At 41.1% G+C, this 72,089-nt stretch overlaps 1 protein-coding gene across 2 annotated transcripts; it reads left to right on the top strand.

Moving 5' to 3' along the window:
• Nucleotides 1-34,250: 34,250 nt before the first annotated feature.
• LOC139389591 (multivesicular body subunit 12B-like) lies at nt 34,251-70,210 on the top strand. 2 transcript variants are annotated; one of them, XM_071136424.1, is made up of 10 exons: nt 34,251-34,364; nt 36,888-37,009; nt 43,601-43,696; nt 47,109-47,205; nt 48,102-48,231; nt 48,701-48,793; nt 54,680-54,768; nt 65,373-65,428; nt 65,858-65,917; nt 69,232-70,210. In XM_071136424.1, exons 2-10 carry the CDS (start codon nt 36,896-36,898, stop codon nt 69,304-69,306), a joined length of 810 nt encoding a protein of 269 aa, XP_070992525.1. In that variant the 5' UTR covers nt 34,251-34,364; nt 36,888-36,895; the 3' UTR covers nt 69,307-70,210. The 2 variants fall into 2 exon arrangements, with proteins under 2 accessions (XP_070992525.1, XP_070992526.1); XM_071136425.1 differs by lacking the exon at nt 34,251-34,364 and adding an exon at nt 34,371-34,466 and having other exon boundaries at nt 69,232-70,200.
• Nucleotides 70,211-72,089: the final 1,879 nt, after the last annotated feature.

The raw sequence follows: 72,089 nt of genomic DNA, 5'->3' as shown, positions 1-72,089 counted from the left end.
CCTCTACTCCTCTGTGTTAGGACATCACCAGCTTAATCAGCATGTCTGCAAGGCCAATGTGCTGCAGACCTTGCACATATGCAAAAGTGCACTTGGGCTTGTGGAACACACAGTGCACTGGCTGACTTCAGGACATAGAGACTTGTGGGCAGAGCGAAGGCAGGGACCATCAGTTGGCAATGTTGTTGACATTCATCTGACATCTGGAACGGGCACAGAGTAAATCTGTATTCACTTACTATGCACTATGCTCCGGAACGTTTAAACCTCCCGTTTTGGGCTGGATGTGTCATTGTGTAGTTAGTACATGCATAATCTATGAGCAGAATTACTGTCTTACCTCATTTTCAGGGACCACTTTTGGCTCGTGAGCTCTACTTTCAGAACTACTAGCTAAAAAGTATACAAAAGTACAGGAGAATCTCTTTAACTGGGTGTATATTTCAAGCTTACAGATCAGTTCAGGTGTTACAGAAACTGGTCAAAATCAAACCATGCACTGTTCATGATATGTTTTTAGAGGTGAAATTGGTCACCCCTGGCGAGTCCCCTTTTATTATCGCAATGGAGATGATTTAAGAGCACCAGTAGTTGGATTGCTGTATAACATAAGGCACAAACATACGGGCAGGATATTCCAAAAGGGGTCATATATGTATGAGAGTTATATTTGTGGGGTGAGTATGTGAGATATTACAATAAACTTAGTGCCCTGTACAGAGAGTTAGGGGGTAAGTGGCTTTGTCAGTCCCTCTTTGAAAGAGAGAGAAAGAGAGAGAGAGAGCGAGAGAGAGGGCATTAACCACATATGATATTATTTCCTTCCAGCAGCTCTTTGGGTCAGACAGGACCCATTTCACTGTCCTTTATTTCATAATAAATCCATACTCTGGAAAATGAGAAACACGAGTGATCACTTTCTTACTCATTCTCTGAACTGTACTTGTCATCGCTCTCGCCTCTTTAACTGCCCTACCCCCCACTAAAATACAACCCTCCCCTGACACTCAAGCACCCAAACCCCCTCCACCACCACCAACCCTACCACCCATCTCTGTCAATGCCAGGGGGACTCGGGTGCAATGGGTTGTCCCTGTTCACCCGAGCACCGGTAGACCTCCAATGGGGAAATGCTTGGCTGCGGAGAAACAGCACGAAATGTAATTCTCCACTTGGCTGACTAGGGCGACTCGTCCTGCTCCACCAGCCTGTTCCTTCATTATTCCTGGGCCGATAACTGACTGAGTGGGATGTCTTGTCTGTTTAATGCCAGCTCAGCTGCTTCATGGGAGGAACGGGCTTGTCACTCTGCACTATAACACACTGTATTACCATCTCCACTTCATTTATTTTGTTCAGATTTCACACGCCCGTCAAGGCATTCGTCCCCCCAAAGACACTCGCCTGTTTTCCCCCATTGTTTCCCATGTTGCATCCTTTAGGGGACATGCATCTCTCACTATAGAAAATGTGGTTATTAATATCAGTGAGACTCACTTGATGAAAACAAAAACAAAAAAGCTACATGTCAAACTTGGACACAATATTATACTAGCTTTGAAATTAAAATAGGTTTAAAACTGTAAATGTATAACTTTTCCTGATGTCATGTCCTCTTCCTGTGCATTAGTAACCAGCACATATGTTCAAAGCTACACTACAGTATACACACAACCTCACTAACATACCAACACAATGGAAATGCACATTGATTACATCAAAAACTATCATTGAAGTTATTCTGCTGGTGCTGGTGTAAACAGTAAGCCTTGGTTCCCTGCATTTATAGACATTGAGTTAAAGGTTTCTGCATGAGGGGACTGCATGATTGAGCGTTGTGAAATGGAAATGCAGCCAGGCAACCATTGTCAAAGACATAGCTTGCACTTGACCCCACAAGCACTCAGCCCCCATGCACCACCCACCCCCACACCGTCACAGGAGCCTCAAAATGCCTCTCTTTCCCCAGCTCGTGTCATCACTCCCCTTCAGAAACACTTGAAAAATGTAAATGAATAAATCCATTCCTTTTGCAGGATACATATTATACTCCATCACCTTGGCTTTAGTTTTGCTTGTTGGTAAGGCGCTGGTCTAGGTACAGGTCTATGTCTCACAAGCAGACAATTCTGACCTACTGTCTCATCAGTCCTATTTCAAAAAGTGTAAATGGTATAAAAAAAGCTGTATACAAGCACACTATAGAGGGAGACCATATGTTGGAAGACCACAGTATCAATTATTCCGACAACCACAGATGATTGGCTACCCCAAGCTGCATGATAGCAGTGCCTAAAATGACTTAATTTATCACCATTATACATTTTTGTGCAGTATTTGGCTGCTCTAACAAGGCAGGAAAGACAACAGGCAAAATATAGGTACAGGTCTCATCAGTCCTTTTCCCTTCAAAATACTTGTTACGTTGCTATATACTATTCTGTGGCAATCCAGAAGATACATCCAGGCAAATTCCTGGTGTGGCAACATTATAACCAGTGACAAAACATACCACCTCCAAGAGGTAGGCTTTATTTAATTCTGTGGCAAGTACTATGTGGAGTAAAAATACTGGGTCTCAGCAAACCATCATGCATCAGCAATGCTCTGCTTTGTGTGGGAGCAGACCAAAGCCAAAGCAAGGCTGTGGTGAATAGTAATGGGTGTTAAAAAAATAAAAGAGAAATGTGTATTTGGAAGTCATTAAACACCTAACACCCACTCCTTCTGTGTAACCACAAAGCCTATAGTAGTGTGGGACAAAATGCTTTCCAATGTGACAATTGATTGTTTTTTGAGGCAGTTGTTGGTTGATTTCATAATTGCTATGATTTTTCACAAGTACATGAGTGTCATGCGATGATGGGCTTTAGAATCCTGGGCCTAATGCAATGCCCCTTAGTTCAACCTAAAGATCAATAATGTATTAAAACCAAGCACTTATTGAAATAATGGAATGTTTTTACTGGGGACAAAGGGTGTCAGAACCATGTCTTCTGTATGGGGTGCAGTGTTTAAATGCCAACACGCTTACATTAAAACAATTTAAATATCTGGGAAACTAGAAAAGGACAATTACCGAAGTAAATATAGTGTGCTTGCTAGTCTTGAAGTATTTATGGTTGTAAAATAGTAGTAGTAATAGTGGTGGCAGTAGTAATAGTAGTAGTAGTAATCGTAGTAATAGGGTTTTAATAGGCTTTGTGTTAGTAACCTATTTTGGGGTGGTTTGTATGTGTGGAGTTATTATAGTGGGTATAGTTGGCTAGTAGAATAGGCTAGAGTGAGTACTATATCATAAGCCCCATAATGTGTATTTATGCTGTCAAAATGTTTTAGTTTGAACATTCTGAAGGTTTTGTAACAGTGATTTCAGTTTAGAATGTTGAAGCCTCCATATCGCCATTGAAATGAATAGCGATATAACAAGCTTCCTTAGTTCAACCTAAAGATCAATAATGTATTAAAACCAAGCACTTATTGAAATAATGGAATGTTTTTTCTGGGGACAAAGGGTGTCAGAACCATGTCTTCTGTATGGGGTGCAGTGTTTAAATGCCAACACGCTTACATTAAAACAATTCAAATATCTGGGAAACTAGAAAAGGACAATTACCAAAGTAAATATAGTGTGCTTGCTAGTCTTGAAGTATTTATGGTTGTAAAATAGTAGTAGTAATGGTGGTGGCAGTAGTAATAGTAGTAGTAGTAATCGATCATAAGCCACATAATGTGTATTTATGCTGTCAAAATGTTTTAGTTTGAACATTCTGAAGGTTTTGTGACAGTGATTTCAGTTTAGAATGTTGAAGCCTCCATTTCGCCATTGAAATGAATAGCGATATAACAAGCTTTATAGTTTATGAAGTAGGAATGGTAGCAAAAAGCTGTGTCGAAGCCATCTAAGTTGCGTTAGTCTGCACATTTCAACGTTGGGGTGGTGTTTGTAGCCGAAACAGATCAAGAGCAGTGGTGAATACAATTTTTACATTTGAAGTCTATGGAGTGTTAATACTACAAATAGCATCAACAATCTTTTGACAAGCAATCTGAGTTGAGTCAGTCTGTACATGACATTAGATTGGTGTTTGTAGCTCTAATGGTATAAGGGCTGTGGTGAATTCAAATACTTCCCATTCAAGCTTTTGGACTTTTATGCACACTCAAAAAAATTATAGTTCAAAAAGTATCAAAACTATCAAAAAGCTGTATACAAGCACACTCTTCCAGACCGGTCTGCATGTTTGAATGGTGTTTCAATCTTAAACGGTTGAAGACTAGTGGCCAGAATCCTTCCCATTTTAATCTATGGCACCTGAAATGCATTGGGATTTATGCAAACATGGTTGTAATGTGAAGTCTATCTAAAAGTTTTTTTCTAGTAACAGTACCAGCCTGCATGTTTTAAAGTTGTTTTGGTGTTGGTAGCTTTAAGGTTTCAGGAGCAGTGGTGAATCAAAATACTGCCCATTCAAGCCTATGGAGCTTTAATGCACATTTAAAATGGTTATATTTCAAAAATGTAAATGGTATTAAAAAAAAGCTGTATACAAGCACAGAGGGAGACCACAGTATCAATTCTTCCGACAACCACAGATGATTGGCTACCCCTAGCTGCATGATAACTGTGCCCAAAACAACTTAATTTATCACCACTGTACATTTTTGTGCAGTATTTGGCTGCTCTAACAAGGCAGGAAAGACAACAGGCAAAAAATATTTTTACTGATTACCCACAATCATGAAACACCAAGGAAATAATTAAGACTCAAGAACCTTTTTACCCGTCAAGACCAGAACCCAGACAGCTGTCAGTACGTCTACTCCAACAATTCAATTACTCGTAAATCTGATCGATTTCAGGTTTAGCTGTTATGCTAACCAGGTGTTAACAATAAGACTAAGTTGGCCAACATTAGCTAGCGAGATAACTTGTAGTCTATCTTTTAGCTTGCGTCTCTCTCATGAAGTAGGCGGTGCATAATTTTTTCACTGTAGAAATGCACCGTTATAATAAAAGCATTGCAAGAATCTAACATCACATTTTGTAAGCCAACTATTCCTAATGTGATGAGTAGATTGGATAGTGATATCATTTATTAGGCTATTAATAATCTAATCACTGTGTCTGAGCGAGTAGAGGCATAGGCCTATAGGCTCTATCAGAGACATTTCTTTTCTCTCCTTTGCACAGGAAAAATGTGGTCTTTGATAAACACATTTCATGCAATTCCACTACTCTTTACATGACCAAAGACATTAGCAGAATATTTTTTTTATATGACAGATCAAGGGATAGCCTAGGCCTACTCTGCTAACACTGACAAACAGATCAATAAAAAAACGACATTGTCTTGAATGCAACCATCTATTCTAGGCCTACAAAAAAGGGATATGTCCATCGAGCATAGAGGAGGACATTATTGTCCCAAAAATGTCCAATGGTACTGTATTTTTGTTTACAACATTTGCTAACATAGGTATACATATAACCAATGGTATACACGGATGTACTCTTATTCTCGTGACATTCATTGGGACCTCTTCATCTGCAGACAGGAATTCGCAGCTCTCTGTATCTGAGAACAGAAAGCATCACAAAGAAACATGCTTCATTACACTTAAATTAGACAGCACTGAATATTATGTTGCTATATCTCTCGGTCCTCAGTTTTTCTTCCTAGGGACCGGAATTGGAGAATCGTTTCATAATGTCCTCCCACAAAGTACCTGCGCTATTCAGAGTAGCCTACTATCCTTTCTCTGACAGCTGGCGCTGCTAACATTAATCCTTTCACCCTCTTCCATGGCTGTTAGCTAGCTAACTACCTAGCTTCAAATGCATTTCGAGTTTGTGTTTTTACATTTACAATGATAAATACATCAAGATAGCTAACTAGCTAAAATTAAGTTAGCTATCTAGTGATATTTAATTCACTTAGGTAGCTTATACAGTATGTGAAGTTATCTAGCTAGCTAACATTACACTAGCAGGTCATTTGAGTTAGCCTGCACAGTAAGTTCCTGTAGAATGCTAGCTAGCTAATATTACATTGTAAAAAATAAAACAATAATAAACATATATTTACTTACTTGAATAGGTTCTCCCACTGCCTCCATTTTCTGGGTCCTTGGAAAAACAAAATAATGGGCAATCGTCTCGATGTTTCTGTCATGACTTCTGCCGAAGTCAATGCCTCTCCTTGTTCGGGTGGTGCTCGGCGGTCGACGTCACATTAATCCATGTTTCATTTTCCATTGGTTTTGTCTTGTCTTCCTACACACCTGGTTCCCATCCCATTCATTAATTGTTGTGTATTTAACCCTCTGTTTTCCCTCATGTCCTTGTCAGATATTGTTTATTGTTATGCTCGTGATTTATGGATTGGTGGGCGATGGGTTCTTGTACCCACGTTTAGTTTATTATATACTTTGGTTTTGGAGTTTGTTTTACATTATTAAACTACTCCATTATACCAAGTTTGATTCTCCTGTGCCTGACTTCCCTGCCACCTACACACACGACATGACAGTTTCTGGTGGTAGAAAAACACAGGCTGACTCATTAGGGTATAAGGATTGACTCTTGTCTTCCAACATGGTGTGGTTGCTAGGTGATTTGTGACGCATCTGCAACCCCTTCATACTATTCCAGACCGGTCTACACGTTTTAAAGTTTGAGTGGCATTTCTATCTTAAAAGTTTTGAAGTTGTTTTGATGTTGGTAGCTTTTACAATTTTTGCTCTACAGGTGGCAATGGAAAGCAAATAATAAGTATGAACAGTTTCTAAAGTTGTTATTTGCTTTCAGCAAGCACACCTAATAAAGACATATACTGAAAGTCTGATTGTGTGGAAGTCATTCTTAGCAGTAAACAGAAGTTATGATTCAGTGTCTACAGTATGTGATTAATATTGTGACTGGGGAGTGGTTAATTCTGTTGAGGTTGACTCTACTTGATCAGTTCTTGACATTTGCCCAATCTTGTGTCATACTGCTGCATGTTGGACGAAAAACTGTAGATTTCTGTTTCTGAAATTGTTTTTAGAGAGGAACAGTCTGTGTGATGTCAGGTGAAGACTATATGTAAAAGATTTGGAAAGAGAATCAAGAGAAGTCAAACAGACAACTAAATGCCTGAGAAACGTCCCAGTGCTCAGATGTACAGCGACAAGCACAGTTGACGTGGACATGACAAGCTAGCAGCAGTAAAGCTCAGGACACGCTGTCCCACTGGACAACATTCTCAGCAACTGCTCTATGTGTTTTACGTGTTTAATAAAACAGTTATAGTGATAATTAACAGGCAAGAAGAAGACCCCCTCTTCAACCAACCCTTCCTGCACAATCTCATGTCTTTGATCTTTCCCTGTTTTTCTCAGACAGTCAGCTTTGGTTTTGATCTAGGTTTGAATTGCCTTGACATATCTGATACATATTATTAAAGCAATACAATCCCCACTGAGAGGTGGTAGGAATCTCCATGCTCCACTGCTGGAAAGGGATGTACAGTAGAGAACGACAATGCCACTGCACTTCGTTGACCCCCCCCCCCCCCCCCCCCCGACAAAAACAGAACAGAAATCATTGCCAAGAGTTTCACAAGGGAAATTAATTTGTAAAGTTTCTTCACACTAGTCCCTGACAGATGATTCCTTTTTAAATTGATTATAGTCCTACAAAGCCTTGAGATTTTGACAGACAAAAGACAATGCAGCTCTTTATTTGGAATTATTTTATGTCTACAAAGCATCAAACATATGTTGTTTCGCAATAAAAGCACAAGCCAAACAAAATACCTTTCATCAACCACATTTGGAGAGAAATCTAACAATCATATCTGAACTTTGCACCTATTTTTATTTGATTTAACCTTTTTTAACAAGGCAAGTGAGTTAAGAACAAATTCTTATTTACAATGACAGCCTGCACCGGCCAAACCCGGACAACGCTGGGCCAATTGTGCATCGCCATATGGGACTCCCAATCACGGCCAGTTGTGATACAGCCTGGATTCGACTCTGAGTGTCTGTAGTGACGCCTCAAGCACTGAGATGCACTCAATAGCAATGTGGTATTTGGTCAGTACTATGCAGAATAACCCTTACAAAAAAACGACATGAACAAAAAAGATGTGAAAACATTTGAAAAAACAGGCATGTGAACAAATCAGTTTAAAAAATATATATATATATTCACAGAAGTGGTTTAACGGACTCATGTGTGGCATTTCACAATACTTTTTACATGTGAACAACTTACATGTGAAAAATGTCAAGTGGGAAAAACAGACAGTTGGTTTTCGGACAAGTGAAGTTTCACATGGGTGTTTCACATGACGTTTCCCTACATTTCATATGTGAAATGAAACATTCTACAATTGTTTTGTAACTGGCGGTATTAGAATCCGGGTCTCCCATGGGAGAAACCAATGTCTTGACCAATGTCTTGACCATAACATTAAATAACATTAATTCTGAAGTCGCAGGCGGGGTTACCTCATCACGTGACCATGAGCAACCATTAGCAACTCCATGACCGCTAAACTTTCACATGTGTATTTTCACACTTCAAATGTCAACTAGGGCTGTCAAATGATTTTTTCCCCCCATTAAGTTTATTGCAGGATTTGCTGTGATTAATCATGACTAATCTGCAAATAATTTGCTCCAATTGATGTTTTCAGTGTACGCTTTCAGACAATGTGATAAAAAAGTGCCCTAAAATACCAAAAGCTTACTTGAGTTAACTGATTCACTCTGAAAACGCTAATTTGAACATGTCAAACAGGATAAATAAGGAGACTCAGAGCGCTAGCTTCTCTGTTATTTTCATTGGGCTTCTTTCAACGGTCACTCACAGACACATGCGATCATTTTTTATATGTGAAAATACAATTCCATATGTGAAAGAGATTTCACATGTGCAACTGCAATTCACAAGTGGTGAAAACATTTTTTTCTTCTCACATGTGAGAAGTGGTATGAACACATGAACTCCACATTTTATGATGGTGAAAATCTGGTTTTACATGTGAAATATTAGCTCAATTATGTGAAAACAGCTATTTCATGTGAAATATTGATTTTTCTGCACATTTCTGCAAATTTTTCTGCAAATTTCAATGGTTGTAAAGATGGGGAGAGGTCTGTCCGTAATAAAGAGATGTTCTGCTTTTTTGACACCACACTCCAAAAAGCAAGTCCTGCAGCCTCTAGTTTTGTCGTATCTTGATTATTGTCCAGTCATGTGGTCGAGTGCTGCAAGGAAAGACCTAGTTAAGCTGCAGCTGACCCAGAACAGAGTGGCATGTCTTGCTCTTCATTGTAATCAGAGAGCTAATATAAATACTATGCATGCCAGTCTCTCTTGGCTAAGAGTTGAGGAAAGACTGACTGGATCACTTATTATTTTTAGAAGAAATATGAATGTGTTGAAAATTCCAAAATATTTGCATAGTCAACTTACGCACAGCTCTGATACACACACCTACCCCACCAGATATGCCAGCAGGGGTCTTTTCACAGTCCTCAAAGCCATTATTGCATGGAACTCCCTCCAATCTCATATTGCTCAAATGAACAGCAAAAATGGTTTAAAAAATCTGAAAAAATCTACACCTCACGATACAGTGCCTCTCCCCTATTTGACCTAGATATTTTGTGTGTATGTATTGATAAGCAGGCTATGTGTTCCATTTTTAAATGTATGTAGTTCTGTCCTTGTCTATTAATGTTCTGTATTATGTAATTTTTCATGTTCTGTGTGGACTCCAGGAAGAGTGTCTGTGGGGATCCTAACAAAATACAAAATGCCAAATAATCCGAAGTTTGGGTTTTAGATGCCCCAGAGGAGTTAAAATACTTATTGCTATACAGGTATGCTTTGTGTACCTGTATAGCAATAATGACTCCTACAAAATATACATTACAAATAACACAGATAAATATCAGTGTTTGAAATATCTGTAGAGTGATGCTCAGGTGATCCCATTTGAGGGAAAGCATTTTAATTACTAACCACAACTCTGGCATCTGCCCTCCTGGACTACCAGATCATGAATATATATTAATTATAAAGATTTGATGGGGCCTCCCGAGTGGTGCACCAGTCTAAGGCACCACTACAGACCTGGGTTTCGATCCTGGGCTTTATCACAACCGGGTCCCATAGGGCAGCGCAGAATTGGCCCAGCATCGTCCGGGTTAGGGGAGAGTTTGGCCGGGTGTCTTGTGTCTTCCGCATTTAACCCAACCACTCTAAATCAGAGAAGTGCGGGGGGCTGCCTTTACCGACATCCACATATTCGGCGTGGGATTAAAATGAATTGTGTCTCTAAGAGCGTTGCATACCTGGATTGTACAATATTTGCCCACTATTCTTTTTTAAATTCTTCAAGCTCTGTCAAGTTGGTTGTTGAACATCGCAACAACTCCAGTGCATATTTGGCCTTGTGTTTGAGGTTATTTTCCTGCTGAAAGGTGAATTTGTCTCCCAGTGTTGGAAAGCAGACTGAACCAGGTTTTCCTCTAGGATTTTGTCTGTGCTTAGCTCTATGGCGTTTATTTTTATCCTAAATTACTCGCAAATCCTTGCCGATGACAAACATATCCATAACATGATGCAGCCATCACCATGCTTGAAAATATGAAGAGTGGTACTCAATGACTGTTCTGTTGGATTTTCCCCAAACATAACCCTTTGTATTCAGGACAAAAAGTTTATTTCTTTACCACATTTTGTTCAATACAACTTCATGTGAATACTTTCTGAAGGCACTGTATAGACCAATCCCTTTTAACCCCCCCCCCCCCCCCCTCCCTTTGTGACTGAGGTCGGTTTAGAATGATATCAGAATGCTGAATTACTGTCCATAAATGTACAAACATGCTTTGCTCTAGCTGCCCTTCACATTATCTCTCTCACTCTGCCTTCTTTTCTCTCGCTATCGCTACCTCACCAAACCACTTTCTGTTGGTTTACCTTGGGCCACGTGGTTCCCGTGGAGCATTGGCGCAGTGGGATAACAGTGGCTTGACCAGTTGGGCACTGTCTCCCAGCTCATTACGACATGCAAATAAAACGGGTATACATGTTTAATATTTAGTGGCAGCAGAAAACTCAGGCTGGCACAAGATCGAATTAAACAGCACTGTCAGTACATGTGAGCTCAGGGCTTTCTCAGCTATTTCAGTTCATATTGAGTTACTGTCACAATTTATATCAAAGCAGTGGGAAGACTAGTGTGAAAATGTTCTGTGATGCCATTAAGGAAGGACAGAAAATCAAGGAACCAGTGGGGAAGGTATTGTTTTGACGAAGCTATGTGTTTAAACCAATAATGCATTGGTTTAACTAATCTTGGTGATCCTATACGGGATTGGTTGTTCAGCAACAAAACCGAAACATACGCAACTATGGGGCAAAACAGACCGGGTTGGCTTAGATTGTTGACAACATGTAAACTATATTTAGTCCCCAATACTTATTGAATATAAATGAAGTTGCATAATGAGAACTTGTTGTCTCTCAGATACATTGTTACAGTTGGTTAGCTAACTAGTGAATTTTAGCCATATCATCATAGACGTGACATCCATCAGTCAAAACACCTAAAATCATGACATGGTATCGAGAACAAGATACAACTAACTAAAACGAGCCACCCACGATTCCCCAGATGGCAGTTTCTTGTCATTGTTGCAAGTTATCTGGCCATCTAGAATCACAACACACGGTCTTCTGCTGCATTGAAAAGTACACATCGTCATCCATACCACACTAACAATGAGAGTTCGGTCGTGGATTTTCCTGATGTGCGCAACAGTGCTAAAAGTATCTGCGCTATTTTGCAATTTTTTTCACAGCTATATATTTTAGCTTAGACAAGTTAATGCTTATATTCTAATCAGCACGGTGGATTACACTGAGACCCACTGAGACCTAATTAAAGATACAGTCCAGAAGAGAGCCATCTTCACAGCATTACCAACACTCCCTCCCTGTCTTTGTCCTGGGCAGAGGGGCAGAAATATTATTGTGCCATTGTACTCAATGACAGTTGTTAGGCTACTTTAAAAAGCGGAGCCTTCTTACGTGCATATCCAAGTCAACCTCATCACGGATTAATATATTAAGCCGTTTCTGTTATGATAGATATTATCTCTCAATGTGCTGTTTTTTTACAATTCACTGTAACTAAGCCGATAAATGACCATTTTGAATATTGCGTCATGACATGAATAGGCATTGCTACTATAGAAAAACACATTCCCTCTTACAGATCCCCCTTGTGTTTTGAATGACCAACAGTTTCTCATGTATTATGCAAAGTGATGGTACATACAATACCTGCTACCGTCCAATCGGTCACAGAATGTCAGAATATCATCAGACATTTTGAAAGGTGAGTAGTGTGGATACAATACGCTGCTCCTTAATGGACACCACTTCTCTTTCTCCCTGGACATGGAAGGAATATTGCGCAGTACACGGTCAGATCAAAGGAACGGGGACCTTGTAAAGAGTGGCAATGAAGGTCAAAACCATCCTTTATTCAATTAAATGTGCTATATTGTAAATGATTGAATGGAAAATGAGAAAGTTTGCTGTGGAGTGGCATTCAATGAACTCCCACAGTCTGAGAAAAATAAAGAAAAAACGTAGGGGCATTTTATTATTCCAAGGTGAGGGCTTTAAAACATCATTTTAAATGTTACCCTGCTGTTCAAGATCATGAAAACCTATAATTTCATGCAAATGCACAGCAAGGAGCATGGGGCTTAATGTAAACGAATGCTTCTTTTGTACTGTTGGAGGAGTGGATAAGAGAGAGCGAGATGGAGGCCAGGAAGAAAATTCCCAAGGATTCTTTAATTGCTGTCTGAAATTATGTAAATCCCTCTGCTAGGCTGAGTGCAATTATCCAGCGCCTCTCGCTGCCAGCTTTACTAATGTCTAACAAAATATCGGTGGCTGACATTTAGACATGGTAATGCAAATGAGAATACATTTTTCTTTCAAGACAAAGGGCAGTCGAAAGATCACATCATTTTATACAATAAAGGCCGAAAACTCTGGTCTGCATGATGACAAAACATTTTGATAATCGAGGAAGGAGGCAAATATTGGAGCTCATATAGGTGTTATGCAGTACGGGGATAAGATTATTTTTCTACTCTGCACTATTAATCTATAGCTCATCAATGCCACGGTATTGTGTTCCCATTCATTTCTTGGTCTAAATTAATTGCACTGTCCTGCATTTTTGTGATGATATTTGGAACTACCCTCTCTCCTCATTGTTGGAGAAAAGCACTCCAGGCATGACTGTGATGTTGAACTGTTTCGGGATGGTTTCACCATTTATCTCCAGGGGTACAGAGATGGATGCAGGCCAGGCACTGCAGCCTGGTGAGACTCCCTTGTGTGCCGCTCACAACACCTGTCCCGCTGTGTTTCTGCACCCCCAATCTTTACCAGGCCAAGCAGGAGCACCATTCTTCTCCACAACACCTCCCCATGATGCCACACTCTCTAGGGACCCCTGTGGGACCACGACTAGAAGGGACCAATGGAGAACTAACTATTGGGAGATCTGACAGTATCCCCAAAACTGCATATCTTAACCAGCAATCAAATTAGGCCCTGCTGATGTGGGGAAAACTAGGCATTAATATTTTAGTATGGATCATTCTGGTTTGTAGCAGAGCCCCCACAGTTCCCTTACCGGAGCACTGAGCATTCTGTGCTGCCAACAGGAGTCAAAAGAAGGATTGTGATACACCAACAAGTGCCTGTCTGCGCTGGCACTCAAATGTTGGCAGCCTCTGTAGCATCACAGTCATCACTGTATCTAACAGGCACAGTGCTAAGGGTCCATGATATTCCAGTGGAAGTTCACCATGATGTGAACAAGCCCAACCAAACCATTTAGTATTAGTGGTACACAAACTGTAATGGAATTATCAATCCTAATTGCAGTGGAGGTTGCAGTAGTGATGTTAGTGCTGGGTGACTATCAACAACAGCATCACACTGTAGCTAGAACAACTTCCCCGTTCGCCAGCTTACTGTATCATTCAATTACTCTGCTGTATTCAAAAACTGACTGAAAACTCATATTACAGACACTTGAATGTCTCACTGTCATATGAAAACAGAAAGGTCAGAAAATGTCTCTCGACAACATGCAAGCCCACCCCTCTCACCTCAAATCAGCTCATCCATTGGTCTAGGTGTCAGATCATTCCTTTCACCCAGCTCATGTCAGCCAGTGCAGCATTAGATAGCATTGCTTGTGCAGGATATTGTTTTGACTTGTTTATGTAGTAGTCTGAAGTCCTGCTATTTGACATTTCTGGTGTATGTCTATGTGTGTCAAAGCAAACACAATGTTCGCATGCAAATGCAAATTCTTTTGAATAAATATTTATACAATTAGAAACATAAAATTGTAAAATGACCTATATACTGTAGACATTTATCATACAGGGCAATGCACCCTTATTGGGAGGTGTCACCCCCCCCCCCCCCCCCGACACTCACACACTCATATAACCATGCTCTGCCATCCCCCAGCCCAACTCCTCTAACCCCCCATCCTCTCTGCCCCTCCTCCACCTTTGCATCCATCAGAGGCCTGTCATGGTGGAGGAGTCACCAATTCTCCTTCCAGATGCGGCCATCAAGGCCCACCATCTAACACAAGTCGACACATCATAATAACAGTAAGAGCCCTTTCCTGTCCAGTGTCATGCTTGGAGAGATTAGTTCCCCTCCACAAAACCCAGGTAATTTGCTTTTGCTGAAATACATTTGTAGATGGTATTCTTTGAGGTTAACTAGTTCATGGTAGGAGATGAGCCACTTGCTGCGTACGGTGAGCTCTTATAATATGATATTAATACAGGGGAATAGCATTGGACATTACAAATCTTTTTACCACATTTCACCACATTGCAAACGCTTTACTTGGTGTTTGGTGCTGCTTGAAAATCAGAACAGTATGATATTTTTTACAGTGTTTGCTTTCGGGATAGTGCACCTAATATCAGTGACACAAGTGTCAGAACTCAGAATTGTAACTGAAACAAATGGGAGATATACAGTAGATAATAACAGAGAGAAGCATTTATTATGGCAGTGGACACCATCGTTTTATATGTTTAATCTGAGCTAATAATGTAGTAACCTGCAGGTAACTGCCAAAATAATAGAAACACTTGAGCTAATGAGGGATACAAAGTATATTGAAAGCAGGTGTTTCCACACAGGTGTGGTTCCTGAGTCATTTAAGCAATTAACATCCCATCATGCTTAGGATCATGTATATAAATGCTGGGCAGGCCATTATTTTGGCTACCATGGCTATGCCCCCATAGGATGACAATGCCCCCATCCACAGGGCACAAGTGAATTTAATGGTTTGATGAGCATGAAAGTGATGTAAACTAAATGCCATGGCTGTCTCAGTCACCAGATCTCAACCCATCTGAACACTTATGGGAGATTCTGGAGCTGCGCCTAAAACAGCTTTTTCTACCACCATCAACAAAACACCCAATGAGGGAATTTCCGTACTTGTTTTATGACAATCATTATTTTCCAATGACTTATTGGTTGGGTGAGCTAAGGGAAGTAGAGTTGTTTGAATATGTCACTGATATGAATGGGAAATTCATACATTTATAATCCAAGGTAGACTGGCATCAGATTTGAACTTTGCTTTGTTAAAAAAAATCCCTGTTCAGCAAAACCGACACTAGACAATATTTGTCGGATCAATACCACTAATAAAACAGAAACCCTTGAAGGACAGAATATCTCTGTGGGTCAAATGTCTGTTTTAGTCTTTATTAATCACAGAACGGGCGTTATAACTTAACATAGCATTGCTATGTATGAGTGAACTGTTGTGTGTATGTACCTACCTTTTCATGTTGGCTGTATGATCATATTTCATAAACAGTACATTTGAATTTGTATGTACAGAGTCTGCAATATTCATGATAACCTGAATATGTAAATATGTAACCTTTATTTATGAGCCCTGTACCAGGCTCTTACATTTAAGTATTAGTTTGGATGATAAGATGGATAGATACAAATGCTTTTTAGGAGGCCATTTGTGTGGGCTCTACATGATTGATAATTAACATCTTAATATATACGGTGCTGAGGTAATAACTCTATGTCCTGCAGGTTTTTATTTACACTGACAGAAATGTAGAAATTCTGTTTTCCAATCTGAAACCATACAGTATATCAATATGTTTGGTATACTGAACATTGCAAATCCCCCCAAAATGTACACTCAGCCACTGCAGTCAAATGCGTGGTGCAAAAGGAAAATTACATGTACAGTAGGCTTTATATAGACAGGATCTTAATTTGAGTCAGTTTGCTACAGCAGGAGAATAACGCAGCAACAGGAAATTATTATGTGGTTTAAAACGATTGAAATATGAGAGGAAGAAAATGGAAATTTTTGTAGGGGTTGACACTGTACATTTTTCGTAAGGAAAAGTGGACATTGCAATCTTCAGAAGCCTTTTTTAACCTCAAAATGTAGTGTATTTGAGGTCTAAAAAGGCTTTTCCTTAAGGAAAGTTCTCCTACAATAGGGTGATCAAATTAAAATCTGACATCTGTACTGCTCCCGGCCTGTCTCGGATATGCTACTACTGTATAAGGCTATGGAAATCTGCACATGTACTCTAATGATTTAGTGGGGAAGGGGCCCAGAAGTAGTTAAGTCTGGATCTTTTAGTCACACATTTAATCCTAATGCTATATTCCGTTACATTCATTACATTTCTACCGCATAAGTGCAGATGAATGTCCAGTCTCATCCTGAAGCAGTCCTTTTTTGCTTATTGTTTAGAGAGTGATTAGCATGCCGGGGATGCCCAAAATACAATTGTACATCCACTTATGGAAATCCATTGTTCCTTGAACATTTCGCCCATACAAACCAATATATGCTTTTGTAAAAGGTCTAAGACCTCAATTACATCAAAGGCAGTTTGTCCCAGCGCTCGGCTGCAACCTAAAGGCCTTGAACAACTGTGTCAATGCTACCCCCTTGTGACCAGACGGCAGCAGAAACAGCTTGCACTGCAACACAGGAGACAAGGGGATGGAAATAGAAGTACAGGGAGAACATAAGAATGACAAGCAGTCTTTGTCACTGTACAGGGGAATGGGAGAACCACTTGCTATTGGCAATGTGAATATTACAGTACAGTAGGTCTGTTTAGCATTATTTTACAATCCATACTATTAAATAATGTGTAGCTCTGTGTGAGCATGCCAGTAATCACTGTAAAAAAGAATAAATCATCCAACAACGTATTTCAACATGGCGAACATGAATATCCAGACATTGAGTCACGGTCACTAGTCTTACTATCCTACGTTTACAATTCACTAAGGACATGCCATATTTCAGTGAAAACAGAATTGCTAATATGGTTGTACTGTATCTTGTATTGTTCTCAAAGAAAATGACTAGAAATGCTCAAATGTGGCATACAGTTGAGGAGTAGAGATAAAAAAGATGAAAGGAAAGAGAAAGAAAGAGACTTCATTTGCACTCTGCTATTGAAACACAACATCTCTTTCATTAAATCGCGGGATGTCTAGAAAGTTGCTATGTTGACATGCAGACAGATGTGCGGAAAATTTGGAGGGCACTTCTCCTTCCGTCCTAGTCCTTGCAAGTGGAAGGCATGCAGTATTGTATTGTCAGGAGTTGAAAAGAAATAATTAGACACACAGATATAATTCTGTGCAGCAGGAATAGCGCGATTGTCAGAGTGAAAAGCTGCAGAACTCTCTGAAGTACAGTATGCCCAAGGCTGCTGCTTTTACTTCCCAGGTTTTGTCTACTTTCAAAGAACCAGTGAGGGATTGAAAAGTTGCAGCACCTGGGTTCATTCTATTGTTACTGCAGTACATTGTACGGGTTGGGTTTGCTAGATATAGAAACAATTGAAAATGAAATACAATTAGACTGTTGAGCTACAAAAGAAATCTGAGGTTCATGTTTCCACACCGATGGGGAAGGAAATATGTAAAACAAGCCACAGTGTGAAGCTGGTCAGCAGAGCTATGTCCATAACTCACACTGGCCCTATATGGTGACGTCGCTGAAGGCCATACTAGGGGGCTGCACTATGTTGACACCCTAGAAAGCCCCTCAGGTTTAGACGTGTCAATCAAAAAGCATACAGTATGATTGCAGGAGCCCCCTGTCCGCCTTCTCATTGACACCTCCCATTGACTTTCCCTCAAGCGCATCAGTGGGCCTAAACCATTTCATTAAGAGGGTGACCTGCACAGCCCCCCGCAATGGACAGGTTGATTTGTGTCTCATTGGCAGGTTTCAATACATCCATGACTTTTATCCACTTCAGTATGCATATTTTACGTGCCTGTCCAGTTTCATCTCTCATTGATAGGCTGTGTGCGTACCTCGATCACTCTGGAAGGTATGACTCCTTTCTACTATATTCTTCACACTCTACCCCAAATGGGAAGAAGTAGTGTGACTTTTCGGCATGGAAATATATGTAAAACACGTGACCTAATGTCCTGCTACTGCACTTTTATTTATGTCCTATAATCATTCCAACCCCCTCTGGATGCAGCCTGCATACAAAAATGACCAAAATACATATTTAGATGTATCTGTCTGCAACTGTCCAATAAAACATATCCTTTGCATCTCCATCTCTGGGCCTCAGTCCCAGAGGGAGCAGGTGGCTGAAAAATGGTGTGCTTTCAAGCTTTAGGGAACATAGACGTGAACAATGCTCAGTGTTGAAAAAAGAGTGGTATATGCTGCCTAATAGAAGAAGTGAGTTTTCATATTCCAAAAGCCTCCGAGGGTTTTATCTCTAGTGCTACATATACTGTACGGTGCGAACATCATTGTATGCTTACTCGGTGGAGAATAGGGCTCTCGCTCACTCTCTCTCTGTCTCACTCTTTTGTCTTTTCGTTTCCCACTAACCTTTTTGGGTTTCACTAGCTTTTTATTGCTCTCTTTTCATCAGTGTCTCAACCGTCACTCCCGCTTTTACTGTGACAAGAACAAAATACTCTTTTGACATTTGGATTGAGTGCACATGTTTAATAATAAAAAAAACATTTGAATGCCAAAATAGATCTGGTTTTATCATTCCAATAAAAGGTTTAAAGTACAACTTCCTAATGAAACAAGTTCATGATACGTGTGATTTCATAACTTTTATGATGTGCTTATGAAGAAAATAGAGCCAGAATGAATGAGAGCTGAGACCTTCCATGAGAATAAAACACAGCTTATTGTGGAATGTATCCTCATAACGAGCATGCACGTTTTAGGGTGTTAGTGGCTAGAGTGGCATCTCCTATGTGACCAAACTCGTAAATGCATTTCTACAAAGAGGGTTACTCAAGGGTTTGATGGCTTTTACGTTATTGTGTGGTGAAAGGGGGTAAGGATCTCCTCATAAGGTTTTAATAAATTGTGTATTTTCTCAATGACTTGTTGGCAGGGCTGAAGTAGTGAAACTGGACGAGGAGTAAGAGCAAGTGCTGGCAAAAGTAATGCCCACCACAAGCTTCCTTTGGAAATTTCCAACGGTGACAGACAGACAACGAGATAAAAAGACAATACAACCATGTCAACTTTTCCTCACCAATATCAATGAAACTGAAATTTCATAAGAAGTCAAACAAGGACAAAGTCCTGCTAGTGTTTAATCTCTTGCAGTTGTTGTTGTGAAGCATGTACCTAAAGTCGAATTGAAGACAGTCAATTCAGGAAGTGTTTTTTAATTTTAATTTTATTTTTTATGTTTTAAATAAATATCTTCAACTCCTCAGTTTATTTAGAAGTCACTGAAAATATAATGTTTTTTGACATTTTGAATTGTTATTTAAGTTTACTTCCTGAATTGACTGCCTTTAATCCAAATATTCTAAAATCAATAATGACCGTAAAAATAATGAAAGGAACATTGAAACAACCAGACCTTGAATTAAAATGACTAACATGTATTTTCTTCAAATGAGCATGCTCAACATAGATGGTGAATTCCCTTTGACAGAAACTCAAAACCTCCTCATAGAGAGACAACCAGAACCTGTTTTAAAATGGAGCAGGAGAAGTGGTGTTCATACAAAAACAGAAGTCAGGTTGACAAGACACTGTCACAATCTCACAACAACTCTAAGAAACATCATGCTTCTTCAGTTTCTATTTCAAGTTGTCGAATTTTATGTCACTTTACAAACCGTCTCATTTCCTTCGTAGACTATCCTACCTCGCCATCATCTCAATTGGCTGGCTTCTTCCTACCATCAGTGTAGTGCCGGGATATTGGTTTCTCCCACTATGCGTAATTAGCAATGATCAAGAGGGATTATAAGCAGTGGATAACGACAGTGGACTCCTCAATGACCCTGATAGATGGTCAATTATAATGATCAGGTCGTGGCGTTTATGGGATTTAAAGCAGCAGTGATGGGCCCTTTTGGCCTAGCCCTGGTAATTATCACGTTCATGCATGATTTAAGGCGACAGCGTGCAACGGGAAAGCCTTTAATTTAATAATTTTGTTATCTATGTATTTATGCAAGAGTTAACAATGGATGTCCAGAGTGTAATAAAGAAATGAGACTAGGATTAGTGTGACAAACATGTGTAAGGTCTGCACAGGCGCTATGCCAAGCATGTCATATCCAACACAGGATATGACTGAATCTGTGGCAGCACTGTTCCCATCACAATGTACAGGATTAGGTCAAATCAGCCCACAACTATAATAGAAGTAAGTGGGATTGATGCATGCTGGGAGGAAAAACTGAAAGAGAAATATTATTGTTGCTGCAGCATGCACAATAATGAAATACAATATGTAGTGTTTGCTATATCTATTTCTGTTTGCATGGGAACCATGCCAATAGAGAGTTGATCTGTTGATCAAAGTTGTCAATACATTCATAACTTCCTCCCCTTCATCCATGATTCTGCTTCTACACTTTACTGGAGACGTTTCCTCCTAGCTAGCCTGTCTTCCAGGTCCTCACAGTTGATTTCCACAATGCAGACACCTGAATGTGATCAATTCAAAGGCTGCTCAGCTCCTCTGGTGACAGAGAGAATATATCAGTGCTGTGTTTGTTTACTTTTTCTGCATGCCAGAAAAGGTCAGAGTGGGAAGATTATGCTGCACGTCCCCAGTAGAACCCAATAAAACCCAACAATGACCACACTATCATCCATATTTTAAACAGCTCCTGCCTAACAGAGGGAGCCTTACACTGGGGTGCCAATTATTCAACTTCTCAGGGCTTCGGAGCAAACCGAACCACAGTACAGCAGCTCAGGTATTGTTCTTTTAAATAAGGCTATTTTTCCATTGCTATTGCAGCAGATGACACCTGAAAAGAGTGATGAGAAATTACCTCGATCAAGAACATTTAGAATAGTCTTTTTTTTTACCATACTCAATTAATAGCTTATTCTTTATATGAAGAAAAACACAGAAACAGCTCTGGGTTGGGTCCCACAGAGCCCGCGTGCCCCCCCTAGCACTGCGGGGGCTGTGGGGGTGTGTGCTATGCCAGTGCTAAGTGCATGTTCCTGGTCTGGTGTTGTTTTCCCTCCATGGGCTTATTAAAGTCGGAACTGCACAGCCCGTGCTCTATAATCCTGTTGTATTATTAATCATGTCTTCCTATGCTCCTCGGCACAACTCCTAAAAACTTCCCTCTTGATTTTTAACCAGAAAATACACTAAATTTGAAGGAACCAAGTCCAGTGGGACAGCCATCTTTCTTTACTTTTTTCCTATAATTCTAAGAAAGCAAATCCAAAAGCAAAATACTGTGTAAAATGGGTTTATAACATAAGATGTTTGGACTAACTTCCAATAGTCATGTATATACAAGTCAAATGGCTCTACAAGCCAGCAGTTGAAAGGTCCTGGCATGACATGACTGGCATAATGTATCAAATGTGATTTTGACAGTGATAAGTAGATTTAATCCAGAAATGGATTTCTCCACAACCTATTCTTTTGAGTGACATTGATTTTGTTGAGAGAAGAAAATACATTTAATTAACAGGATACCTACAAAAACAATGCTTGGTTGTCATACCCGAGCTCTGACAAACTCTTTATCTTTTCACAACCCCATACCCATTCCTTGTCTATCCTGTAAAGTGGTCAAAAGATGTGGACTGTGTAGCATGTTACTTGTATTTCATGTTTCAGTATAATGCTTTGGGAGGGTTTTAAACATCATTCAAATTCACATAGGCTTAATAATACTTTGTAATATTGCAGAAATATAAGATGCAGCTGTGATTCAAATTGTATAGCCTACATCATCAACAGTCCCACCAACATGTGTGTCTCTATGCCGTCACCACATTATAACAGGTGCTCATGGCATTTTTTCCTCTCTTTGCCTCGGTTGGGGAAAATGATAACCCAAGCCTAGCCCACTGACAGACTGCAACATGATTCACTTGGACAGTGACTGACTGCATATCCAATTTGTATCAACTCCGGAGCAGCGGCTTATTATCTGAAATGCATGAGATGTCTGTGCGTGAGAGGCGTGATCAGCTGACGCATGCGCCAGGTCTGCTGGGAAAGTAATCAATAAGGGATTGTCTCTTGCAGTTTAGGCCGCCACATTATGACAGTCGAAAATTAAAAAGGCAGATATTAATAATAATGGGAATGAGAGACTCAGGGGTGAGATTGGGTGGGGGCAATGCTCAAACTGTGTGTGTGTGTGTGTGTGTGTGTGTGTGTGTGTGTGTGTGTGTGTGTGTGTGTGTGTGTGTGTGTGGATAATATTTTGACACAACGCAAGTAGATATATAACACCTCTTATATTCCAACGTCCCACTGTTATCCATGATGACTACCAGATAAACAAAAGCAATGGTTTAATTTAAGTGCATCAAAGCTAATTTACAACACAAAGTGCAACATTAAAATAATTTCAGCTGAATTCCTGGTGATTTACAGTCTTCTTTTTACCAAAAACTGAAAAATCTCTCACGTGTTTTGGCTCGTGGGCCACCTGTTGCCGACCCCTGTTTAGATCTTGTTTTTTAAAATTAAGACGTGTTCCCACTTGCCAAACCTCTTGCTTGATAGGTCAGTGCTGATGTGGGAAAGTCACATGTCTCAAAGTTTAAAAAAATACATAAATTATGTAAATTATAATCCAATATAGCTGAATGTAAAATAGCTGACATTGTCAAAATTTGAAGAGCAGGAGAGGCAATGACAGAAATGAAAGGCAAAGTGAAAGATATCTCTCCTTTCAGTCACTAGTGAATATCTCTTTCTATTGTTTGTACTGCGAACAACATACCATTCTGGTGGGAGGTTAAACAAACAGCATTACAGGCCAATTACAGATGCAGTGTCATTGATTATTTATACCCTTATAAAACAGTGGGCACCCCAGTGGAGTTTGCGTGCCTGAGCTCTGATAAAAGGTTCACGCTAAATCACGCGACCAGGGCCAACAGCACATGCAAATACATGAGAGAGTTGAGTGACAAAGTCCTGGGTGTATTTCATAGCTATGTATATCAGTGAATCAAAACATGACAGGGGAGGCAACTCTGGCTTTGTGATACTATTGTGGTTTCTTATTAAACTAATAACTCTTTATATTCACCCTTTACTCTTTGTTTCTGTTCCTATGAGTGATTATGATAATTCACTATTCCAATTCCACAGAGAAAGCTGTGAATGGGCTGGATGGATGATCAGAGAGTTCCGAGAGAGGGAGGGGAGCCATGTGATTGCTAAGATTTTCAAGATGTTAAAGGTAGACTCCGCAAAATGACGTTGCCATGAGCACCTCCGCAAGTTCACTTCACGCTGTTACAGCGTGGTAGCCACGGGACCAAAACAGTGGAGAAGTTGAGCCTCACGCTTTAACGCTCTTAGTTGTCAGTGATGTAAGGTAAGTAAAAATACTAGTACTACTTGAGTAGTTTTTTGAGTTATCAGTACTTTACTTTACTATTCATATTTTGGGCAACTTTTACTTCACTACATTCCTAAAGCAAATAATGTACTTTTTACTCCATACATTTTCCCTGACACCCAAAAGTACCCGTCACATTTAGAAAGCTTAGCAGGACAGGAAAATGGTCCAATTCACACACTTATCAAGAGAACATCATTGGTCATCCCTACTGCCTCTGATCTGGCGGACTTACTAAACACAAATGCGAGTCTACCTTTAAAGTTATAGCTATTACAAGCTACAGCTAACAGCCAATGCAAAAGCTATTATAAGTTACAATTGTAAGACAGATATCTTAAGTGAGGATCCATCAAGCTGTAGGCAGTACAACTACTAAAAAATCCTCTTAGATGTAAATTCCCTTGTTTTGGGGACCTGCATGGTTCTGGAACTGGTTCTGACCGACACTTTCGCCTATAAATTGATATGTGGACACCATAGATCGAAATGGCTTGCATTGAGCGGAAGCCCTGATTCTCACTGAGACGGGAGTTTGTCTTTTCTGCCTGTGTGAAGAAGGATGTGAAATCTGACCACTTAAAGCTGGGATGCCCCAACTCTGGCCAACAGCTTTGCACCCCCCGTAGCTACTTGCCTGAGCCTCCCCAGCTTCTCCTTCACCCAAATCCAGATAGCAGATGTTCTGAAAGAGCTGCAAAATCTGGACTCGTACAAATCAGCTGGGCCAGACAATCTGGACCCTCTCTTTCTAAAATTATCCACCGCCATTGTTGCAACCCCTATTCCCAGTCTTTTCAACCTCTCTTTCGTATTGTCCGAGATCCCTAAAGATTGGAATGCAGCTGCAGTCATCCCCCTCTTCAAAGGGGGTGACACTCTAGACCCAAACTGTTATAGACCTATATCCATCCTGCTCTGCCTTTCTAAAGTCTTCGAAAGCCAAGTTAATAAACAGATCACTGACCATTTCGAATCCCACCGTACCTTCTCTGCTGTGCAATCCGGTTTCCGAGCTGGTCATGGGTGCACCTCAACCACGCTCAAGGTACTAAACGATATCATAACCGCCATCAATAAAAGACTGTACTGTGCAGCCGCCTTCATCGACCTGGCCAACGCTTTTGACTCTGTCAATCACCGTATTCTTATCGGCAGACTCAACAGCCTTGGTTTCTCAAATGAGTGCCCCGCCTGGTTCACCAACTACTTCGCAGACAGAGTTCAGTGTGTCAAATCGGAGGGCCTGCTGTCCAGACCTCTGGCAGTCTCTATGGGGGTACCACAGGGTTAAATTCTCGGGCTGACTCTTTTCTCTGTATACATCAATGATGTCGCTCTTGCTGCTGGTGATTCTCTGATCCACCTCTACGCAGGCGACACCATTCTGTATACATATGGCCCTTTTTTGGACACTGTGTTAACTAACCTCCAAATGAGCTTCAATGCCATACAACACTCCTTCCGTGGCCTCCAAATGCTCTTAAACACTAGTAAAACTGAATGCATGCTTTTCAACCATTCGCTGCCTGCACCCACCCGCCCGACTAGCATCACTACTTTGGACGGTTCTGACCTAGAATATGTGGACAACTACAAATACCTAGGTGTCTGGCTAGACTGTAAACTCTCCTTCCAGACTCATATCAAACATCTCTAATCCAAAATCAAATCTAGAATCGGCTTTCTATTTTGTAACAAAGCCTCCTTCACTCACGCCGCCAAACTTACCCTTGTAAAACGGACTATCCTACCGATCCTCGACTTCGGCGATGTCATCTACAAAATAGCTTCCAATACTCTTCTCAGCAAACTGTATGCAGTCTATCACAATGCCATCTGTTTTGTTACCAAAGCCCCTTATACCACCCACCACTGCGACCTGTATGCTCTAGTCGGCTGGCCCTCGCTACGTATTCGTCGCCAGACACACTGGCTCCAGGTCATCTATAAGTCTATGCTATTCATTGCCTTACCTCCTCACGCCATTTGCACACACTGTATATAGACTTTTTTTTTATATTGTGTTATTGACTGTACGCTTGTTTTTTCCATGTGTGTTGTGTTGTTGTTTGTGTCGCACTGCTTTGCTTTATCTTGGCCAGGTCGCAGTTGTAAATGAGAACTTGTTCTCAACTAGTTTACCTGGTTAAATAAAGGTGAAATAAAAAGAAAAAAATGTCCCTCCTACCATTTCATTCACTCTTCCAACTGTCCATCAACTCCTGGCTGAACCCTATGTCATAGCCACTAAGAACGCATATGCCTGGAATTGTTACAACGTAACGCAGCAGGACAGAGTGGTTTTGTTGCTGTAGCACATTCAGATACCGATTTATATGAGATGAAAGGAGAGTTTCTAACGAGTTCAGGAAGCCAAGCCAGAGCTCTGTGAGACATTCACAGCGATGGGGGCAGATGTTTTGATCAAGAGAGACCTTTTGAAAATATGCACATTTTCTCTAACACTAAATATACAAATATGTATTTTACAGTTATAAGGAAGGTGAAATCTTCTAGTCAGTCATTTTATAATTTGATTATACTACATTTATAAAGCATATAAGTCATTTCAAGCCTTATTCATACTGTTCTGTTGAATAGGAAATACATAATTTAAAATATTTCATATTTTTATATTTGTAACATATTCATACTGTGTACTTCAGATTGTGTCCCCAAAAATGACTACACCTCAGCAATTTGTAACTATTCTTACCAGAAAGGTGAGATATTAACCTTTCTTGGAGTATGCAGCAAGTTACTAGTTATTGTTTATGGCCCTCTCATGATAAATAATAACTTTGGGGGATTATGTAGATTACATATTTGATTATATTTAGTTACATTTAAGAGTTAACATTAATCAAATGCCGTTGTCCAATGGTGTGTGCTGTGTGTTTTCTTCACTGTGATTTAAAAAAAATACTAAATATGCTTAACAACACACATAGACTAAAGTAGAGAGAGAGAGCAGATGGTTGGGTCCATCCAGGTTTATGAGTAAGTCAGCTCTTTTTTGAACTTTGTGCTCATAGGTGTCGATGCTACACTGCAGAGCGGGACCTTTTCCTACGAGTCACCTCACCATGGGAATATAACCACTGAGATATTAATGGCTGCCCTTGTGGAGCAGGCCACCTCAGCAGAATGCCCACCAGGCATCGCAATTGCCACACCCTTCAAAGTCTCACTCCTTAATGGCCACCTACAGTAGGCAACATTGTAGCTTCATAGACACAACCTCCGACGGTACTGCCTTTTTACATATTCTTGTGTGAGTTTAAAAACAGCTTCTAAAGTTATGGCTTCAGTGAATATGAAACTGGGAAGTTCTATTCACACTTAAAAAAGTCACTTCAAGTTGCCTTCTCCTAACAAGACAAACTCAAGGTCTGTGTCAGCTATAGACACACGAATATGCATTTCCATTAATATCCTACAGGGTTGGGGGAATTACATTTCAACGAGACAGTCAATTCAGAAAGTAAACCAAATTTCAATTCCAGATTTTCCTAATTGAAAAGCATTGAAGAAACGCGTAATTGTAATTACAGTGTACTTCCTGAATTGACTGGAATTAAAATGGTATTGACCCCAACCTAGCCCAAAGGCTGGCAGATGGCGATATTGAGTTGTTTTATTTTACCGTCCCAAAGGAGTCCATGCAGCCGGCTATACACTCGTATCCCCCAGTGGACCGGTTCGTACATAAAACATTCTCCACTCAGGCTGCCAAGGCATCAATTTCCTCCTTAACTCGATTTAATAGTGAAAAGGCACAAAAAAACGGGGAAAATATGAATTCTTTTTTTTATGAAACACCATTTTCCACCACCATTCTAGTGACTAAATGCTAGTCCAGGATGTTTTTGCATATCACAATCAGCCAATCAGGATGCAGCAGTCGGTTGTTTACCCTTTGTCTGAATGCTGTACACAATGTCCAGAAGTAGCATTAATCACCGTTTCATAAAGAAAGTACACATACAGTATTTTCTCTGTTTTTTTCCACCTTCTCGCCATTAAATCACGTTAAGGAAGAAATCAACACCTTCGTAGCCTGAATGGAGACTGTACGAACCGGTCCACGGGGAGACAAGTCTATAGCCGGATGCATGGATTCCCTTTGGACGGTATAATGAAACGACTCAATATCGCCATCTGCCAGCCTTTGGGCTAACCCCAACCCTGATATCCTAGTATTGACAAGTCACAAATATGTCTTATTTGGTTGCATAGGCCACCAAGTGAACATCTTACTCTGAAGAGTAGAAGTAAAAATATATATATATAAAAACAGACTGAAGTGCGAACATTGTTACGAAACACATACTAGAGAATAGTAAAATAGTAAAACAATTCCCTATTCGGACACACTCACAGAGCAGAGAGAGTGAGAAAGACAAGACAACATCTTGTGTCATCTATCTTCCTTAAATACGGAAACTGCGACAAAGTGGATGGAGAAATTATGATAAATGATAAGATATTTACCTGTAATTATCTTTTTTCACCTCACACGGTTTTATTCTCACAAGGGTTGGCTTAAATAGAAACAAATTAAACGACACGTTTTCATTGAAATAAAGTTCATTGAAGGCCATGTTATGATAAAAGGATAATGGACATCTGATAGGTCAATATCAATAACTCTTTCAAGGAGACAAATCACCAAAGGGGTATTTTTTGCAAATGTTGTATCTCATTTACATGTTTAAGAAACCCCATCTAGAAATCACAGTCTGCTCTAGTGCCTGTTTATAAACACAGGGGCATCATTTATTTTACTGCCTCATTTGAATATGATGAATGCCGCAGCCGTTTACGTTTTCAAAACAACCAAATTATTGCGACTCTGAAGACTTGGATACAATGAATGACTCTATTCATTGTCTCAATTTTAGTTTTCAGTAAAGGTTACATTTAAGTAACTGGGGATTTACATACATTATTATTTCTTTATTGATCCCATCCACACAGTCAAATGGAACTATATGCAATAATATAGTTTAAATCGGTGTGCGACTATTGGAATTTGGGGATTCAAACTTTTGTAGTTCATTTATGGTCTAACACAAAAAGAATGTCACTGTCATTGTGGGGTCATTTGGAGATATGGATCCGCTCTGGGGTGACAATGGACTTTGTGAGATGTGTTTCGCTATGAGCTGTCCCCAGGACAGGGGAGATGGCTGGAAGACGAGTGAGAGGTGTTTCGCTATGAGCTGTCCCCAGGACAGGGGAGATGGCTGGAAGACGAGTGAGAGGTGTTTCGCTATGAGCTGTCCCTAGGACAGGGGAGATGGCTGGAAGACGAGTGAGAGGTGCTATCTGACACAACCAACGTTCCCTTCAATGCAACCAGAGACATGATAGCATTAGCTAATAATGTGCACAGCCCATTCAATTTCAACACAGACAGACACCCACATAAACAGGCAGGCCAGCCTCACACACTAACTAGATAATAATAAACACAACCATTTATAACCACGCATTTCCAGAGCAAACGATTCAAGAATGAAGCCTATAAACCATGGATCTAAATCCAATTCCATACAGTGAGGTCTGTTTGACACTAACGCAGAGTGGAGCGAGGGATGAAAAGGTTTGAAAGGGACTGTGAGACCAAACGTGTGCGTCACAGACTTTGGGCACTGTGCTATTCAATACTGAAGAGAACTACTGCAGCAACAGGTACGGCAGTGTGAATGGGCACTAAACACTCCTTGGGTTTTATCACACGGAGGCAGGCTCGCCAACACCCCATGACTAAATAGAGATGAGCAGAGCAAAGGGTAAAAAGATGACACTGTCCAAAAAACATTTGCAGAGACGATATTGAACACTGTTGTCGAGGTTACTATTTATCTCATGCCAGCCAAGTTGGCACGCACATCTGGTGCCGGGTACTTAGTGCAATTATTTATGATTTCCTCCAAGATTTAAAAGCTCTTCGCCCGGCCTTGTAATGCAGTAACTGATTGCGCTGCTAATGTAATTAAGGAGAGATTATGATGTCCACGTGGCACACCAGATGGTGGCATTCACAGCGATGGGGGAAGGCACAACTGGCACACCACTGCACGAGGGCAGTGAGGCGCAGTCAGTCGGAGCAGGCCAGACTCCCCACCAGACGGGAGTAAGAATCTGTGTGTGTGTGTGTGTGTGTGTGAGTGTGTGTGTGTGTGTGTGTGTGTGTGTGTGTGTGTGTGTGTGTGTGTGTGTATGTGTGTATGTTTTGTGTGTGTGTGTGTGTGTATGTTTTGTGTGTGTGTGTGTGTGTGTGTGTGTGTGTGTGTGTGTGTGTGTGTGTGTGTGTGTGTGTGTGTGTGTGTGTGTGTGTGTGTGTGTGTGTGTGTGTGTGTGTGTGTGGTGTAGGGTGATGAAGTTTAAGGTGATGGTGAATCATAAGTGAGGCACCCAGTATGTCCCTTAAGGGTTTTGTTGAGTTTGACAACTCTGCAATGGGATGAGAACACAGCCAGTGTGGATTGAGTTGGTCAAGAGATGTCATGACAATGAGATTAGAGTTGATCTAATCCCCAATGGAAACATCATCTGAAAAATGTGCTCACAGTGAAAGTCTTCTGCCAGACCTCAACATGTAACCAAACAAAATACTACTCGGCCTCCAAAACATGTAATTGGTGGATTTCATTCATCTTATATTGTACCTCTGTATAGCTACTGTGAACAACCACATTACTGATGAGACATGTTAGTGTACTGGTAAGAGGTATACTTTCATTTTATGCATTTTAGTGCCAAGAAAACAGATGGCACCAAAAGAGATTTAAGCGCATTTGGCAAAGGCAATGGAGGAGAATGAAAGCATGGGAGATTTGTTATTCAGGGCAACACAGGGATAGCCCACACAAACCTTTACACTATCAGAAAAGCAAGGATATTATACAGTACAGCAAACAGTTAAGTGCAATTCCGGATTCTTTGGGGGCACTAAGGGTGGGCTTCTTTAAACATATTATTATAAGCTATTCAAGAGACATGGGGGTTCTTTATGGGCAGACTGAAGATGGGGAAATGTAATTATATTTGATATGAGACCTGCAGATTTCAACACACCCGTCAGTAATGGGTTCAAACGGGTGATGGGGGCATTGCAGCACTGTAGATTTCCCAGGTCAAAATAGGGATATTATTACCCTAACAAAGGAATATCCATCTCTAAAGTCCCCAGACTAGTGCCACCAAATTAGAAAACACAGCAGATGACCTTTACACACAAGGAGGAAAGCAGTGAAACTATGAAGGCGGTTTAACGAAACACATACTTTTGGCTTTGCCATTTTTTTCACTGACCAATTACAGTTCACAGAGTAGTACTTCATAACCATTTTGCGATTTAGCTGATTTAGAGAGATAGCTATCAATAGTGGTGGTATCTTAATGCGAAGGCATTTTTGATCACTCAATCCCAGCTACTGCCAAAATGGGGACCAAAAGGACAGTTTGATTTGGCAATGAAATTATATTTAGCATGGACCAGAGGAATAGTAGTGCCTTAAATAAAGATCATGAACAAAGGGGCCTGGGTTTAACCCCTGCCTCATGCCATCTGTAAGGCTCTGCATACTTTCTATGTGTGCACTGCTCCCCCACAGAATCAGCCCTAGCCATCATTCATCTTATCCCACAATCCTCAACGTGTGACGTGGCGCACACCAAAAACACAGTAACAGCTGATGGCTTTCACAGTTAGCATGTGTTGCTGATATCTTGAGACTTTCGCCCTGAGCATTTCATCACCTTTTCCATAACTAGACCATCACTTTAACAGGTGCACCTCTCTTCCTCAGACTGCAAATGCATTTTTCTCTTATACCTGAGATTTTATTTGAGAAAATTAGTCTGGCTTCAAAATCTAGCTGAAATGAGAATGCCTGTTTCTTGGGGGTTGTCGAAGCTTCCTGGTGTGAGATTGGTTGGGAAAAGCTGACAGAACAATGCTGGCATAAAGCTGTACATAACGTATAAGGACAGGGATGTGTGTGTGATCATTGGTGTGATCTAGCTAGCACAATCATTTAGATTTCTCTGTCAGCTTCCCGTATTTGGGACATAGAGAGAGGAGGACAAAAGGGTTTAGTTGTCTGGGAGCTGAACCGGTGTATGTTGTCTGACGTGTATCTTGGGGCTTTTTAGTGCTGGTGTTCTGCCAACCTGACACAGTCATGCTCAGTCTCAACGACGACTGCCATTACTCTCTCAGTGACGCACTCTGCTCCTATGAGCTATTGGCATTGACTCATTGTCAGTTTGTCATGAATAATGATGAGCATAAGAGGTCTCATTACCTTATTATGTTCATTAAATCTTGTTTAGTTCCTGTGTGCTTGATCTCATTGTGCGTTATTAACTCAAATAGGATGTTCGGTCTGTAACAGATGCTTTTACCGTATTTCTTGCTCACAACCACATTGCTCTCTGTACAGTTCTTAACTTGTTCCTAGAAATGACAGGCCTGAATCAATCAGTGTTATGGCCCTGTGTGCACGCCATTACAATATGCTGATAGATGTATTCTTATACCACTCAATTGGCTGCAACACAATTTGTTCCATCTCACTGTGTTCCAGTATGGCTGTTTCAACTTCTATCGTTAAGGTTTCATCGTAGAAAGTGCTTGGGTGGGATTACAGCCTGTTTATTTCTACGCTTGACTTGGCTGAATGGTTTTCATCATATGAATGGTGAAACGGGATCAATGTGGCCATAAGAATAAATTAAAACCTGTTAACTCTGCCCAAAGCACAAATACAGTACATGACAGGAAGACACTAGAGACCACTGGAGAAGCAGGAAATCATTAGGCCTAAACCTTGACAAGAAAATATTAACATAGAGCACACCCCCAATTATGTGCAGGCCCTATTTGATGTAATTATTATCCACAACACGATGGGAATGGGGAACAGAATCTCTGAATTTTGACTACAACAATTCTAGGACTCTTACCTGCTTACATGCTGTTTCGACAAGCTTTTCTACTTAGATAGTTAAAAATTCTGGAATATTGGCGCAGTGGTTAAAGGCGCTGTACTGCAGCGCCAGCTGTGCCATCAGAGTACCTGGGTTCGCGCCCAGGCTCTGTCGTAACCGGCCGCGACCGGGAGGTCCGTGGGGCGACGCACAATTGGCCTAGCGTCGCCCGGGTTAGGGAGGGCTTGGTCGGTAGGGGTGTCCTTGTCTCATCGCGCACCAGCGACTCCTGTGGCGGGCTGGGCGCAGTGTGCGCTAACCAAGGTGGCCAGGTGCACGGTGTTTCCTACAGCGCATTGGTGCGGCTGGCTTCCGGTTTGGATGCACGCTGTGTTAAGAAGCAGTGCGGCTTGGTTGGGTTGTGTATCGGAGGACGCATGACTTTCAACCTTCGTCTCTCCCGAGCCCGTACGGGAGTTGTAGCGATGAGACAAGATAGTAGCTACTACAACAATTGGATACCACGAAATTGGGGAGAAAAAGGGGTATATTATTCCATCATCATCAGAAAAATCTGGAATATGTTATTCCATCATCATCAGATGAATGCCTGAAATGGGTATTCCCAAGGTCCTTCCAAAAGCATGGGACAAGATTATGTGTGGTAAGGTTAGATCAACCTATAGAGACAGGCCAAGCCTATAAATTACACCAGGGATGGAGGTGGGGCCACAAAAAAACCTGAACTCATCATGAGGGCCTGCAATTGCTTGCGGGTCTACGTTATAGAGTTCATTTCGTTCAATTCTACACATTTTTCCATGAGGCGTAGAGAAAATGTTGCAGTTTTAAAGCAAGTTTGCTTCAATTCTACACGTTTTGCCATGATTACTAAATTGAGATAGCTGGTCGGTAGACTAACCAATCCCAAAAAATGATAGCTGACATGGGCTAATTGAGTGACTATCAGTGACTGACATATAGAAAAACCCTGCTGATACACAACCAGGCTGCCAGTTGCCCATGCCCGATCTGCACTGACTAAACTGATTGCAAATGGCTATTGCAGGTGGGATTGTGACACCAAACCATACTGTCAACTCACAAAACAAGTCCAATTCTAACATGTCAATGAGACTAGACTAGACTAGACTAGACTAGTGAATGGCTTTGCTAGATGCCTGCGTACATTATCAATGGAAAATTGGCACACAACTTTGAGTTATGTAGTTGAGGAAATTTGAGTTGCGTAGTGAGGCAAAAAAGTTGAACCGTCTCTGGTTGTAGTTAATTATTCCTTAACCATGATAAGAACATTGACACTGGCTCTCTAGTAAAAGACACAAGCAGCACCCTCTAAGGATCCACAGCAGGACAACATTTAAAACAATTGACCAAGGTAAGGATTACAGGCCTACCTGTCTAGCACCATGTGTCCCTCTCTGTCCTATTCCATACGGCAGGAACACTTTACATTTTTTCCAGGCGGTCAAATTCTGTGGTAAGAATCCCAGTTGCTGGCTGGTCCATTCTTGAAAATTGACACACGCTTGAAAAATCTGTAAATCGCCATCCATCTGGGTAATCATGCTCTGCAAACGGAAATTAGTATGTTTGAAAGGAATATTACTCACCGATAATAGGCTACGTAGAATACACAGATAATGAATCCTTTAGTTGATCTATCAGATTTGTCTTACTTTTTAAAAACTCTGCATTGTTGGTTTAGGGCTCATAAGGAAGCATTTCACGGTAAGGTCAACACCTGTTGTATTTGGCGCTGGGACAAATAAAATATGATTTGATTTGACGAATGTAATGTTGCTCTCATAAAATGTCTTTAGGCACGCTGGAGACGTTGGCAAAAAAAAATAGTGTCTACACATGTGGAAACAAGCGCACTTCTATGATCTGTGGGTACAAAGATAAAACGTTTAAAAAAATGCTTCTCTGTGACAACACAGGGTAGAATTGAAAGTGAATAAACAGTGTGGGTGGGGGGGGGGGGGGGGGTTGAGTCTCATAGTGTTTGAAAATCACGGTTTTAAAATGTTACACATTTTGATGACGTCATCAGGTTGAACTTTTCAACTGTATCATTCTTTCTACAAAATGTAGAAATGTCGGGACAACTTCAGCATTTTAGCTAAGCCTCTAAATTGAACGCACTTCACTTAACCTTTGTCGTTTTAGTTCCCCTAACCTTTCACATAAATTATCCTAAGGTTTGTTGTTAAGTCACCTAACCACCAATGTAAATTCTCCCCATAACTTTGTTGTTAGGATGCAACAAACAACCTGGTCACTCAGAGGAAGACATAAGACATATGTCACTCCTGGTCACTCAGAGGAAGACATATGTCCTCCAAACTTTTGTCAAATTCAACCACAGACCATGTACTTGTTTCTGTTTCTCTAATATGGCAATGTAATCTACGTTTTAGAGCCATTTTAGAGTAACAGAAAAGAGGAAACAGTCGGTGGTTGTATTTAACGAAAGATTAATAAAAAAATATGGATTTCATCAAACATAGATAAGCCTGACTTTACACGGGACAAACATACTGTAGGTACATGGTAAGGGTTTAAGATTTTACAGCGACTCGATGCAGTCACAGCTCCAGTCTGCCCACACTCATCGCTACTCAACTCCCTTGTACTTGTATATGGAGAGTTTAGATTTTCTCAGCTAGCCCTAGTTCTAACCCAGATCGTCTCCATCACACAAGAGCATTTCTCAGCTAGCCCTAGTTCTAACCCAGACCGTCTCCATCACACAAGAGCATTTCTCAGCTAGCCCTAGTTCTAACCCAGACCGTCTCCATCACACAAGAGCATTTCTCAGCTAGCCCTAGTTCTAACCCAGACCGTCTCCATCACACAAGTCTCCATCACACAAGTCTCCATCACACAAGTACATTTGCATGTGGCAATTTGATGGGATGCAGTATTGAATTTTCTCTATTGTTTACAGTTTTGTTGGTGGCCGACTCTTTGATATGTGCACATTTTACAGAGTGTGGCTTAATGGCAGTTTGCCTCCAACCACTCACTACACTGCAGTTAGGAAAAGCTAGAATGATTAGTCCACAAATGAACATTCTCCCTCCCTAAACTAATTTGCTATCCTGGATCTCTTTCATGAATAAGAACATCCAACTAACATTTCTTAAATAAATAGCTATTCCTGTATTAAATCTACCAAATTCAATAGACTTAATTACAATAAATTCAGTAAACATTTAGATGGAATGCAGTAACTGTGTCACTTACCCCACTAGGATGCTTTAAGCATAATTTAATAAAATGGCAAAGGAACCTCTGCAAAGCCACTTAACCTTGTAAAAGCCTTGCATACACATTACGCTATAGCTTCTTTAGACAGGAATAGATAACAATTGATCTGGATTTTCTTGCAAATATGTGATCACTCCATCTAAGCTGTTATTGGGTGACTTCACTGGGTCACCCTTAATTCCTTTTTGTCATGCTGGTCTCACTTGTCATTCGATGCAAAGCTCAGAGGCCACTTTTTCTTTTGGATCCCAAGAAGCTGACAGAAGTCAATATTGGGCGACAGTTATCATTCCGGCCAAGATGAACATCTTTATGGGTTTAGTCATGATGTAGTATGCTTCACTCCAAAATATATGAGCTGTGCTGTTGCTCAAAATCTTCCATACAGAAAGTACAGCATTAGACTACATGCAGCCCTATGGGAAAGATCCATATAAGAGAGAGAAAAGTGTTTTTGAAATAGTTCAATACATGGAAATTTAGATTATTGACTCAGAAACTAAGATTCTAATCCTCTTCCCCCAACGTATGTTGAAAAGGTATTTTGTGAGGGAGTGAAGGCACTATTACTTCTATTACTAGTATCCCAGTAAGGCTCTGAAGTAAACTTTGCTGTCTTTCCAAGGGTCCAGCATGATGCCTGAGGTACAGGAACTGTTTGAGGCTCTCCCAGAGCTGACCTCAGAGCCCATCACCGGAGTTGTTGTGGTGGCATGCCGAAGCAAGGCACCTGCTGAATACTCTGTTGTGAGTAACTTCTCAGAGTTTTTTCATCATTCACTCTTTTGGACTGAGGATACATTATTAAATAAAAGCATATAGCTTATCATGGAATATAAATGGATTTGACCATACTTCGCTCAACATTTTCCACTTACTTTGAATTCTACCTCATTTGTAGGCAAATCAATTGCATTATGCATATGTTGTGAAGCAGATGCAGTATGATTTATGCATTATGATTTATGTATAAATTCTATATTTTTTGTAATCAGTGATTAATCAAAACCATGCAGGTCTTTATTAATATTACATTTTTGGGGAACTCAGTCTTACTGTTTTGAGTTAGAATAGTAGAATACACAAGGTGCCATTTTAAAATTTGTTGTGCAACAGCAGTTTGTCTCTTGATATGTCAGTCACTGACAGTCCCTCAATTAGCCTATGTAAGCTAAACATTTTTAGATTGGTAAATTAATCTAGCCAGCTATCTAAACTGGTTGTAATCATGGTGGAATTACCGACCGGGCATGCAGGGCACGTGCCCAGGGGCCCTAACCTCCAGGGGGTCCCCATTGATTTTGTTAGTTAAAAAATAGATATATTTCACTTTTATTTAACTAGGTAGGCTAGTTGAGAACAAGTTCTCATTTGCAACTGCGACCTGGCCAAGATAAAGCAAAGCAGTGCGACACAAACAACAACACAGAATAAACACACATGGAATAAACAAACATACAATAGAAAAGTCTATATACAGTGTGTGCAAATTAGGTAAGATAAGGAAGGTAAAGGCAATAAATAGGCCATAGTGGCAAAATAATTACAATTTAGCAATTAAACACTGGAGTGATAGATGTGCAGAAGATGAATGTGCAAGTAAAGATACTAGGGTGCAAAGGAGCAAAAACAAAAATAACAGTATGGGGATGAGGTAGTTGGATGGGCTATTTACAGATGGGCTATGTACAGGTGCAGTGATCTGTGAGCTGCTCTGACAGCTGGTGCTTAAAGTTAGAGAGGGAAATATGAGTCTCCAGCTTCAGTGATTTTTGCAATTCGTTCCAGTCATTGGCAGCAGAGAACTGGAAGGAAAGGCGGCCAAAAGAGGAATTGGCTTTGGGGGTGACCAGTGAAATATACCTGCTGGAGCGCGTGCTACGGGTGGGTGTTGCTATGGTGACCAGTGAGCTGAGATAAGGCAGGGATTTACCTAGCAAAGACTTATAGATGACATGGAGCCAGTGGGTTTGGCGACGAATATGAAGTGAGGATCAGCCAACGAGAGCATACATGTCGCGGTGGTGGGTAGTATATGGGGTTTTGGTGATAAAACGGATGGCACTGTGATAGACTGCATCCAATTTGCTGAGTAGAGTGTTGGTGGCTGTTTTGTAAATGACATCGCCAAAGTCAAGGATCGGTAGGATAGTCAGTTTTACGAGGGTATGTTTGGCAGCATGAGTGAAGGATTATTTGTTGTGAAATTGGAAGCCCATTGTAGATTTAATTTTGGATCTGAGATGCTTAATGTGAGTCTGGAAGGAGAGTATACAATCTAACCAGACACCTAGGTATTTGTAGTTGTCCACATTTTCTAAGTCAGAACCGTCCAGAGTAGGCACGCTGGACGGGCGGGAAGGTGCGGGCAGATATCGGGTGAAGAGCATGCATTTAGTTTTACTTGCATTTAAGAGCAGTTGGAGGCCACGGAAGGATAGTTGTATGGCATTGAAGCCCTTCTGGAGGTTAGCTAACACAGTGTCCAAAGAAGGCCAGATGTGTACAGAATGGTGTCGTCTGCGTAGATGTGGATCAGAGAATCACCAGCAGCAAGAGCGACATCATTGATGGATACAGAGAAAAGAGTCAGCTTGAGAATTTAACCCCCATAGAGACTGTCAGAGGTCCGGACAACAGGCCCTCCGATTTGGTACACTGAACTCTGTCTGAGAAGTAGTTGGTGAACCAGGTGAACCAGTCATTTGAGAAACCAAGGTTGTTGAGTCTGCAGATAAGAATGTGGTGATTGACAGTCGAAAGCCTTGGCCAGGTCGATGAATACAGCTGCACAGTATTGTCTCTTATCGATGGCGGTTATGATATCGTTTAGGACCTTGAGCGTGGCTGAGGTGCACCCATGACCAGCTCGGAAACCAGATTGTATAGCTGTGAAGGTACGGTGGGATTCGAAATGGTCGGTGATCTGTTTGTTAACTTGGCTTTAGAAGACCTTAGAAAGGCAGGGTAGGATAGATATAGGTCTTTAACAGTTTGAGTCTGGAGTGTCTCCCTCTTTGAAGAGGGGGATGACCGCGGCAGCTTTCCAATCTTTGTGGATCTCAGACGATATGAAAGAGAGGTGAACAGGCTAGTAATAGGGGTTGCAACAATGACGGCGGATATTTTTAGAAAGAGAGGGTCCAGATTTTGCAGCTCTTTCAGAACAAATGGGGGAGGCTTGGGCAAGTTGCTGAGGGGGTTGCAGGACTGTTGACCGGGGTAGGGGTAGACAGGTGGAAAGAAGAAAAATTCTTATTGAAATTCTCAATTATCGTGGATTTATTGGTGGTGACAGTGTTTCCTAGCCTCAGTGCAGTGGGCAGCTGGGAGGAGGTGCTCTTATTCTCCATGGACTTTACAGTGTCCCAGAACTTTTTGGAGTTTGTGCTACAGGATGCACATTTCTGTTTGAAAAAGCTAGCCTTTGCTTTCCTAACTGCCTGTGTATATTAGTTCCTAACTTCCCTGAAAAGTTGCATATCGTAGGGGCTATTCCATGCTAATGCAGTACGCCTCAACATGTTTTTGTGCTGGTCAATGGCAGTCAGGTCTGGATTGAACCAAGGGCTATATCTGTTCCTGGTTCTACATTTTTTGAATGGGGCATGTTTATTTAAGATGGCGAGGAAAGCACTTTTAAAGATTAACCAGGCATCCTCTACTGACGGAATGAGGTCAATATCCTTCCAGGATACCCGGGCCAGGTTGATTAGAAAGTGTTTTAGGGAGCGTTTGACCGTGATAATTAGTCATTCTCACTCCGATATATTAACATGGCATTAGGCATGGCAAAATGTGTAGAATTGATAGAAATTAGCTTAAGAACTGCTAAAACTTGTCAATGTAAAAAATTGCTTTGAAACAGCAACACTTTCTCTGCGTCCCATGGCAAAATGTATAGAATTGCAGGAAATTAACTCAAATGTTTTTCTCTCCACCGTCAAGAGGGCGGCCACTCAAATGTTTTTCTCTCCACCGTCAAGAGGGCGGCCACTCAAATGTTTTGCCACCTCTTAGGGCCCCCAAAAGGTTAGGAAAGGCCATGAAACCATGTTCTTAATAACATTGTTGTATTGTTGTGGATTCTACAATATTGTCTTTGGAGGGTAGCCATGAGGCACTTGGGCATGTACTTGGCTAGCACTTGTGAGTAGTGTTAAGTTTTTTGTGAGCGGAATTGAATAACTAACTAATTCATGCAGTTTACTTTGATGATGGAGATTATTACTGCAGGCTTATTTGTTGCCATTAGTCCTTCAGCCGTACCAGAGGCTATGGTTTAACAACCCTAGGTGGATGCCCCCCACAGTTCTGGCACTGTGTCCCCATGTTTGTTGAACACTCTCACAGTAAAGAGGGGTTGCCGGCTGTTTGGCACCCCAGCGAGTTTGAACAATCTGGTTGTGAGAGAGAGGAAAGTGGGACAGCGATATCACTGGCCCGTGGGAGCCATGTTTGTATTTGTGAAAGAGTGAGAAGTGAGAGAGCTAGAGAGAGAGATGGAGAGAGGAATGTGTTTTGTGAATTTAACAAAGCACAAAGCAAACACAGTGATATAGCCTGAAGTGGGCTCAAGGGCAGCTCTCTGTTCCTTTTCTTTCTCTACCCTCTCTCTTTTCTTCTTCCTTCCTCTCATCCCCTTCTCTCTCTTCCTGCCCCACCCCACACAGCCCAACTGTTGTAATCTCTGGTGGGTTATGGTGGGTTGGCATTGTGACTGTGCTTTGCATACTGGCATTGGGACTCCATGCATGCCACATGACAGTGAATGAGAATGAGTCTTCCTGCTTGGTTTCTTCAGTAGGACAGATCCCTATGTTGTTACAGAAGGGAGTGGAGGTGTCTGCTTACGTCAATTTTTAGTCATGTTCTTTTACTGTTCATGTTACATTCTAGGTCTACTTTTGTTGTTTCCTTTTTCTGAATTCATCTTCAACGATGACTGCTTTTAAGAAGTACATTTTATGCCGTAGATCAATGAGCTGATTAACTCTTTTGCTCTCCACTACGGTGCACTCACATCTCTGAACTTGAACAGGTTGTTCCTACGCAAGAGAGCAGGCCCAGATCAAACACTGTTCCACAGGAATCAGGAGCATTGCTCAAGCTGCAGCAGCCACCCCACATCAAACAGCTTAAGCAAGCAGTGACACAGACACTTAGGGCCGCAAAGGGAAGCTGTGTGTAATTCAAATTTGCCTGAGCCTATAACATGCTACCCTCATGAACACATTAACATACGTTTATTTGAAGGCGTGTGGTGCTAGCCTGAGATCTGAGCCCACTGTAATTGGCTAGGGCCTCCACTGAATGGGTTTACCAACCTCAGATGGGTGCGGTTAATCGTTTAATCAAATATTCGAACGGACGTTAGTATTTGATAACTTGAGTGAGTTTTCTTTTCATAAAAAATGTTTGGGTCTATATTAAGAATCAAAAAGCTTTGTCCAAATTGAATTTAAATGATCCTTGAGACATTGTTACCTACAAGGATATACCATGACATTTGATATTCTTAATTTAATAAAACAACAACTTTTGAATGTAGTTTTTGGAACACTTTATTGAGCAGTCTGTCCTCTGTTTATCTCTGCCATGTGCATTTGCGTCATTTTGATTGGTCAAGAAAGTCAAGAGTGCTTTCTTTAATGTATTTTGACTATCCGGATATCCTAAAATGTCACTATATTATTTGAATATGAAAATCATTTCAAATGTCCATCCCTAGTAGCAGTAGCCTTTCATCTAATTCTTAGTGCTCTCTCTCATTATAACCTCAATGACGTTCTCTGTCTTTTGAGATCTGTCATAGGAAATACCAGTACTCCCAATAGACTTACCTATTCCATGACAGTTTTGAATAATTTTCATTTGTACAGATTTTGGGAATCGGCAGTTGAATATATCAGTTAATCAGCCAACTTGATATGTGTACATGAACATCTAAATGACAAGATCAGATTTCAAAGATTGATTTAAAGTCAGATCCTGTGATTCCTCTGATCTTCAGAATTTTCGTGCAGCGGAAACACTTCCAGCAATGAGCTCTGTTGGAAGATGGGAGCCACATTACAGTAGATAGTAAAAAGAAAATACAGAGTAAGTCCACCAAAACTTTACCCCTTTACCTCTCCCTCTGCGGCTCTGCGGGTGGCAATTCACATTCTGGGCGCGTCGCCCCCTGCTGCCGGAGCTGTGGCAGGATGACGCCTGAGGTGCCTCCTAGGAGCGCTGTGCCCTCGTTACTCCCTTGCTTGACTTTGGGTTTCACACAGCCAGCCCTTTGTTTACGCTGACAGGATGCACTGGCTACTGACCTGGAAAAAGTGGCCAAGACGGGTTGTCTTGTAAGGAGGTGGGGGCTTCTGGTGATGTATGGGCTCCTCATGGGACTGCGCCCGCTTGAGATGCCTGCATCTCTCTCTTTTTCTCTCTCTGCCTCTCACTTTCGCTCTTTCTTTTTCTCTTTTTTTTCCTTCTCTCTCTCTCGCTCTCTCTCTCTCTCTCTCTCTCTCTCTCTCTCTCTCTCTCTCTCTCTCTCTCCCTCTCTCTCTCTCTCTCTCCTCCCTCTAGTCACTGGTGGTTTTGCATAAGTCTCTCCCTGCCATGTTTTCCACAGCCAATTGCTAGGGTCATTCATCATTATTGTCAGGATGGTAATTTGTGTGGGTGGGGGCAGAGATCCAGAACTTCTTTGTTTGAATGAACCTCATTAAATTGAATCGTCTTTGTAAAGGATCCTCTCTGAGAATAAGTCTGGCAGTCATTTTGGTGATTTACCGACAATGGCCAATGTAACATGACGTTTCAGCCAAGCTTGTTTGCTGGTAGCTATGGAGAAATGTCTGACTCACTCATGTGAGGGAAGTCTTGGCTTTATCATTGTTGAGTGCATGCACACTTATAGATATGCTGCCCACACTGTCCTTCATAGCCTTTTCTATGATGTGCCTGGGCTCTTGTGCATTATGTTGCCATATTCAGGCACTGATTTTATTTTTCCTCCAAATAATATCTCCCCATCCCCATCAGGATATTTTAGGAGCACAGTGAACTTCGGTTTTTCTTATTAGAGCAGATCTTTGTCAGGTTTTATTTAATCAGCCCCATTCCAGGGGATGATCTTTTCAGCCACCTATTTGGAGGCTAAGGCTCCATCTTTACCCACACAGGGCACTAATGAGATGGAGCGCTGGAGCAGCCGACCGTTAATTAAGGGAAGTATGCAAGAGAAGAGGCAAAAAGCAACACGCTCGCAGCGTACATACATTAACTTTATCCCACCTCATGCATGTTCTTCTCTCCTTGTTGTTTTTTCCTCCTTTTTTCACGTAGGTTGCACAAACAACAGATGGTTCCGACGCCGACCTGTGGAAGGACGGCTTATTCAAATCCAAGGTCACCCGCTACCTCTGTTTCACCAGAGATAATGTAAGTGGAAATGTAAACTTCTCAATTTCCCTAGGCATCATGCAATAACACCTCATCCCTAACACCTTTTTTGGCACTGGTTTGCTTGATTTGCCCTCTCTAGCGTTCTCCTGTGCAGCACTTTGATAATTGAAAGTGCCATAATGTTCAATGAATTTTAAAAGTCAGTTTTTTTTTGTATGAATGTAAATACCAATATGAACTTTTGATTATATGATTGCATGTATATTATTGATGTGTGATATCTTGGTGGGCTCCCAGGGTTATATCGTTGACGTTCTTGTGTCCTCCAGAGAGGGAGATGTATGATTATTCATAGTATTTCAATGAGCTTTTATTCACTTTTTCCAATGAACCTTGTCCCTGCAGAGAATCTGGATACCTCCCAGTGATTCTTGAAAGATGATGCACACATCAAAAATGTTGTTCCCTTTATAAGAAATGACACTTCAAAAGGGTTGGAAATGGGGCACCTATTTAAAATAACAGTAATAACTTTTCTGTTAATTGAGCTCTCTTTGAACGTTCTCTACATATCAATTGGTAGGCAAATTTGCCTCTTTTTTTACACTTAAAATTTGAGAATAGAGAACACCAATTATCCTGCCTCTAAAGCCTACAGTAGATTTGATAAATTACCATGAAATAGAAAAACACTGGGTATCATCAGTATTCACCCCCCCCCCCCCCCCCTTGGATTTTTCTTCACCTTTCTTGCGTTACAAAGTGGGATTGAAATGTGTTTAATTCTTTCTTTTTTTCATCATTGATCTACACAAAATACTCCATAATGTCAAAGCTAAAAATTTTATTCTGCAAATATTTACAAATGAATACAAATGAAATAACTAAAACATAGTTGTTGCATAAGTATTCACCGCCTTTGTTCAGGCCTAAATTAGTTCAGGAGTAACATGTTGCTTAACAAATCACGTAATTAGTTACATGGACTCACTCTGTGTGAAATAATAGGGGTTGACATGATTTTTCAATGACTAACCCTTCAAGTATTGAATTTCAGGCACAGATTAAACTACAAAGACTGGGGAGCTTTCCGAAAGCCACCCGAAGTAGGGCAGTGATTGGTAGATAGGTAACAAATCAGACATTACATATCACTTTAAGCATGGTCAAGTTAATAACTATGCTGTGGATGACCTCCCAGACACATCAAAGATATAGTCATCCTTCTGAATTGAGCTGCAGGACAGGAAGGAAACTGCTCAGGGATGTCACCATGAGGCCAATGGTGATTTTAAAACAGCTACAGAGTTCAATGGCTGGGAAGGGAGAAAACTGAGGATGAATCAACAACATTGTAGTTACTCCACAATAGTGACCTAAATTACAAATGGAAAAGAACAATATAATATACAGAAAAAAAGGCACTGAAATTATACTGCAAGAAAACATGGCAAAGGAATAAACTTGTTGGCCTAAATGTGGGCAAATCCAACACAACACGTCACTGAGTACTACTCTCCATATTTTCAAGCATGATGTTGGCTGCATCATGCTATGGGTATGCTTGACATTGGCAAAGACTGGGAAGTTTTTCAGGATAAAAATAAACGGGATGGAGCTAAACACAGGCAACATACTAGAGGAAAACCTTCTTCAGTCTGCTTTACAACAGACCCTGGGAGAGGAATTAACACTCCAGCAGGACAATAACCTAAAACACAAGGCCAAATCTACACTGGAGTTGCTTACCAAGACTTTGACAGAGCGTTAAGAATTTCAAAAGTAAAATGGGCAAATATTGCGCAATACAGGTATGCAAATCTCTTAGAGAGAGAAGACTCAACGCCCTAATTGCTGCCAAAGGTGTTTCCAACGTTAACTCAGGAGGGTGAATGCTTATCTAATCAAGGCATATTAGTTACATAAAATGTAACCGTGTTTAACTATGCTATCATTTTTAAACTTAAACGTAAAGAATTTGAACAAATTCAGATAAATATATGACATGGGTTTACTCCATTCATCTGACTGATCAAGTTAATGGTCCTGGGACCTATCCAGTACATGTACATACTTCAGCCCAAAAGACTGATAATATGTCAACAGGATTGTAATGATTAGACAGACATTTCAACCTTTGTTCCTTCCACAGTTTCTGTCAGTGTCTCAGTTTACAGCCTTGCGGTTGGAGTTAGAGGAGGTCACAAAATCAGTTGAATGAATGCCCCATTGAACAGTCCTCGACTCCACCCTTAGAACATTTTATACTGTCAAACTCACACTTTTCTTTTATAAAACTATGATTTTATGCCCACATTTGTAGACATAATAGCATTTTTGCAAGCAATGAATTATTTCTCTGTGTTCACTCTGACATATCCTTGTGACAAGTCAATAATGTGTGGTTGGACACTACTACTAATTCTGAAAATAGTTCCATTAGAATCCTTGTGAGAGTGGTTGAAGCCAGCTCTTGTAAATGCACCTCTTAACGGCTGCCTGCCTACCTGCCTGCCTGCCTGCCTGGGACGGAGCTCAGTCTAGTCCACAGTTTAGTATGTGTCACACAAATAGCCTTGCCCATGTTCCTGTGTATTATCTTAAAATGTGTGTCCACACTGTTTTAAAGACTTTGGCACAAATAAAACATGACAGAGTCATCAACAAAGGCTATTTTGTCTGCCAGTCAATGTAGCCCCCTCAGTAACTGTCGTGGACAAAAACAGATTCTGCAAAATTAGCTACCGAATTGCGTTGGAAGGAAGTAAATACTTGGTTGGAGGTAGATGGCCTTTTTGTCAGGTCCTGATGGGGAAAAAAACAGCTGAAGAAAGGGTTTCATGCATAGTAATAACATTCATCCATATTCCACCCTAAGTCAGAATGAAAACAATCAGTACAACATTTCTCTAATGGTGGTGACTGCTGGGCAACAGTGGCAGTGGAATCCAGATTTTCGGACGCGCCAAGTAACGACTCGGTCACCCCCCTCTCCACTGCCTCTGTGTATGATTGCAATTTACTACGGCGAAAAATTGAAATATAATGACTGGAGGCTGGGAGGCTGAGAAGAGTCATGCTTGAAAATGTCAACTAAACAGTCCCTGATTGTTTTTAACCAAATTCTGATGAGCAGGCAATCCGGCCTGCCTCACATACAACCCCGCTGTTTCCCTCCAAGGGTTGAGAATGATTGCAAGTTCACAGATGCATTCTCATTTTTAAGAGAAGCTATTACGGAGTAATTACTTTCACCAACGTGTCAACTCCTCTCTTTAGAGACTTCCCAAGCTTTTAGGAAATCATTGATTCAGTTGTCTTTGTAATTTCTTTTCAGACCATTACAAAAACGGAATAACCCTTACACTTTTGTAATAAGAAGTGGTTCTTACAATCTATTACATCTGAAACGTGCATATGTAATTTTGAATGTTTTCCTGTACATTAGAGCCAGTCGTCAGATGTGCTCCTTGACATGAGGTTGATTGATTTGAAGGACGCTCTACCAGAGGGCTTCATACCCATCCAAGAAACAATAGACACCAGTAAGTAAGCATTTCCCCCTAAACCACAACCGTACCTCTGAAGGTTTTTCGGGCCCCTCACTAGCTTTGACTTTGCTTTAATCAGCCTCTGCGGAAGTCCTCTGGGGCAGCTTAGCTTTGAGATAGTGAATGTTTTATGGGTGCAGGTTAGCTTAATTTATGATAGTCTGTGGGAATAAAAGAAACATTTTGCCCTCGAGGTGCACGGGAAGAGAATCATGAGTCATTGTTTATCTCAGCTGGAGCTGAGCTTTTCTTTATGAGGGGCTTATTTATTTATGTATTTATTTGGGGAGAGGACGAGTGGATGGGGGTTATCTAATATTAATGAAATGCATTCCCCAATGCTTTAGTGCTCTTTGAGTGCTATGTATTCCCCCTCACTATCCAGGCCTTGAAAATGTAATAATATTGTGGTGTGGTGAGTGAGGACAGATGTTTATTCTTTTTTATTATCATCACATTTACTCTACACTTTCTATCGGTGGTTGGAAATAAATGGGGGAGGCACAGAAGTAATATGGGCACGCATGGTTATGTTTTCTAGCTGGAATGAACAACAGAAAGAGTATGTGTTGTTGGGCCATGGTTTAATGTAATGTTTTACCACTTTATGTGAATCCATGTTTAGTGTATACATCTAACGTGATGTATGGAATGTTATCCTGCACATCCAGTAGAAAAAAATAATATTTGGCAGCATATATTGTGGCTACTGTAGGGGTTAGCATTTGTCTTTCGGGTTTCCAGTTATCATTATTGGATTTTGTCAGTGCTTAGCAGTATTCTGTGTTTATAGTTCATATCATTATTTTATGCATAGTCGTGACCAAGAGATGAATTTGGCCTCTTGTTCATGATCCCTAATATGGTCTGTCTCTCTCCTTGTCCGTCAGAGGAGCCTGCCTTGAGGAAGAAGAGGCTGTGTGTTAGGCTCGGCCTACGCCTGGCCACAGAGACTGCTGTGTGTGACATCCAGATCCAGGGGAAGTCCAAGCACACCTGTCCACACTACACGTGTATTGGGTGAGTGGACGGACCTGTAAAAGCAGAAGGAATATCGTACTTAACACCTGACACTCATGGCATTGTGTTTTGACATGCAGCTCTGTGGCAACGTGCCCAGTAGGTTTTCATTGATTTTGCATAGTCTCCAATGAGCAGGATCCCTATTTCCCTTCTCAAAACATACTTTGCCTGCAGCCTGCTAGAGGCACCTGCCTGGACATAAACAGTGCACAGTCTGTCAGTAGTACCTCATTTCACCACAGGTATGCAAGAGAAACGAAGGGCTCACTCAGTCTTCTGCTCTGATCATCCACATGTCTGCTGTTTTATCAATCATATATGAGCTGTACCCTCATCAATTATGTCATTGAATTTGAATAATGGATTTGGTCTTGGAATATTTTTGGAATGTCCCTGTGACAGTGTTGCTCATGAATTTAAGAGTTTCATTTCCCATTTGACTGGTGTGTGACTCTTGTTTCTACAGAGAGCTAAACAATATGGACATTTTGTATCGAACGGGAAATGTCCATCCATCCACCGAAACCGCTATCTACAACTCAATGCCCAACACCACAAGGTACATACCTAGTTCCTAATGATACTTTTATAACCAAGCATCAACACCCTGTCTCTAAATTTTTATTTCAAAAGGACCATGCCATTGTTTTGTGTTTTTAGTATTTGGAAACATGAGTCCCAAGTTCAGATTTGTCCGTTTTGTGTTCCTTTATGTATGTTTGTGATCCATTAGTCAGTCAATACCTCTTGAGTGATGTAGTTTATTACACACAAGTAATTGACAGTTCATACTCATACAGTACATGTCCTGATAGCTGTGCCTGGTCAGAGAAAGCAGTGAAGGAGTACTGGAGAGAAAGGGAAACTAGACAGGATCCCCTGAATGGGAACATAAGTTCAACGAGGGCCGAACTCCTGCTTTTTGGTCTCTGTCTCAAGTTGGAGAGCCGGGTCGCTCTCTTACTGTGGTGACATTAGTGCTGTTGTACTGTGCAGACAAAGGGGAAGAAACGTAGCCTGGAGAGAGAAAGAGAGAAACAGCTGCAGAGGAAGGGAGGGGAAGACAGAGGCAGGTAGTACAGAGAGCTCCACCATGCCATACTGTTGCTGTACCGTAGCCCCATCCTCAGCTGCTCTGTCTGCCCTGCCTGGGGCCCACAGAGAAGGAGCAGGCCTTTGTACTGCGGCCAGATCCAACAGCCTAATTTTTTATCGCAATGAAGTACTGGGGATTTCCAGAGCAAATTGTAAGTAAACAATCAAGATTTGTTTTGAATGGCGGTGGCGAGGGGGGCATGGCAGGGGTATCGATGGGCTTGCCGGCTTGGAGTGCTGCTCCTGGAATGTTCGAGGCTCAATGTGGAGAGCAGTATGAAGACTACTCCACTCCACAGCAGAGGTCAGAGTGAAGGTGGCCAGACTGATGGAGTGATATTCAAAGGTGAGACGGTTCATATGGCTACTGGTGATGAGAGAAAGCTGTTTGATTTAAAGGTATGAAGTGTGCAAACTATGATTTGAGAGGCGAGACGCACAAATCGGAGTTGTGTGAATCGCGAATATTTGGGGAGCAGATAGTTAATCATGTTTGATGTCTCGAAACGATGGAGAAAGCCTAGGCTGTGTACCCTCTCAACTGTTACCAGTAATCCTTAGCTCTTTTGAAGCCCACTTTCAAGTCGCTGGGGCGTTGGGGGTAAGAATAAATTGCACCTCGAAGCAACAAACCCCCTCCTGATGCCTGCTGAGATCACAGGCTCATGTTTTTGTATTAACATTTACAAATTCATGCCACAGCTTGAGAGCCTTCCCTTTCCTTCCCTTTAGTTCATTTCCATCCACAATGCACAGACACATAGGAGCAAGATGATGTACTGAATAAGAAACTCTCGCCAGCCAAAGTAGACAATGCCATTTTATGAAGTGAATATTGCCGGCATGTTCTTTGTTGGCTGCTCCAGACCCCTCATTATAGACAGATAAACAACCAACGCATAGAAAGGCCACACTTTCATTATACTGAGTACCTTGTGCTACAATACATTGCAATATTTCTGGAGTGTTTATGAGCCATCCCACTGGGCACAGATGTCAATTCAACGTCTATTCCATTTAGATCAACGTAACTTCATTGAAATTACGTGTTAACAACTTTGATTTCACTGTAAGGTCTACACCTGTTGTATTCGACGCGTGTGGCTAACATCATATGATTTTATTCAACCAGTGTGTGCTCAGTGTCATATGAGCTATGTTTTATTCAATCAGACCAAAATAAGTATGTCCATGTTTTCGAACTACTCAGGCAGTTAGTATCTGGTAACTGTCATTTCTGAAAAGTGGTTGGATCACTTGAACTCTTCCCTCATCCATGTTCAGCGTCTGAGAATTCCCTCCTGTACACTGTGCTGTCTTGGGGCTATCTATAACAACTTTATGGCCTTTTGAGAACGGCACCCCTTAAATGTAAGTGCCTTTCACAGTCAGTGGAAAATATGTTTTAAACGCAGTCAATATTGTGTACATTTTTTATGACCCTTGTAATTTTGAATGCTGGTGATCCCTTACAAATGTTAGGCTGCCCCAGGCAATGTGAGCTTGTTAGAGTTGTGCTCTGACTTAAACCACGAAGCCACTTAAACTTTTGTCAGCATTTAAAGCTGTCAGCATCTAGGTTAAAGTTACTGTACTTTGGTACTGATTTCTGAGTGGTTTTCCTCCAATTTCATTTGATTTGTACAACCAATTAATTTGTTTAGAAGAATAAAATTGTATGACCATCCCCTGCACGTGGTTGGCCTCCACTTCGGTGAGTGCCATAATAGCATCCAAGAACAAGCAGACAGGCCTTGTTTTGAATAACCTGAGCCTTTAGCTAAACTGAAGAGAGCTGTTATGTACTTTTTCTGATCAGTTTTGTCTGGAACATCCTTACTTGCTGCCATGTCCCGTTTTAAATTATTGCTTTGGCCTGGTGTCAACCACTTCAGCTTTCTTTCCATCTTGAGAGAGGCCAGTCAGCCACTTCCTGACTCCCTTATGTGGAAAAGCTGTGGCGTCCTGTCAGGCTTTTAATGCATCCACTACAGCAGCCCCCTCTCCTTTCATCTACGCTCCTCCTTTCCAACGCTGCTATTTGTTCTCCTGATAAATCTGTCATTGCTAAGGCTGATATCTGACCTCTAGATGGACTGGTGGCATAAATTAGCCTTGTGCTAATATTGCAATGTCTTTTTTCTCCTGCATAATCAAGTTTTTTTTTTTTTACATTTCTCTTGGAATAATAGCCTGATGTACTGTATACCTGGACACATTTTAAATCAAATGGCCCAACGATAAAAATGTTAAGGCCAATCATCTTTTCAACACCGTAACATGACCATATTTGTATGATTTGTGGTTTAAAACATTATTCATAAAATAACTGTCTGACGGGGGGTCAGGAAATATAATTGAATGCCACGATTGACATGCATGCAGTCTCCTCTAGCTTTTATATTGTCCTTTCCTCTGCTTTTGACACTTTCCACAGTGTCCCAGCTGCTATGCGGTGGCATTGTACCTGTCCCCATTCCTCGCTGCCTAACCAGCACTGTACCTGATTCTTGAGGGAGGCCATCATTGTCTGTGAGTGGGCTGTTTTGACAGAGCCCCCAGCCATAACGCCACAGTCAAACTTACTGAAATCACTCGTTTTCTTTACTTTGTGGAATCCTAAAAAAGTTGGCAAATGTATATCTCAAATCAAGCAAATGGATGCAGAACGGTGCCACAAACGAGAGAATCATCAAGTGAAATCTGATGCGCTCTGTGTGCTCAGAGATTTTCCTGTGAATTCATGCAGCTATTCTTTCCAGCACCTGACACAAACCTTAAAGGAAGATAATGATGGGTGAGAAAGCAGCCCCTGCAAAGCAGGACTGTCTGCATATTGAGGAAGGTGTGGAGATGTTGTCATGGAAGAGGCTGGATGAGTGTCAAAACAAGCGCTCCCAACTCCCTCTATGGCAGCTCAGGCTCTTCACTGATATTATTTTTTATCCTTGATTTGCCTCTCTGCAGACTACTACTTGTCTGTCCACTGTCTAACAGATGTTCTCCTCTTCTTTTCAGATAGACAGCTTCATTTTCTTTTACCTCATTTCTATCTCACCGACCACACCGAACAAATATATAAAACCATAAATTGATATTAGGATTTAGACAGCTAATTGATCTTATCAAGCAATCAGCAGTACTCTAGTTTTACTTAGAACATTTTGACTTGAAGATGTGAGCCAGCTCAAAGTGGATCAGGTTGTTATTTATGCTTATGGCTTTTATGCATATGTGTTTGTGATTACATTCCGCATCGATTTCATTGGGCCAATGGGCTCCTGAGTGAAGTTGTAATTGTTTAAATCTGTCAGGCTATGTTCCCAGTTTTAGAGTAATTTAATGAGGAATTACATTGTAATTAAATATTAAAATTGGGAACAAGTGTCAATATGGCTCTCGTTGCCTAGAATGATGAGTCATTGTAGTCAAAACTCCAGTGGCCAACATAATCTGAGCCCAACTGCTACCGTTGATTACATAGCAATACACTTGCCATGCTTTTATTTTAAGAATTAGACTTGATTTGCCACATGGTACCCTATATCCAGTACACCCAAATCATGCCCAGAAAGCCCAGAATTTGGAATAAGACAGTTCTTTGTGGTTTAAGTTTAATATGAAAATGGAAACTCTTAGACCCCTTACTTTATACTATAACAAGGAGATGCACTTTATGTGAGCAAAAAAAATTATTCAATAGAGTTCTTCGGTAGATTTGATGTTTGCTGATCATTTCATTGGTCCATGAAGGTTTGTTGGTGTGGGAGGTTCAACCATGCTCTATTCTATGGCAATGTCTGATCTTCCCTTGATTTCATTTAGCGGCAACCCATCGTTTCATTATAAAGTGCTTTGTTTTTGTACCAGGAAAGATGCAATATTGAGTACAATAGTTTTCAAAGGCCAGCTAAACATATCTCCATTTTGACCTTATCAAATTGGTGATATTTGAGCAAATGGATGTTTCAAAGTAGGTCTTCTCTGAATGCTTTATTTACATTTGTGTTTCTCAATGGATCGGTTCATTGTTCTATGCAGTATCATGAACCAAACCGCTCAAGCGCATTTCTTCAAAAGAGCATCTAAACAATCTCCCTTCAGTTTATCAGTGTTTGTGAAATGTCTCACTGCTTGGAGAGGCATGTCCCTTCCCTTTTCAGCATTGGAGTCAACCTTTGCAAGGTAAGGGAAGTCTTCATTAAATGTGGCAATCGGTTCCACAAGATTGATGCCAACCTTTTAAAAATTCACCATTGGCCTGGATTTAAGATGGCCAAATGCTGATGTAAATGAACAGGGGAAAAGTCGACCCTATCATGGCAAATAAATCTGAGTTGCAAGCCTTAGCTCATAAATACCACAACCTGTCAGGGAGTTTGTTTTATTGTTTTTGATAGAAATGATAGCATTTATTTATCTAATCAAAAGAGATAGAAATGTAGAATGCCCACAACTCATGCAGTGTTGCCATCAGAATATGCAGATGTGCAGATATGTCGCTAGTCTTTTGGAGATTTATTTTTTAGCCCCCTGAAGATGATTTGTCCTAACTGCAAATGGGCAAATACATGTAAACATACACACAATACACAACTACGCTATTTGAGTTATTTGTTTGAATCCTTGTGACCCAAGCTAAGGGTATTTAAAGTTCCCATATTACATGAACACCTTGCTCAGCATTACCCTACATTTGGACACACTGTAGCCTATCGCTATATCAGAGTTCTGGAGGAACTCATTTTAACTTCAATACATGTTCAGAGTCACATTATGCAGCTCTCTTGAAGCTAAGAAATCATTTGCGCTTGCTGTGGATTTATCGATCAGTAGGGCTTAGTCACAGGGTGTAATTCATGATAGCTTGATTGATGAGGATTGCAATCTTATACGGTTTGTTAGCTCCAACTGCCCATGAACTGCACTGCATGCTGTTTCTTTTGTAATGCAAGCCTGTAGTATGGTAAAACAGACTTCCCTTGAGTCATATCATTTATATTCCTTTAGCACTAACCAGGCCCTAATCCCAGACCCAAACCATTAAAGACCTACTAAAGCCCCCTGGGCAGCTCACGTACAGGTTGGCTTTTATTTCATGTCTCCATATCCAGACCCTTTTCTGTCAGGTGTGTCTCGTCCTGATCAACGCGCTGTCTGACTTGAAGAGGGTGGGGGTGTCGTCATGGGGATGATGGGGTTGGAATCGGAAGATCCTGCCCCAGTGAACCCCTTTTCCTCCTGACACTGAATCCACGCCTTGGCGTTCTTCTCCAGATCTCAGAGAACATGTCACCTTCAATGTTGTGGTACACTTGTCTGACTTGACATGGTGCTTTGTCTCCTCCAGGCAAATACCTGCAGCGCTCCCCACCAGCCCCTACAGGAGGAGCACAAGCAGGCCTGACTCAGAGAGCTCCAGTCTCTATACCATATCAGGTAAACTGTATCTTTACTGCACCAAACTCAACTACACATAGGGAGTCTCACTGTGTATGATATGGATTGTGCAAATGATACAGTATGGTAAGGCGTCTTGCAAATCATCGGAACTGTATTCTAAATCAGTTTAGCTCTCTCACTGTGCCCCAACCTGACCCCCAGTGAGCTGACTTCAATTCCTATCACTTCTATTCATTGTAGAATCAAGGTTTTTTAATATTTCTAGCCATATGTTGTTATAAAAGTGTTTCATCTCCACCAACGTGTAGATTGCTCCTTTGGTAATTGATCTATGCACACATTTCATGTCTTTTATCGCAGACGTGTAAAGAGCTGTGCTTATCTGTAAGAATGAACACTGCTTCCCAGAGGAGCTCAGCATTACACTCAAGAGAACGTTTAACAGCTGTCAAATATGATTCATCACATGCCATGCTCACATTTACCCGCAGTTTTCTGCTGTAGGAGAAATGCAAACTGAATGCTCTTTTCGTAATAATAGAGTGGAAAGTGGAATGAAATTGATCTGGACTGGAACTTAGTTTAAACTTGGCTTAGTCTATGGAGTCAGAACTTGCTGAAACACCGTAGTGTGGGGTGGTGCTTCTCCAGACGAGGAGTGTGGAGAGTAGAGCAGGCAGGTTTTATCCAGCTGGAGAGAGACACCATGTGGTGAGGATTCCTCTTGTTCCACAGTGGCGAGATAGCAGGGCTGTGGCATGCACTTATCATCCCAGTTATCCCTGTCACACACTGACCGTGTCCTTACAAGTTTTTGAAGATAGTCAAGTCCACCAGTCCACTATTATATGATCTCACACAAAGTTCATAACATATAATTACTGATTTAGGGATCATTTTTGTTCTATGTTATTTAGAATGATAACGTTACTGTTTGTAATACCTATCTACAGTACCTGCTACCTACATTGGTCTGGTCTGTGGCCTTCCGTGTGTTATACCTCTGTTAGGACAGTATTTGAGTGACAATAAGAACCATAGTGATTCAGTACACTGCCAGCAATCATCATTTATCAATAGAGGCTGTGCTCTATAATCATATGAATGTCGTTGGTGTCTGCTCTTTTATCACCATGTCACAAATCCTCCAGCCCTGCTCTCTCTTTGAATCACTTTGTGGGGTTTGCAGAGAGGGGTTCATCTTCCCAGTCATACTGTACAAAGACTTTCTCTTTCAGCTTCATTTGTCTTGAAAAGAGAGCCTTCCAGCCACACATTTAGATTGTGAGAGGCAGTATCTTTCCTCCTTCGTTAACAGTGTGACGACCTGCAAACCAAGTGTGGGGTCGGAGCAGACGACAGGTTTGTGTTAATTGTGAGCTGCGCGGTGTGTGTGGTGTGTTGACAGCTGGCCAGGTTCACGTTGGTCTAAAACCATGTGCGCTCTGTCAGGGTTGTACAGGCGCCTTCTTTAGGATTGATGAATTGCCTGCTTTCTTGATTAAACCCTCCGTCACTTCCCAACAAAACAAAAACCCAACACAAAAAAAAAAAGAATGAGAGGGGAGGAGAGGCAACATGTCTGGGAAATCTGTCATCTTCAGTCACTTTATGTGGAGATGTGATGTGCAGGCGCTTTGACATTTATAACCAGATTATTAAAAACTAATTCATATAGATTTTTCAAGCTTCTCTCACTTGACAGTTCAAGCTCATTTTGACAGAGACGAAGTTTTCACAACAGCCCCAACCTTTTGTTTATTTCACCTGTATCTCTTTGATCCAAGGCAAGTTTCTTTGCCAATTATTTCCTATACTTTTGACAGGGGAGCAAGTTATTCCTGGTGCATGTAATTATAATGAAATGTGCATTTATGAAATGTATTGGATTGTAACAAAATGCATCTTCAAAGGTGTTTAGCCTTCAAACTCAACTCTGGACCTCGAAGCCAGTTCCATTGCATTTTGTTTCATTGTTCCCCTCTAATCAGGGACTGATTTAGACCTGGGACACCTGGTGTGTGCAATTAATTATCAGGTAGAACAGAAAACCAGCAGGCCCCGGACCTCGTAGTGTAAGAGTTGAATACCCCTGGTATATAGTATTCTATTAATTTACATAATTAGAAGTACTGTTTTCTTTCCCTTTACTTCACTATATAGCATAAAAAGATGGTGTTTTGAATGGAGTTCATGTACTATTTGCTTTATTGTGTATCCATTGAACAGCATGTCATATTTAGCAGACATCCTAGTGATAAAAAGTAATACATTAACATATCTATTGCATTAATCAAAAAATCCTGACATTGGCCCAGATATAATGTAATATGGAGTGCAATTATTTCCCAATCCATTAAAAGAAGTTCAATTAACAGACGGGAGACAGTTCATCCATTGGAAGAGAAAGAAAAAAGGAATATTCAAAATTAACTTGGGTTTGCAAAATACCATGGCAGAAGGATGACAATGATTTTTGATTTTCCGGAACGATATTAGAATCCTTATTAAACTTTGTGCATCTGGAAAATGCAATGGGGCTTTCCAATTAAAGCGCCACTTTACGCTGTTTAATAATACCCTCATAATATTTTAGCTTATGAAATGACAGGTGAGTTGGTGTATGAATAAAACATAAAGCCCCATAATAAGAGACAGAAAAAAAAGGAGACAGTTGTTGGGGGGCTTTTAAATGCTCAACGTAATTTGCATATATTAATCTCCTCTTTTCAGCCTTATCAAGCATTCCACTGTATTTGAAGTTAAAATAGTCGTGACAGGCAGGGGTCTACGCTTCGTTTTTCCAAGGATTTATTACTTGTATAATTCCGGATCTTTAATAAGCCAATATGACTGATCCTATGGGTTTTGTGGAATTCAGTTAATTGTTCCAGATGGTGCTCACTGATTATACAAAATTACTTTCTTTCTCCTTTTTTTCTCCAACTACACCATTTTTTTGATTGACTAACATTGAGAAAAAAGATTATTTTTGGCCCAGCACTTTCATTAAGAGGCTTCTCATAAGGTTTCAAACAAAAGTTCCATCTTATCTCTCTCTCTCTGTGGTGCTGGGCTTGCAGGCTAGCCTCTGCAGAGGGAGGAGTTCAGCTCTGCTAATCTCCAACTGTAATCTCAACACACTATGATGTATCTCCACAGCCTCTGCACCAGTGTGGTTATGTTTTATAACAACAACATTCTTTAGGCTGAGGGATTAAAAAACAACCTCCGCCTAGTGACACAAATGTCATCGGCATGTTTCTATTATTCAATGGCCTTGTGGCACCTCTGGTGGGTCATTAAAACACTAACCAGGGTGGTGTTTTCCTCTCCTGTAAGGCATCCATCCAAAGGATCCTGGATCAAGTAAATTGAGCCAAATGAATCTTGCATGGATATTTAATGGGGGGAGGTATTGGGCAGATTTACTGCTGTGTTTTAATTTAGATGGTACAAGATTTAAAGTATGCAATTCCTGTACAATAAAACAATTCTAAATGTCTGAAACAAAGCCAAAGGGTTCGGCTTGCATCAAGGCATGAAAAACTGTGAAGTTTCTTCTCTGAAAACCCATTAATGATTTATTCTTATGGTCAGTGTGGAGAGAGAAGCAAGAGAGTGCTTAAGCATGCTTACGCACACAGTGAACATCCCCAAAAGATGGTGATCATTTTACCATTTATGTTATCAGTATCTTGAATATTACAACTATTTTCTTTTGTCAACACATTTTTACCTAGATAGTTAATACAAATGGTTTCTGTTTTGATAATCTGCTAATTTCAAAAGGCCATAAATTGAAGCATATTGAAATATATTTACAAACAAAATATATGAATGCAATGTTTCAGAACCCCATTAATAAGTGACTTTGAATAGCTTTGCATTTGCAGACCAGACTGGACTCACATCCCTCATTGCTCTCTATTCTTCCCTGGAATAAAAGCAGGGCTCCATTATTCTCAGTGGCCAGACATGGAGACCATCAATGGATGGCCTGTCACAGCTCCCTCATTCCCTCCATGTACAGCAGGGTTTGTTATCACACATCTAATTAGAACTTGGTAAAAAATATTTCCCCCAAATCCAGTCATTAAATATAGTTTAAGGAGATTTATGGACAAATATGCCTTAAAGATCTTTTAATGGCTCTGCTGACTTGTTAAGTTTGTAATTAATGATCTCATAATACATACCGTAGTGTGATGTAAAAAGCACATTGAGATTCTGGAAATGAAGTAGTTTTGGAAAAGGGCATCTGGGGCTCCCAGAAGCTATATTAAATAGTTCTGCTCAGACTGGTTCTCTAAGAGGACCTATGAAGTATGCTTTAGAAATGTTAAAACAATCGCCCTTTTTACAAAGATGGAGTCATTATGTTTGTGAGCATAGCAAAGAGCCTGATTAAGAAATTGTTCCCATATGAATGGATGAAAATCAGTAAGTCTCTTTTTAGGTGAACCATACACTCACTTATTGTAACATTTCAACTGAATCAATTGTTTTGTCTCTCCAACTTGAAACACTATAGGCCTACTCACCAACATACAGTTTACTGACCTACAGTCTTAGAAAAAAGGGTTCTAAAAAGGGATCTTCAGCTGTCCCCATAAGAGAACCATTTTTGGTTCCAGGTAGAACCCTTTTTGGTTCTATGTAGAACTCTTTTTGGTTCCGGGTATAATAATTTTGAGTTCCATATAGATCCCTCTGTGGAAAAGGATTCTACATGGAACCAAAAGGGGTTCTTCAAAGGGTTCTCCTATGGGGACAGCTGTAGAATGCTTTTAGGTTCTAGACATCACCTTTTTTTCTAAGGGTGTACACGTTGATGTGTACAAACATGCCTCAATGTGTCAACCTATCCGAAAGGCCTTAACTAATAACCGTTGCTTGTTTCACCAGGAGAGTAATGGTGTGTTTATTAGCATAATTAATGACAAATGGCGTCGCGGCATTGGTGGATTGGTTTAGGCGGATGATGAATTGGTTAAGGCCCAGCTTAGTGGCTGCCAAGGAAGCCTCTCTGGCTGTCATCCCTCCTGCTTCCGCCCTGGCACAGCTCATTACTCACCATGTGAGGTGCCACTTTACATTGCCTGGTACTGTGAGCATCGAAAACTTAATAACGCCACCCACAACCTCGCAGGACTTGCTGCTCTGCCCACAGTCCAGAGGGCAAGGAGCTCAGAGAGTGATAGGAGCTGGGGGGAGCAGGGCAGCATGGGGACCATCCCTTACCATAGTGTACAGCTGCTTTGATCACAACGGATCACACGTCCCTCTCTGATCCTCTTCAGAAGGCACATGGCCATGTGACACTCTCACCAGTATTCTGGAGTGTTCCTAGTTAGTTTTTGTTGGGGCTCACCACATCCCTTGCATCATTACAGGTTAGTTTGCCCACAGAACTGCTAATTAAGAGGGGATTTGTGTAATTGTGCCTTCTGCTGTGTCCCATCCTGCGCATGCAATTTACTGTCAGCCCTCTGCCAGATTTAACACTTGTCCAGAGAGGCGTACCCCATTCATACACAGATTCTGCTGCACATTTACCAGCAACCACAGCTGGGGCTCAATGTTGGTGCCACTGTTAAGTCTTTAAAGACAATGCACTGCTTATCAAGTTCTGATGTTTATTCAATTCCCAGACTTGTGCTAAGTGATCATCGTGGTTAGCCTACATTGGAGTTTTGAAACTTTGAAAGGGACATTTGACTATGTTTACTTTGCAATTACAGAGCACAATACAAATAGCATAATCTTTCTTTAACTAGGCAAGTCAGTTAAGAAGAAATTCTTAGCACAATATGTAGCACAATACAAATAGCATGTAGCACAATACAAATAGCATGTAGCACAATGCAAATAGCATGTAGCACAATACAAATAGCATGTAGCACAATACAAATAGCATGTAGCACAATACAAATAGCATGTAGCACAATACGAATAGTATGTAGCACAATACAAATAGCATGTAGCACAATACAAATAGTGTGTAGCACAATACAAACAGCATGTAGCACAATACAAATAGCATGTAGCACAATACAAATAGCATGTAGCACAATACAAATAGCATATAGCACAATACAAATAGTATGTAGCACAATACAAATAGCATTTTACAAATAGAATTTGCGACCAGATAAGTTCTCTATGCATGATTGATCATTATGATATAGCCGCCCTTTTATAGAATTGTAGGTGTCTGTTGTATCATCATATGCATTTAATGTCCATAACAGAGAGACAAAAATATGGGCCCTCAAATAGAAGAAATGATGTGAAATTAGACTGTGGAGCTCCAAATATCCACTGTTGTGCCGTAGTGTTTGTGGCCAACTCACTGTAGGTGTGCCCACTTTCTGGAAGACTGATGGACCAGCGCCCGACTGGGACTGCCTCCTGGCTCCCAACCCAGAACTGGATTTCAAGGGCTGCTTGTCACACAGATGGAAAAAATAACTCTACTCCCTCCTTGCTAAATACTCCTCCGCTTTCCCTCCTCTCGTTCTCTGTGTAAACCTGGGTGTTTAGCAGCCCCACTACTGCCCCTGAGGAGTCTACAGAGACACCCATATAATCCACCGGTACAAATAATTAGCTGCACTGAGAATCATGCCCTCCAAGCTATCTGGGACTAGTAGTGTGTTTTAAAACCATTTAAATCACTCTTTTCAGTATAGGTGTTGGCATTTTACAATTGTCTCCATTTCATAAATATTGTTTTGGCATCTATTTTTGGTGACTGCATCAATCTAACTAGGGTTACCGTGCTACATTAGTAAGTGTATAGAGTCCAATGTCCAAAATGAACCTGTTGTAAAATATATCCTGAATATCAGATGAATAACGTCTCAATTGTAATGCTTGTGAAAAAGGATATGAATAAAGATAATATATTCAGTTGTCATCCCCAGCAACCCTTTTTTCATTTGCTGTAATCATTAAAAGTAACACTTTTTTGCTTTTCTATGGGACATTTTCAGAATCTTCATAGGTCTCCCCCCCCCCCCCCCCAAACTCCCATTCTGTCTGGAGGAATTTTTAAAAAGATAGGGGGAAAAGAATGGAAATCATAGAGCCACAGTCATTAAAATAATCTGAAAATAGCAACGCGCGATCATCTGTTCTCATAGCACGGGTCAGGAGCTCTGACACCTCCTGTCAGGGTAGGGGGCAATTTGTATTCTCTCTCATTAGGCAATTTGACTAATGACCTGCCGCGGCTGCAGAGCTACTGAGGGACCCTGTGCCTCGTGCCCTCTCTCCTACAGCAGCCTGAGAAAACAGCCTCTATTGGAATGGCACAGATGGTATGCCCGGGCGACAAAATAAACTACAATCTGTCTCAGAGATGCTGTCAGGACTGGCCACTATTTCTCATGTCAGTGTCTGGTCGGGGTGAGGGCTGTGAATGGGCAGAAGAGGTCCTCCTCTTCTTGATCTATGTGGATCCAAACTCCATTTACCTTAAATGAGGCAGAGACACTGGCAAGGAACCTAGAATAAAGTATTTGGAGTTGGACACTGGTGTGGTTGTGCACAAAGTTTATATTGTAAAAATATATATATATAGTAGATGCATCAATCCTCAAGGCGCAATAAACAGTTAATATCATGTCTTTACAGGGAAGTGCTTAGATGGAAACTGGAAACTCCCGTAATAACTTTTCAAAACTGAGTCTGTGATAGATTTTGGCCAACGGGAACGGTTCAGTCTGGTTCTTTTTTTATCTTCAGATTTCTCATACTCGGCTCCCGCTGTCCCCTCACTGTATCTCAGTAGAAGTACCACCGTCTTAGTCACAGTAACCCAAACATTACTGATTCATATGGTTACTTTAAAAATAGATAGGCATGTAAGACTGTATTAGAGTAAATATTCAGTACTTTCCCAGCTGATCCTGGAGTCAGTTTGATTCACCTGAGTAATTATAGTGGACACAGATCAGTGCAGGTATGTTGAATTAGTGAAGCATGAATGAAAAGTTGTTTCACATTCTTTCATTGTTAATTAAGAGTTGTGGTTCAGGTAATGGGAGGTATGCTCAATCACCCACACAGTCCTCAATCAGTCAATGTCTGAGCATTACCCTGTATAAATGTGTGTGTGTGTGTGTGTGTGTGTGTGTGTGTGTGTGTGTACGCGCGTGTGTGTGTGTGCATGTGTCTGTGTGCATGTGTCTGTGTGCGTTATAGTCCTGTGTACGGGTCATAGCGGGACTGAAGCTGTAGTCCACAGTGACAGCGCGTCCAACTACAGAACTGTGAGGGATTGGTGCTCTGCGCAGCAGATGAGGGAGCCCATCCCGTCCTGAAACAGCCATTCGTCTGCGCCCAGGGGCTGGAGATGACAATGCAGCCATTCCTCATCTCACCTGATAGAGCCATTAATAAGCCAGTGATCCACTCTGGGCCCGTGCTGACTCCGTTCTTTACACTACCATCAGTCAGGCCACAGGGCCCTTACTCGCTAACACCACCATCATCATCATTGTTGTTATCGTCATGATCACCATCATAACCATCATCATATTCATTAGGGAGTCATAATTAGAGCACATGTATGGACTCTGATTTGATAGAAAAATACCAAATACACAATCACTCTACAACGCGCACATTTTTACTACACCATTTACACACATATAGATTGGACCACATGACCAATGGTCAAATATTTGTTTTCCTCACACAAATTGCTGGAACTTGATTCATTGCTCAGACAGACTCTAGCCCTGGCCATTTGAGTAGGTAGTGAATGCTTTAGACTGGGAGTGTTTCAACCAGGAGATTGGACTAACATTACTTCAGCACTTTCCACTACTGTAGGTACGTGTGCCTGGTAAAGTAGCAATTTCTCGCCCAGTAAAATCGGCTCCAAGTTCCTCCGTTGGTCTGGGTGTGAGATGGACCCTCCAGTATGGATGGTGGGGGGATACTAAGTGAGATCTGATTTAAAATGTAATCCTTGAACAACAAAGAAGCACCCCAGCCTTCAGCTCTAGATTAATCTGTCTGTTACACACAGATCCATCAACAGGGTGCAATCTGCACTTCCCATTGCTGGGTATTGATTCTAATATATTCCCCCGCCCGCCTACCTCTTTGCTCCCGGTGACACAGTAGCACATGTTTATTCACTTGTTTTTATGGGCTTAAACAAGCCATCATATCCACCCAATCACCCAGCCCTGCTGCTGCAGATAGCCCTTCAGCTAGCACTGCTGCTAAATAGTCCTCCTCTGAGCGGGTCGAAGCACACATGCCAGGGCTGGCTTTAGGGTGATGGTAAATGGAGGCCAAAGGCTATTCTCTCATCCGCCCTAACTCATAGTGCAGATTTACAGTAGTGGTTTGTAATGGTGATGGTGGGTTTTAGGTAGGGGTGATATTCAATGTATTTTCCTCAGAGCTCTGTAGTCATTACATTATGTGAGGTCACGGGTAGATTACAAAGACCTCATTGTAGCAGTAAAAATCACATTTATGGGTGGAAAGTACAGTATAATGGATCCCTACTGTTGAGGTACACAAAAAGGCAGTCATAAGTGTCAGAATGAAGGAACGTTCAGATGCCATTGTTTGAAATACTGTTATTAAGTTATATTCTCCACAGACTAATATCAGATCCAAAACAGTGACTCATGAAAAGCATTTGGTTACATTTATTTCTGAGTTCCTTTTCCTGTGCCAGCAGGCTGATGGACTATGGGTAAAATAACACCAGTTGGAAGGTTGGCCTCTTGATATTTGTGGCCCTTCAGAGAGAAAGAGAGAGAGAGAGAGAGAGAGGGGAGCTAGAAGTTGTGTGCTTCGTGATTTGGTGTAGCCGAGCAGCGGCAGTTAGTCACCACCTCTCGTCTGGAAAGGAACGAGAGCCTTTGTGTCCCCTGTCACCCTGCGTTAATTTGGGCCCTAATGTATTTTATAAACAAAGGGCTGCTCTCTAGCCTGACAGTAGTGACACTCTGATTCCTTTGCAGGCTGCGTACAGTATGGGGTTGCACCATTAATAATCAACTGGCAGCCATCACACCATTTTAACCATGATCATTATGATAAAGGGCATACACTTAATTACAGGCCTGCTTAATTATAGCTCTGTTGAAGCTCGTTTGTTTGGTCAAATGCTAATTACACTACCACGCTCTTGGCAAGTCCTCATTTCAATCCACTTTTTGCCTGCCAAACACTGTGGCTTATTTTCATGCAAATCAGTATCCGGTGAATGTTTTGTCTCACTTCTTTCCCCTTTTTCTGCGCGAGTGTCTTTGTTTTGGAGTGGAACATCTCTCTGACAAGACAGAATCAGGAATAATCAAGAGTAATTAAAGAGGAGTCGGGCTGGCGAGGGTTTTGGGGGAAGGAGGGAAGGGGGTGGGTGGAGGTACTCAAGTACAGTGGCGAATAAAAAACCTTTCATCTTCAAGCTATTGAGGAAGGGTTGGGTGGGAGGGGGGTTGAGGGAGGCTGGTCTTCAATTCTTATTTTTTTTACACTTAGCCAGGATGAGATACTCAGTATGAAGATTATGGAATGATTGGTTTTGTATGAAATGTATGAAACGTGTTGTCATGTTTTTATTCTTTAATGTTTCCACTCAACATTTTATTTTCTCTTTTCAGCAATGGATGATGTGCCCTTCACAATCTCTGAGAAATTTCCAAGAACCCCTGAAGAAGTGAGTGTTTACACAAAGCTTTTGAATTATGCTAACTAAAAAGCCTTTTTCTTTTCATCGCCTCTAATTTGTTAAATTGTGAGGTACAAAGTGCTCTCTACACGTAGCTTTTATCCAACCACTTTTCAATTGAGGACATACTGTATGTAGCCTGTATTCTTCCTTCTCCAGGATCTGATCCCCAGTCAGTGCTACACAGCTTCCTGCACTCTCCTCTCTTCTCTTCCAGTGTAGACTGAGTGATGAATGCATGCAGCCAGACAGAGCTGGCTCAATGCAGTCCATTTGGCTGGCTGGCGGCGGCTGTCACTATATCACCTTTTGTATTGAAACAGAGAGGGAGAGGATTAAAGATTTTAAGCATGCTTACTTAGCCATGTGCCTAACGCTGTGTTTCTTGTTTTCTTCTCTCTCTGCTTTTGATTTCAGATGCAGCGAGTCAATTTAATGGGCATTACGATCAAATCCTTGGCAGAGATCGAGGAGGAAGTGAGTAGGGGCTGCAACGCTCGGCTGCCACTGACACCGTTGGCCCAGAATGCAAAGCAAACATTCTTGGGGGTTGTAATTAAGTGTCTGAGACGGGCAAGGCCCTTTTGGCTCCACTAAACCCAGATTGAATTAAAGCCCGCCCAGACTGGGCCTGGTCAGCCACTCTCTCTGAGAACTGACTAGTCTCACTTTGTCCTGCACAAAAACCCTCTGGATTCCATTTGGTGTTCTTTTCTTTTTTGGTGGTCTTCTCACTATTGAAACTGATTGCCAGTATGATACACATACTGCATGTGTTTGGTTTCAATTAGCCTTACTTGATCTTTCTTACCCAATGAGACAGCCAGCATACAGACAGTAGAGATACACGTTCATGCAGAGTAAATGAAAAGAATACAGACAGTGTATTATTACAGAGCTACCCTACAGGCATTCCTGGTAAGAAAAAAATGAGAAAAGTGTGTGTGTGTGTGTGCATGCATATGTTCTTGTGCTTGTGTGAGTGTGCATGTGTGTGTGTTCTCACACAGTTATTGTGTGTGCATGAAGGAGAGTGAACCCCTCCCCCTCTCTCTCATAAGCACGATATCTGGGTATCAGAACTGCCAGGAAGTGACAGACCACTGTAAAAGAACAGGTGCTGTTGGGTTTGAGATGTGTTACAGAGCAAACACTCCCTCATCAAACTGGGTGTCTGTTCTGCTCCCTGGCTCTGTATACTGTCACATAGTATAGAAATCACACAGTCGCCATCTTGTCATCTGGTCTCTGAGAATGGAGCTCATTGTCATTGTCAGCTCAGGTACTAATATTATGTGTGTGTGTGTGTGTGTGTGTGTGTGTGTGTGTGTGTGTGTGTGTGTGTGTGTGTGTGTGTGTGTGTGTGTGTGTGTGTGTGTGTGTGTGGCCACTGCGGTCTGCTGATGGAGACAGCCTGGCAGCTCGTCCCGTAGGCTAGCTCTCCTCTCCTCTCAGTTAGTGTGATTAGCAGCAGGACACATGGCGAGCTGAGCCGTGGAGGGGAAGGGAAGAGCGCTAGGAATCATTAATTACCGCAGCGGTAGCTGGAACTGATGAAGTAAATGTGAGATAGTGTAACACGCAGGATTTAGTGAAGTGGACGACAGCACAAGATTAATGGTGGGGCCAGGCTGATGGGGATGAAGTCACAGCTTAGCTTGATAATTAGTTTCCAAGAGGAAACATCCCTCACCATTGTGTTATTTTTACTTCTCTCCTTTCGCATTATTATGCCACTACAATATCTCTAGAGATGGGAAATGAATATCGTATTTCAGTTTGATATTACACATGCCAAATATATATTCAGGGCTTTTGGAGTGCTTATTTTTTTGTAAAAAAATTTAAATAAAAAATAATTTCATTTTAGGCTCTAAAATGTAGATACTGGTTTTCTGTTCTAGTTTGAAGGTTGAAGCCAAAATATGTAGTCACTGAGCACCCCCTAGTTACTACATAGTAACACCTGCTCATATATGTACAGATATTTACAGTTATCAAAAGCTAAGTAGTATTTGTAATATGCACTAGATCTTTTTTTTCAGTGTATCAAATCCAATACCACTATGAATAAATAGTGCAGTATTCAGTGCAGCCTTTAAAATATGCAGTCACACAAACAGGCCGTTCTTGTTCATGGTGAGTGGTGTTCAGTTGTCCAGCAGAGGTCACTGTCAGAGTACACTGGAGGAGTTCATTTTCTCTCTTCAGGGCGAAGAAAGATTATTATTGTAAAGGACATTCTAACTGACTGATACATTTTTTAAAAGACATACATAAAAGAGAGGTGGCATTTGACATGTGCACGTGTAATTGAGGAAAACTGTTGTAATCATATACAGTGTTACAGATAAGAACGTTTCCTAACAGGCATCACTTAAGCCATACTTCTCAGATGATGTTGGTTCCAGCAATTAGGCATTCTTTTCATTTCCCAAATGATTCGCAAAACTTGTGGAGATTATAATTGCTTTTATCCACGCATATCTAATTTGTATCTTTTTAAGTGTTAATTAGTAAGCGATTTGAGCTGACGTCTTTATGTACTTTGCACTGCTAGAAAATGTTTGTTTTTGGCGGCTGGCTAATGATTTTCAGAGTTAGCTTGTGAGAGTGTGTCTGTTAGTGTGGACGTCTTTTCATATGTGTGTTTGAATCTGACAGACATTTTCATTTGCACCTATGGACGTGTGTGTGTTTCAGCAGTAAACTGTGTGTGTGACTGGGTGCATGTAGTGTGTAAGAGACAGAGAGAGACAGACAGAGAGAGAAGGAGAGAAGAGAGAGGAGAGAAAAGAGAGAGAGAGCTCCAAATAGAGGTGGAATTAATGAAGACAACATGTCACATATTTTTAGCAGTGGAGCAGGGACAGGAAATGAAGCTCTGTTCATCTGGGTGATTGCCGCCCATGTTCTTGTGTGTCACTGTCCTGTCAGCCCGCGTGTAAAAGTGGCAGACAGTGATACATGCTCTCCCTGATAACACCCCATTCCCCCATCCATCATCCACACACAGGCTCAGACTTACATATATTTGTTTATTTATTTTGCCAGGTGTCGTGGTTGAATCTCATCATAACTAACCCTCTTGTGGCATGTGACTCGTAACTTATAGTTTCCTGAAAGACAGAGGGGTGTTGGTTGGAGATCCCCAATAAATCCATTGTGCTTAGTTGGGATCTTTGAGTATAGATATAAAAACGCATTTGATGATCTTGCAGCATCACCTAGTGCAGTGATTCAGTATTGCAGATCAGAGTGTATTGGAGTGATGAGTTGGTATGTGCTTGCTTGTTTTAGTAAAATTGCAATAGTAAAAGTTGATACGTGGTACTACTCTTTCAACAATGACTTGAAATATATATTTGACCACAACATCACAATTGATTTGAATTGCTCTCCTTCATTGCAATGTTTTTTTTATATTTGTTTGTGACCAAAGGATATATTATTTTATCCATTGAGAAAGCCAAGAAGAACTGTGCATTAGATGCATGTATCTGGGAGATGGATGGTGTGAAGAAAATTCATAAGCACTGTGGTTTTATAAACGTATTATACATTCTCAATTTATTCCACAAGGGGACAGTATTTGCACACATTTCTCCTTTCAGCTTTCTTCATACTCAAACCCATACCCGGCTTGTAATCTTGAAGGCATAATGATCTGCTACTGAAAGAGCTACTTGTACAAACCTCAATGCTGTTGGTGAAGAAGTGTTTTCATATACAAACAGTTTGTACAGGATATACTGTATTTTAAATCCCTTTCTACTTCTATCCTGTGGCAGTACGAGTACAACTTCAGCACGGAGCACAGCATCGGCACTTCCCTGCCTCCCAGGCCCACCCAGAGCCAGTACTGAGAGAGCCTTTGAGTGAGGAACGCTCTCGAGGAACAGGGACAGAGTAAAAGACTACAGCACCTTCACAAATGGTCTCTCATTCCACAACAACGAAGCACTTACTGGAATGATGTCTCTGATGTCCAGTTTAGAGTCCACATTCACAGTAGTCCATCATATCAGAAGTTAAACAGGTTTGTAATCTATCTCAAATTAACGGCTAACAGAAATCTCACAAACAGGATGTGAAGTTAGTAACATAAAATTCCAAGTATCATAATATTGGAGGTAACTATTCTAAATGTTGTTAATTGTGCATTTGTAATCTCTCCATAGCTCGGTATGTTTCAGAGTTATGGTCAAATGTTTGTATTTGTTATCATAACAATACTGTGCAAACTCCGCTTAACGCTCATTTAATTGTTTGTGCTCACTTATTGCTTGCGTGACAAGAGCCACAGTAACCAAATGACCTCATATGTTGTAAAGCTATCAGAAAATGTATTTTTAATTCTGTAGCACATCTCCAAATACGTTGATACCTTTTCCAGTTTTTATTTAGGAAAATATTTAATGTTGAGTTAGTACAGGGTCTCCCAAAACTCTGTCCAGGGGTCCCCAAGGGGGGCACGTTTTGGTTTTTACCGTAGGACTACACAGCTGATTCAAATAATCAACTAATCATCAAGCTTTGATCATTTTAATTAATTGTGTAGTGTTAGTGTTTCCCAGCACGTTTTGGTTTTTACCCTAAGGGGTCCTGGGAAACACTAAGTTTAGTACAATCAAATAGGCTATACACATGTTAAATTGATATGATTGTTGAATTGTTTTAAATCTATTGTTATTGAGTATATTATTGTATTATTCAGTTATGTAATGTATAAGAATGAATAAACACCTTATAAATCTCATGACCACTGAATCTCATGTCTCCCTTTTGGTTGTCAGAGTAACATGTAGGATTGAGGCTGTGTAGCAGTGACTGAGACTTCAGAGAATAAATGGGAGGCTGCCTCACTGCTCTGCTCTGCTCCCACTGACAGACAGACAGATCCAGTCAAGTAGTCAGTTCTCCTTGAAGGTGTATGAAGAACACTTGTTTCAGCAAGCACACACATCCATCACAGAGTCAGTTCATCATGAGCACTTTGCAGTAAGAATGAGCAAAGCTTCATGACATCAGAGCTACCACTTCAGAGCCCCCCCCCCACCCCCCACATTCCAGACCCTATTATAATGTTATCAAAAATACGCCCCCCTCCCCTCCCCCCATAACATGTTCTGTCTCTTTACATTAATGTAATTTAACAACTACTGAAATGTGTCATTCTGAAGAAATTGAGATATCAGAATCTATTTGCTAATCTCTGCAGATTTAATTAGTTTCTGAAATTACATGAATCTAATGACTTGCTTCTTTAATTAGACTTGCTTGTTACCTTTATGAATTTATGATTTCTGTGTAAGCAGTGTTAATATAATTTCTACCTAAACTCCTAATGGATTTTAGTATTCCCAGGTGTTTAGCGGTGTGTGCAACAGATGACAATCCTCTGTGTTGTGGCTGTCTGTCTCCTGTTCGGCGGTTTGAACCTGACCAATAGAGTTGACTCAGGAACACTCTGCTGAGAACCGTTGTTGCATGTTGTGGTTGTTGTTGTTCATGAAGGTGACACCCATCACCCTACATCAGTGAAGCCCTAAAGTACACTGACAGCCCGAGACAGAACCTTCACGCACCTCCCCAATGAACTACACACAACTACACTTCATGCACACTCATATGTTTTACTCCAGAAGTAAGCAGGGGGTAGGTCTTAATGCCACCACATTGCTCTCTTCACAGTTTGAGAAGCTCTCTATACAGTTTGGGAGAAGGCAGGATGAGCACTGTATGGAGCAGTGGTAATGATAAGGGTATGTGCTCCCTTATAAAGGTTTGCTATTAGCCTGCCACGGTATCTGTTGTATCATACCCTGGTCAGCATTAAACCCATTTTAACCTGATCCATCAGGTTAAAATCCAGATTTTGGCAAACAACATGAGTGACTGTGGACTTTTTTCTTGCCACCTTTAAAAGGAGCCTATTGTTCTCTAATTGTTCATGGATGGAAAGGTAATAATTGTAACATAGATCCAAGCAGACCAGAATAGAAACACAGCAGGTCATATGTGATATTTCCTGCTGAATTTGTACCCTTAGACTGTGGTTGCCCATGTCACTTGGGCAATTTTGTGGGCGTATTGCTGGTGAGCTTGGGAGTGTGGCTGGCCTAGCCCAGCAGATTGCCTCAGAATGGGCCCTCCATCAGAACCACAGCTCCTTCAAAAGCCATGCCCAGCGCCCTTTCAAAAAGCTGCCTCATATGGTTTTACTTTTCGCTCGGCTCCACTTTATCATATTGAAAAATAATAATGATATGCAGAAACCACACTGTAAAATCAAAAAGGAATAGGCCTTCATTTTGTCCCTGTTTTGTGTAAACTCATGCTGTAATTAAAAGGGTAGAGGCTTGCACATGTGTCTTTAGTGGAGAGGTTTTGGGTTGTTGTGTATTTAAGCACATTTAAGCATATATTGTGGATCTATTTAAAGGCATCTCTTTGTAACTCCCCTGCTATGCCTGTCACTGCTATATACCACAGTTGTCATGGTGATATCTTCTTTTCAGCTACAATACATGTGAGATTTGACTGATTAAACTAATTCTGGATCAGCACTTCAAAGCTCCGCCCTCTGAGAGTCAGGCCAGATGCACCATAGTCATTTTTAACCTCACACCCAAGACTTTGGCACGGA

Source organism: Oncorhynchus clarkii, chromosome 30 (assembly GCF_045791955.1).
Source record: "Oncorhynchus clarkii lewisi isolate Uvic-CL-2024 chromosome 30, UVic_Ocla_1.0, whole genome shotgun sequence".
Lineage (NCBI taxonomy): Eukaryota > Metazoa > Chordata > Actinopteri > Salmoniformes > Salmonidae > Oncorhynchus > Oncorhynchus clarkii.
Note: the sequence above shows the minus strand (reverse complement) of the source record. Positions and strands in the feature narration are given on the sequence as shown.

Excerpts from the sequence above, each read along its gene's own strand:
- LOC139389591 (XM_071136424.1), top strand. The coding sequence starts at position 36,896 with ATGATGCCTGAGGTACAGGAACTGTTTGAGGCTCTCCCAGAGCTGACC. Across the intron at positions 43,697-47,108 it reads TCTGTTTCACCAGAGATAAT|AGCCAGTCGTCAGATGTGCT; the intron begins GTAAGTGGAAAT and ends CCTGTACATTAG. Across the intron at positions 65,918-69,231 it reads TGGCAGAGATCGAGGAGGAA|TACGAGTACAACTTCAGCAC; the intron begins GTGAGTAGGGGC and ends ATCCTGTGGCAG.